This window comes from Rhinolophus ferrumequinum, chromosome 2, assembly GCF_004115265.2.
Source record: "Rhinolophus ferrumequinum isolate MPI-CBG mRhiFer1 chromosome 2, mRhiFer1_v1.p, whole genome shotgun sequence".
Classification (NCBI taxonomy): domain Eukaryota; kingdom Metazoa; phylum Chordata; class Mammalia; order Chiroptera; family Rhinolophidae; genus Rhinolophus; species Rhinolophus ferrumequinum.
In genome coordinates, this window is record NC_046285.1 from 70130228 (window position 1) to 70202316 (window position 72089).

The 72089-nt window shown below is 40.5% G+C and overlaps 1 protein-coding gene and 1 pseudogene across 1 annotated transcript; both read left to right on the top strand.

Annotated features, from left to right (window-relative positions):
- The first annotated feature begins 625 nt into the window (after positions 1-625).
- LOC117013477 (60S ribosomal protein L11-like) lies at positions 626-1165 on the top strand (annotated as a pseudogene).
- Positions 1166-1563: 398 nt separating this feature from the next.
- Positions 1564-58993, top strand: NCEH1 (neutral cholesterol ester hydrolase 1). Its single transcript, XM_033130645.1, has 5 exons — positions 1564-1874; positions 41922-42150; positions 44035-44104; positions 54541-54712; positions 57649-58993. Exons 1-5 carry the CDS (start codon positions 1737-1739, stop codon positions 58264-58266), a joined length of 1227 nt encoding a protein of 408 aa, XP_032986536.1. The 5' UTR covers positions 1564-1736; the 3' UTR covers positions 58267-58993.
- Positions 58994-72089: the final 13096 nt, after the last annotated feature.

The window sequence follows — 72089 nt, forward strand, 5'->3', positions numbered from 1 at the left end:
TTGGAATTGTTCTCTCACCACCTCCTTGAAACAGTTCTTTCAAATGTTTTCCTTTTACATTTAAAGTTGTAGTTCTGCAGGTGAAGTTCTCTTTCCCTTTCTGTATTCATACTCTTTCCTCCCATCCACCCCCGGCCCTGCACCCCAAACTTTAACAGGAAATCCAGTTTCAAGTCCTTTTTCTGCTACCACTGACATACTGAAAGAATTTTTTTCAGATGGCATGTCCCCATTTGTCCATTTGTTTGTTCATTTATATTAGTATAGACTCATGGATTTTAATTTCATTCAATGGTTTATAATCCATTATTATTATTCATTGTGATTCTAAACTTATCCCAGCTTCAGCCATTGGGAGATCCTTCAAGCTGCCACCTGTGTCCTTTGACCAGTCCCCATCATGTTTGAGCACTTCCCTATCTTCTGGCACAATCACCTCATCCTTTACTTTACCTGCCCCAGCCCTGGAATCAGTCTTTATTTTCCTAGGAGCTGTGGCAGAGTCATGCTTCCTTTTATTGGAGACTGAAATTTGGAAACCAAGACTTCGGTGTTGGATCTACTACTGGCTTGTCATTGCTTGAGCTATAAAAATTTGTAATTACTGATCTTCCTGTTTCTCATCATGGCTCAGGATCAAGACAAAAAGGAGAACCCCAAGCGGGAGCTTCATATCCACAAGCTCTGCCTCAACATCTGTGTGGGGGAGAATGGAGACAGACTGATGGGGACAGCCAAGGTCCTGGAGCAGCTCATAGGCCAGGCCCTGTGTCCTCCAAAACTAGATACACCGTCAGATCCTGTGGCATCAGGAGATAGGAAACGATTGCCGTCCATTGCCTAGTCGTGGGGCCAAGGCAGAAGAAATCTTGGAGAAAGGTCTAAAGGTGTGAGAGTAAGAGTTACGAAAAAAATAACTTCTCAGATACAGGAAAGTTTGGTTTTGGGATCCATGAACACATTGATCTTGGGATCAAATATGACCCAAGCATTGGAATCTACCGCCTGGAGTTCTGTGTGATGCTGGGTAGGCCAGGTTTCAGCATCTCAAACAAGCAAGCGATGCAGGACAGGCTGCACTGAGGCCAAATACCGAATCAGCAAAAAGGAAGCCGTGCTCTAGTTCCCGCAGAAGTATAATGGGATCATTCTTCATGGCAAATAAATCCCCCTTTCTATCCAAAAGGCCAATAACATGTTTTCAGTAGAAAAATAAATAAATAAATACATAAATAAATACATAAATAAGAATTTGCAATTATTCTCCTTCACCACATTTCAGCTAGAATTTCATTCCACTGCAAATCTGGTTCTAGAATACAGTAGATTTTTATGATCTTCTCGGTATCTCCATTTTAAGTCTGAATGGCCTAGTGCTTTGGACGGTCAGATGCATCCCACTGGAACTATTTCAGGTCTCCATTTGAGAACCTTCAGGAGGGAGCCCTGGGTCACAGGCGTGCAGTACAGACCTGTGTCCTCCAGAGTTCGCTGTGCTGCGTCTAGCGCAGCCTCAGATTTCTCCACGGTAGAGTGTCCGCAACACTTTGCAAGGACACCAAAGAGGGGGTACGTCAACGCTCCGACTTCCTCCCGACGCCGCCTCTGATTGGCTCCTGGGCATATAAGAAACCAGTGAATGAGCAGCCGGCCTTTGCAGAAACTTGCCGGAGGTCTTTGGGTGGCATCTCCCCTGCGTCCTTGTTAACCCGCGGGGCTAGCCGACCCGGGAGAGGATGAGGTCGTCCTTTGTGGTGCTCACCGCGCTGGTGGCGCTGGCCGCTTATTACATCTACATCCCCCTGCCCAGCTCCGTGTCGGAACCCTGGAAGCTGATGCTGCTGGACGCGACTTTCCGGGGCGCACAGCAAGTGGTGAGACGCAGCCCAGGGCTGATTCTCTCTCCCTCCTCTTAAGCAGTATTTGAAGGGGGAAACAAAATTTCCGGACTGTGTCCAACGAGAATGCATATTTTTTCTACTGCAATGAGGCGATTGCTTTTTAAGGTGGTTCAGCCTGGCACTTTCAGTGTGTCGCCTCCTTGCTAGCAGCAGCGGGCTAGATCTGTGTCTCCTCGTCTGCTCTGGTGATGGAGAAGGTGAAGTTCTTGAATAGAATTTGACAACTGTTTAACCCTTCATCGGCCCTAAAGATTCCCCTCTTTCTTGGTTTGCAACGTCAAAAAACAATCTCTCAGCATTTTATAAGGCTCCCCTCCCCCGTTTTCGTTCTCCGATGGGGGCCGGCAGAGGGCGAGGTAAATGTTTTTTAGGACAGGTCTGGGAAAAACAAGCTCTCCTTTCGGACAGTGCAGCCACCTTAAAAGCAGAAGCGGGCGCGAGTGATCTCCCAACATCCTCTGCCTGTGGAGCTCTCCATTCCCGGGGGCAGCAGTCAGGGCTCCGCTAAGCACTTGAGGAACCGCTCAGATCTCCCACTGCATGCGTGGCATTTCTCGGCATAGCCCAAGAAAGAAGGCCAGGAGGCCTAGCAGAATGGAGGGCAGGTGGTGGAGACGGCAGCCTCCACGGTGTTAGCGTGATGCATTTGCTTTCTGCCTGCCCTGCAGCGTTTGTTTTATGTCCTTGACTGACGAGCAGATAACCTTTGCCTGAGCCAGGATACCCAGGAGTACCCTGGCAGGGTAACAGTTCTCTCTACTGTATCATGAGAGTGTATTTCTTTTCCCCCACAGACAGGAAAATATAACTATCTGGTTTATTCTATGGTAAGAGGAATTATTAATATTTTTAGTGCCTAAGAATCTAACCTACAATCTGCAGCCGAGCCTGAGCCCTGTGACTGAACAGTATTTCTGAGCAGCTTACTGTCTCTAAACTCCTAACCCTCCTCCAAAACCAAGTCTCCTCTTTTCCCCCAAACTTAGGCTTTGATCTCAGGTTATTTTTGTAAACTCCTTTTTTGTTTTGTTTTGTTTTCAGGAGTGACTAGAGAAGGAGAGGGGAAAAAAAAATCATGATTTTCCTAGAAGATTGATGTTCCTCTCCCGCCCCCATCCTAAATGTGTCCTGTTACAGTCTCTGCTCGGGTTACATTTGCTCTATCAAAAAGCCCCTTGACTAGGGTTTTGCAGCCTTCCTAGCAGGGATTTGCTTCTCTTGAATCCAACCACCTTCTCCACCCCCAAGTTGCCTGTTGTCTCCTAGGAAAGGTCTATGAAGCTAGAGACCCTCTTCCTTCCCTCCTGCTTACTATAATGTTGACATAGTGGAAGAATGACCATCCTCTTCTTTAGCGTTGATTCCAAGAAAGGCGGTCTTCATGTAGGAAGCCCTGCAATCCCTCTTTTCCTCCAGAAATTATGTAATTTGGGAATAACATCCTTCAAGGATTATGGTGTACAATGATATTTACATGGAGTGGGTTAAATGGCCATTAGTACATAAATAGGAAGTAGATAAGAAAACTAGTGGCTAATAAGAAAAACGGGGGGCAGGGAGGGAAGAAGAAAACTACTATGTCGGCTGCGGAGATTATTTTTAGTTTAGACACGGAAGTCTTCTGAGAAAATTTGAGTAATCTGAAAAAATCCAGGTTTGAAGAAATGCCTTTCTTCCCCAAGTAGGCTGCCAACCCATGAAAGGCAAGGCCTACTAAGGATGCTATAGTCTTTTACAGAATGTGCCCCCAGCTAGTGTTTGAGAACGATGATGTGTGTAATGGCCAGGTCCTGGAGACAGATGAGGTAACAAAGTATCCTCGCTACCACTGCAGCTAGGGAGTGGGTTTGCACAGCAGTGGCTCTCACCACTTGTCTTCAGAACTGTGAAATATCAGAAAGATCATTCAGACCACATGGAAGCGTATTCTACTCGGTAAAGCAATTTACCAGTGTCACTTCAAATTGTCCTGAGGAAAAGACAATGTGGCCTGTCAGTAGGTAACAGCATGACTGTTAGAGTCACGCCTTCCTGAATTCCATCCCAGCCAGGCCACTTACTGGCTGGGAGTCCAGGCAGTTTACTAACCTACTCTCATCCTCAGTTTTCCCTGTAAAATAGAGCTAACCTTGTAAGGTTGCTGTGAAGTTTAGTAATGGATTTAAATGCCTGGAACTTATTGGAGTTATTCCCCAAAGGGTTGTCCCAAAGGTCTGTTATGAATTGTGGGGATTCTGAAATCTGTGAGAGTGCCCAACTTTGTTGAAAGAATAAAACACGTGTAAACTGGAAGCAATTTGTCTTCCTGAAACCTGGAGAGCTACCGCTACATTGCATAAAGTGTGTTACGCAAATAATTTTAGTGGGAGTTGATTGGCACAGTTACAAAAGTTGCTGAAGCTACTTCAGAGGTGGAGCGTGGCCTACTTCCTAACACAGCAGGCTCCTACCTACCATCAAGAAATAGGAGGGCTACTTTTTTAATTCTGTTGTCATGGGCAGATGCTTCACCCCTCCCACCCCTTTTATGTCCTTTTATCGTGTGCAGAGGAGTTACATTCATTGTACTTTTCTTCCTTGGGGTCCTTCAGTATGATTTAAGAAGAAGCTACTTGGGATCTTTCTCTAAGTCATCTCAACACAGAGGCTACATTGGAGTTATTGTGGGAGCCTTAAAAAATCCTGATGCCCAAGTCACACCCTATACCAAATTTATTCAGAATCCCTGGGAGGTAAGTCCCAGGCATCAGTGTTTTTAAAAGCTCCCTAGGTGATTTTCAATGTGCACTGCTCTTTCAGATGAATAAAATGCAGTGCAGAGGTAGATAATGTATTTTCCTTAAACGGTTCAAGTTATGTTGCACACGTTGCTGGGAATGAGCTCCTTCCGATTAACACGGGTTAGTGTATCAGATTAATTGGTTAATACTGTTGCTTTAAGAGTCCAAAGGGATAAAATACTAGCAAGACAAATTTCAGTGTTATAGCGGAGCCATCATAAGATTTGAGCAGTGGAAAAATCAAAAACAAAGAAGGTCTGGGAAGGTCAGTGGAACGAGATGTATAGATAAAGGGCAACAGGAAACAGGAAGGACAAAAGGATGGAGTTTGAGGAGGTTCTGATGCTGATTTCAAATTGCTATGCAAACAAAGATTTTAAAAAAAAGGTAATCCCAGGACAGAGAAGTGCCCACTGCTGAGTTTGCAATATCCATTGAAGGCTGTAGAAGCATGTTTATTCTTTGACCCAGCAATCTTTCTGGAGGAATTTATTTTAAGTAATCATGGATATAGGCAAAGATGTAGCTATAAAGATGGAAACATTTTACAAGATCAAAAATCTTGTTCAACTAGAAATATGGGGGATCGCTTAGCAACCTTTTTAAAATCTTATCTTTCATGTTTTTTGCAGCATTATATAAAAGAATGAAAACTTAAGGACAGTAAGAGATTAAGTAAATTATGGTAAACCCATATTTTGGAATACTAGGTAGTAAAAAATTTCACTTGTAAAATAATGTTTAATGGCCTACAAAAGATTGGTACTGTACATTAAGTGGGAAAATGCTACAAAACTGCATATATGCCCCATTTAAAGTACCTTTCAAAATATATAGTTATGTATATCTTTCTAGATATATATATAGGTACAGAAAAAGCAGAAGGAGATCATATAAAATATAAGGATGGGGACGAGGCATGAGGTTATATCTTCAATTTCCAGATCTGTATATTCCAGTTTTTCTACAGTGAACATGTAGTAAAAAGAAATTATTTAAAAACTTTTTTGTAGTAAGTTTTTGTAGTAGGTTTCCTACTTCTAAAGTGGAATTGATGTGTACATGCATATCAGTGTGATTACTTTTTTAGTAATTATTCTATGAAGAAAATCAGAGTTTTACAAAAAGACATCCTGTATCCCCTGATACAGCTATCACAGTAGCATGCTTCATGCTCAGTCACTTAGTTGTAACACAGGGCGAAAAGCCTAAGGTGTAAAATTTTGGAGAAATGCTAAAATGACCTAAAAGAAACTATAGCCTACTAGAATGGAGAAGCCAGTTACTATAGAGCTCCTATGTACGATTCACAGGGGTGATAAAGATGGTCACTAAAGGTAATAATGGTATCTGAAGGGAGTTGAGAGCAAGAGCATGGCTTGTCTTACCTTGGTCACCTCCTAACTTACCCCGTCTTATGCTGTATCTATTTGATGACATAATGCAACAGAGAGGTTGTTGAAATGGGTATTTCTGCTGAAAGAATCCCCTATTCCAGTGCTTCTGGACTAATTGAGAAAGCGTTTTCATTCTGTACAATGTCCCTAAGCTTATTGGAATCTAAAGTGATCTTACCTGAATTTTCTATGTATGATGTGCCTTTGGCCTATGTGGGTGTTGTTTAAATGACAGCGCAACAGAATGCCATGCAGAACTCCAACTTGCTAACTATCTTTTTCATAACCATTTATGAACTGGAGTGTTGACTAATGTCAAGTAAATTTACCTTGAAAACATAGTTCGTAATTAAGTTTTGTCTACCACCTTCCAGACTTGCCGTGATACATATTTCTTCATGCAAATTAGATATTTAACCAACCACAATAATTTTCAGCTGATTCAATGGGATTTTTCTTCAAATACTTGGCAGCAGAAGGGCTTTCAGAGTAGCTTCAGTGGCGGTATTTAATTAGTATTAGTTCTGACAGGTGAGCAATCTGATTTGGTCTTTATAGACAGCAATTCTTGGTGGATCCAATCAAATATTAAGGTCAGATTGATTCAGTTCCCAGGTGTGTTAGACAATGCCTAATTTGTAGTTTTCATTTTTCCTAGAACTCTACAAAAATAGTGCTGAGCACAGAAATGCCATCATTATTGTTATACTTTGTTTTAATAGGACCTTCTATTTCTAACATGTGGCTTATGCTTGATCTAAGACATTTCTGTGAGATGTGAAAGTGCAATAATCATTCTTAAATGTTCTATTAATGCACAATTATTTCCTTTAAAAGAGTGAGTATATAGTGTATATTTACTTTTGCTGCCAAGTGAAACTATGAGGGAATTGTCAATCATTTCTTTTCTCCTTCATTTTATGTTTATAAAGAATTAAGAAGCGTAATTGAATTTCCAAGTGGCAAATCTAGATATATATTGCCTGCCGAATCTGTGTCATATGAAATTTTAACAATCTATTTTTCAGTGTTTACCAAATAAAATTAAAATCCTACCATTTAGAAGTCATCACTCATTCAATAAATACTGGACACAAATGCTGGAACTGGCGAAACAAAAATGAAAAAACAAAAACACGCATACCTAATCTTGGCACGTTTACCGTCGAATGAAGGGGAGATAGACCTATTGACAGTTACAGAGTGTTCACTTGGAAGACAGAAGAACCTATGGGTTTATGGGTTTCTGCAAGGGCCTTAAGAAAGTACATCTAGTATCGTTCCGTGCATTGGGGACTGTCTCCTTTTCAGATTGACATATCCTCTGAATTATCAAAGCTACTGCTTACAGCAGAAGTACCTAATATCTATGAAGCATATAGTAAGCACCTACTTTGTGCCAGATGCTAGTCTGCTATGTGCTTTACAAGTGACTCATTTACTTCATGCTATAACTCTATGAGGCGGATGTTCTTATTTTTCTTACAAAGCCGGAAACTGAAATGCAAAGAAAAGTAACTGGCTCAGGATGACACTGTTTGTAAGAGGTTGAATCACAATTCACCTCCAGCCTGTCTTACTCCGAGCTCAAGAGCTTACCCATTGTACTAGAATGCCTTTCCACAGAAGCTAACTCAGTGAAGGAGGTGGGGAAAGAGAAGAGAGAGGAGAAAGGAGGGTGAAAAGGGCGTTGCAGCCAGAAGGGGCTTTTCAGTGGGAGAGGATTTTAAGGAACTAAAAGTGGCTTAGACTGGCTGGAGCATGAAGGTCAAAAGTCAGAGAGATGAGGCAAGAAGGAAGCACAGGTCAGACAATGAAGGGCTCTGCGGGCCAACAAGGAACCACCGAAAGAATTTTAGCAGGGAAATCCCATGGTCAACTCTGTGTCTTAGAACAGTCTTTCTCACTGGCAGTAGAGACTAGAGTTTAAGAAAGCAAGTAAAGCTGAGAGACCACGTAGGAAGCAAGAGAGAGAAGAGAGAGCATGAACTTATCAAGTGGGACTGGTTCGGAGAGAAGCTGACCAGAGTTGCTGAAGGAGGCAACAGTGTGAGTGAAGGAGAGAAAGGAGTCAAAGATGACTCCTTGGAAAAGCTCTGGAGTAACTGGGTGATGACTCGATTTAGATAAAGGAGCAGATCTGAGACTGAAGATAATCGAGTTTTGGACCTTGTTTTGAAGTGTCCTTGGGACTAGTCCAAAGATAGCCGTTCATAAATATCTTGCATATACAAGGCCAGAGCTCAGGAAAGAGAAGTGGACTGGAGACTTGGATTGGGAGTGGTCTAGTGAAGGGGTGGTGGTAGAAGTGGTAGGAATGAATGTGTGTGGAGTGAGAGTAGGATTGAGGGATCCTATCAAAAATACCCCAGGGGGATAGCAGTGGTGAGAGGAAGAGGAGGCTAGCCCTAAGAGAAATGAGACCTGAAAGTACCATATTTTTTATTATACCTTACATTTACATAACACTCTAGGATTTACAAAGTGTTTCACTTAAATTATCTCATTGTATTTTTCCAATAAATAACTGGCTGGCATCAGTTGTTTCCATTTGTCAAGTGAGTAAACTGAGGTTCAGAAAGGGTCCGTGACATCCTCAAGATTACATTAGTTATACCGGCAAAGGGGGAGTGGAATCTAAGTTCCTAGACTCCTAGTTTCGTGCTCTCACTGCTCGGCCAGGCTGACCTGAAAACGTAGTCCTCTGGGAGGGATTTGCCCTGTTTGTCCCTGGTGTCCTTTCTGACAGGCCCCTGACAGCCACGGCCATGCACGTGGAAATGCTCATGATAACGTTCTCACAGGACATTGCATCCTGACCTTCTGTTTGAGCTCCCACAGTGAAGTTATCAACACTAGTGTTTCCCAATCTTTTTTCACGCCATAGACTTGATGACATGTTTAAAGTATGCCAGGGGAAACTGGAGGAAACACGGAGGGAATCTGTGTGGGCTTGAGAGACAGAAGTCACAAGATGTAGAAAGAACATTCTCAAATAGAATGCCAACTTTGATACATTTTGAATAGTTCTAAAAATGGCTTTCCGTTTTTACTCCTGTGAGACACCTAAACGAATATCTTGTGGCCCACCTGCAAACCATTTGTGGCATTTCTGTTAGGTGATTATTATTGCTGTTAAACACAGATAGATAACCCCCCAAATTGCATGCATCTAGGTGAGGCACACAATTCATTGTCCAAACCAGGACATTTGTGAGAGTGATCGGGGCTGCTATTGCTCATCGTGCCAATACCACTGACTGAAGCCAGAATTATATCCAGACAGATCTGGACAGATGTTTGGCCTACATTTATTTGACTTGCAGACATTCAGCATTCTCAGGTCTCAGTTGTGGAATGACCCCTGTGCTCCCTGCTTTGCCCAAATCTGACTCCTCCTGCTCACCCTCCTGTGAATGACCGCCCCCTAGCCCCCCGACTTCCTATCCCCTAAGTTAGCGGCAGAGTAAAAGTGCTAACTAAGGTCCTTAGCTGGCACGTAGGGCCTGCTACACCCTGGTAGTGCCAGTCTGCTGCATCTAGCCTCACAGTGTTCGTATCTGACACCGTTGCTCCTGTTGTCACCTCTGCTTCACATGCTCTCCCACTGGCTTACTTTGCCCAACATCGCCCATATCTTTCAACACTCATTCTAAAATCATCTCTTGGAAACTTCCCTTTTTGCCCCCATCAGCCTTACTTTCTTTTTGCTTTACACTCTGCTACCGTAGCATTTTGTTTTTCTTTTACGGCCCTTACATGTTTCTTTCCTTATGTTGATATGTACAAGCTCCCCACCACGTCATAATCTTTCTCACCTATCACAGACCTAATTTCCCTGTTACTGGTCCTAGACGGGTTTTTGTTGTTGTTGTTTTGGTTTGGATGTTTTTTGGTTCTGTTTTGTTTTTTGTTTTTTTGGTTTGAAGATCATTCACAATAGACAAAATAGGAATTCATGGTTCCACTTTCTTTCAGTCTTCTGTGTTACACCATTTGCCCCAAGGGGCAGACCTAATGCTTCATGTACTTCTGACTCTGAACTTACCTGAAAAATGGCTTTTGCAATTATTTTTGCAAGCCTTGCTGTTTTCTGGGTTTCTAACTTCCTCATAATAGTTTTGCAGATTATGCTTTTTTTCAAATTCATAAGGAAGTATGTGCCCGTTTCTAGCTAAGCATTAAGTTATGGTTACAGGCCATATCCTTAAAAGATTACTGGTGAATTCCCACATTCATTTGATATCATTCTACCTTTCCCTTTTCCTCTTGAATAGATAATTGATGTATGTCCCATAAGAAATATATTTGACCGACCCTCTTCTGTGCTATCTATCCGATAATATTGTCCCTGCCCTGGGATTCAAATTACCTTTTCTTTGATTGTTCTGAAGTCTACTTTTCTAAAGTGCAAGATGTTTATCTCACTATTCCTAGTTTTTATTCCTAGGAATAAAAATTCCTAGTTTATAGAAAGATAGTCACTCTGTCCCAAGTTTCAGTCACTTCCATTCCATGGCGCAGTTGGTGAGAAGCAAGTCCAAAGCAGCAGTCATCCCTGCTGCCTTGACTTTTTTATTAGCAAGGCAAGTCAATTCTTTTGCTTTTAGAAGATGATTTGCTTTTAATAGAATAAGATTTCTGGCACATATCCGCATAACAATGGGTCCATTTACTGAAAAATAAACACAACCACCTTGTGCCATAGTAGTGAATGTCCTCCTTGAACAAAATGGAAAGTCAGTCAGGTTAGGTAACTGGTTCACAGACACGTGACTGCCTGGTAAGGCTGGCTGTGAACCAGGTTCGCTGGACTCCATAGCCCTTTAAACTATATCCACAGCTTCCTCTTATGATTATTTAATGTCCCCTCCTTCCCTTCCCACTCCACACTCTCCACCATGAAATCTTTTGTACTACTGTGTTTCCCCGAAAATAAGACTTAGCCAGACCATCAGCTCTAATGCGTCTTTTGGAACAAAAATTAATATAAGACCCACTCTTATATTATATTATATTACATAAGACCCAGTCTTTTATTATAGTAAAATAAGACCGGGTCTTATATTAATTTTTGCCCTAAAGGACGCATTAGAGATGAAGGTCCTGCTAAGGTCTTATTTTCGGGGAAACACGGTAGTTGTGTGATCCACATTAAAAAGTGTCATGTGGGAAACGAGTGTATTATGTATTTACAAATTTTAGTTCTGGAGGATATTAACATAACACCTTGAAAAGGGTTCCATGGTTAAATAAGACTGGGACATGCTGAGTTAAACAGGGTTAATCGGGGTTTCTCTTTTAACTGCAAAATGTTTCAGAATTCCTACCATGCGTGTGTATTTTGAATCTTAAAGGGAGAATATATAGTGAGTCCCAAATTTAATTGACTACACATCTTTATTTTACAAAAGAACGCATGATGACATTGATGGTATATTTACCAAATTTTGGGGACCGTTTTCATAGTGTTGAAGAGCATGGATTTTGGGATCAGGGAGACTTGTTTTCAAATCCAGGCTCTTAGCTATGCTAGCTGTGGGACCTTGAAGAGTATTTCACTTATGAGTTTGTTTCCTGCTCTAGTCAGTGGTCACAATACTTAGTTCGCAAAGTTATTTGAAGATTGTATAAGTGATGTGTATAAAGCTTTATGAATTATCATCACCATCACATTAGTTACTAAGTAAAGCATTTGGAACAGTATGGCACATAAGAAATACATTTAGTTTAGATCTGATTTTTGGTAATTGTCTACAGTAAACTCCAATAGTAATATGCTATTTTTTATTCTTTTATTTTCACCATTATTTTTGTCAATCTGCTACTGCTCTCAGGTTTGTAGATTTCTATACAGGTGTAGATCTTCTTAACCTGGACTGCTATTGGCTAGGTTACTGGATTTAAATTCTGGTTTTAGCACTCATTAGATTGGTGCAAAAGTAATTGCGATTTTTGCAATTATTTTTAGCCTTTTAGATCGCAATTACTTTTACACCAACCTACTACTTACTAGTTGTGAGACTAGTTAGGCAAGTTACTTAAACTCTGTAAACTTTAATTTCCTTGTCTATAAAAGTGGGATAATGATAGGACATCCCTCAAGGCTTGTTATATGATTAAATGTGATTGCGTGTATAAAACTCTCAGCACAGTGCTTGGTGTATAGCAAGAACTAAAAACTCCTTCCTGTGGTCAAAGGTTTGGAGTCCATGGGCTATTCTAACCAGGAATATGAATCATCATCACCATCGTCATCATCACTCACTCGTACTGTTCTAACCATTTTACATACATTTACCTCCATCTTTATAACAACCCTGTGAGGTAAGTACTATTATTTTTCCAATATTGTAAATGAAGACATTGAGGCGAGGCCCAAAGGGCTTAAGTAACTTGCCCAAGTCACACACCCAGAAACAGAATTCTAATTCAGAAAGTCTGGCTTTGGAATTCATGCTCTAAAAGCTGGCGAAATTGTATGTCTCTCAGACTATCACTATTTTACATCAAAGATCTCTACTGGGCTTTGCCAAGGTTTCAGTTTGTTTTAGAATATTATGTGTCACCTGAAAAGAGGTCTTTAGATGGAAGGGTACCTAAGATATACTTGGTGACATGACATTTTGTTATATAGAGTGCTTTACTTGAATTCTGTCCCAGTGGTGGGTCATCTCGCCACAATGTGCAGATAATGAAGAAGTACTTGCAAAGCAGGGTTATTTTCGTTGACAAAGGGCTTTGGAGTTGCTCAAATGATTGCCATCTGTGGGGCCCAGAGATCTGGCCTATACCTATGGAAAAGATGACTTTGACTACTGAGTTATTAAAGGCAGGTGTCTTTAATTAGGCACCATCATAGAAGAAATTCACTATGACCTCTGTCATCTTTTAGTGGAGCAATCATTATGTGCCAGGAATTAGGGTTATAACAATTCACAAAGCAAAAAAACAAAAACACAAAAAATAGCACCTGGGCTTCCTGGAGCTACAACCTGGGCCAAAACATACAAAGGAAATTTGGAGAAACTTGTTGGCAGGACAGTGGTAGTTGAAATTCCATAAAGACGTGAAATCCCCTAAGGAAACAGTGTTGCGTAAGAAGAGAATAGTTTCAGAGTTGCAGAAAAGAGGTGAAGTCAACAAGGGAGACAGCAGCCGGGAGACAAAGAGGGAAATTGGTGAAATATAGTGTCAAAGAAACCAATGAGAAACACCACCAGGAAGAGATCGACACTGTTTTGAATTCACCGGAGAGACTGAGGGACATAAGGATGCAAAGGGACCCATCAGCTCTGCATCAAGGGGGACCCCTCAATGTATCAGCCACAAAATGTACTCCCAGGCAACTGTGGCTTTTACATTTCAGCATCTCAACCTGTAGCCTGTTAAGATTTCAAGGATACCCGCCAAAACTAATGTTTTGACTTAAGCAATCATTTCTTAATCATTTTGACTTGAGCTCTCATTTCTCTCAGGAAATAGCCAAAATATATTTTATAGCTTGTGATAAAACCTGAGATACAGACTATGGATGGCTATTACTGATATACTAAGTAGTTTAATGTATACACTATATATAATAGTTATTATACATAAATAATTATTTAGTACATTAAAAATATTTTTTTAAAAAAAATGAGGGTGAAAGGATGTCGTGCAAGGCGGCCTGCGGGGTCTCTGGTCCCGCTCCTCCCGCATAAGAACGCAGGATATGGCTAGGCCAAAAAGGAACACCCACGGAGCCATAGGTAGGGGAGTCATACCGCTATAGTCTCACTGGTGGCACTATAGTCTCACTGGATGCAGGATCCACACGACCTGCAACCTGCTGTCCACTTCTCTGCTTGCCAACCAACCAACTAACTCTTGACTCGACTCTCTGGACTCACCACCGCAGCCGCGGCAGTTATATCAGTGGCTAATTGGCTAATTGGTTACAGCTCATGGCCATCTACTACCCGAGCCAGCACCTCTCCACATGAGGCCGATAGCCTGGAAACTGCTCTCTGGGACTCTGTCCCCACAAGGGAATAAGAAATACAAATTGATAGTTACAAAATAATCATGAGGATATAAAGTACAGTATAGAGAATATAGTCGATAATATGGTAATAACTATGTATAGTGCCAGGTGGGTACTAGACTAGTCAGGGGGATCACTGCATAAATTATATAAATGTCTAACCACTATGCTGTACACCTGAAATTAACAAAATCATATTGAATGCCAACTGTAAATGAAAAATTTAAATAATTTAAAATATTTATATAATTTCACCTTGTTTTAAACATTCATTTTTTTTATTATATTTTCTATTCAATCATTACCAGATTTACCACTGTATTTTACAATTGTCTTTGTTCAACTATTACTTCTTGCCTCTCATTTCTGTTTTCTGAATTCAATTTACTTCTTTCTGAAGTGCATCCTTCAGCAGTTTTTTTCAGGGTGGGCCTCTGGGCAATAAACTAAATTACGAAAATAAAAAATAAAAACAGAAAACAAAACAAGGGGAATGAAAAAGTGAAGTATCTCCCCTTCCCCATATAACCTTAAATTTATGTTAGTTGGTTCATCTATATGAAAACACATTTTAAAATCTTACAGGCTAAATAGCTTTTCCTGTCTGCTTCAAAATAAGGTTCACATCAGATGAATATTACACTCGCTCCATTATAGATCGATGCCTTTTCATTCTATAGTCAGCAGTATACATTAAAATGCACTGCTATGCTTTTGCAGAAGACAGTGGGCCAGTATTTTACAGGTCACACCATGTGCCAGATTTGGGTGTTAGCAGCCACGGGAGCTCCTACTGAGCAAAACCAATAATTTGTCAGTCTTATTTCCTCATCTAGCCAATTAAAATGGCATAATTCTGCAACTTAAGAGAAGATATATCTTTCATGAAAAGAACAAAACTTTTTTATTGGTAATGTCTGCAAAGGGACCCTGTTTAGGAGTAATTTTCAATTACTTTAAAAATATGAACATGATTTCCTGACTTCATAAAAGCATATTTTTGGGTAAATCATAGAATTTTAACTCCTTAAAAAGTTGGATTTTTCATTTGAGTGTTGTCAGTGGTTAAAGGTCTTTATACTCTTCTCTCCCCTGCCCTGCCCCAACCCCCCACCCCCTTTTTTTTTTTTTCCATTTTCAGGTTTGAGAGAGTGGCAGGCAACCATGGGTAGCATTTTTAAGTTCTAATACCATCTGTGATCTTTAAAGTTGTTGCAATAAAGATTGGACCTGTGGTTTTATGTGCCCATGGGAGAGCCAGGTTTACTTAGGGTCGTTTTGTAAACCTTGAAGTTATACTTAAATGTGTAATGTTACACTCTGTTACAGCTCTTCGTTTTGTTTGTTCATGGAGAAAAAACATGCATTATTTGTTTTCTAAAATGCTAATATATTTCCAGTAGACATTTATTGATCACCTGGCGTGTGCCAGACACTGCAGAGACCTTGAGGTGCTCATATTCTAGTTTGGAAAATCCAAAAGGAGACAATTCCAACCAAGTTTATTGGGCGCTACAGTTTGTGGGTGCTGTGGGAACCTAGCAGAGGAAACCTCTGTATGTCTGGGGAACTCAGGCAAAGGATCCCAGAGGAAGTATTGGCTGAGCTGACTCTGAAAGGAGGAGAAGAAGCACATCAGACAGACAGGGAAGGAAAGGCATTCCAGGAAAAGAAAACAGCAAGCACAAAATTTGGAGAACATGGCACATACAGGGAAGCACTTTTGTTGTTTCTGAAAGGTAGAAAATAAAAAGTTTGAAGGCGATCTTTACATAACTGATCCAGGAGTGGAACTAGTCCCAGTCTTGTGGTGTTAAGGTATATTTCACAGTTTTAATGATGGTAACTTTAAATAAGCTAATCGTAGGATTATGGAAGCATACAACCAATGTATGATTTTTCCAGAAAAAGTACTGCTTGGCAAATGAAGCTTTAAACTTCTTGTTAAAAACATTCTCTGTTACAAACCCATAGAATCGTGTTTACATTTTGGTGGCCAAATATATCATTTGATTGAAAACAATTAGTTTTTCTACTGTTGTTTGGTTTTAGTAGCTTTTGTCTCTAACGAAAACTGTTTTAAGTCAGTCTTTCTTGCTGTGTTCTGAATGCTCTGCTTCAGAAAGTCATTCCTTGTTTAAAGCTTGAAACAAACACTGCAGTTATTGCATCCGTGGTGCCTTATTTGAGACCAAAGCTGCCTCCATGTTTGTCAAAGGGGTTGGGTCTGTGGTTAAAGAACCTGACCTCTTGTTTTAACCACCCAGGTTAGATGACCTCTGCACTCCTATTTTCCTTCTATTCCACCCATTTCTTTATCTCCATAGAACACACTGCCATTCGTTATTGTCTGTTTAATTACCCCTAAGTCATTTGTCTCCCTAAGTAATTCTGTCTTCCCTGCCAGGCTGAAAGCTCTGTGAGGGGAGGGAACACATCTGTGGGCTTCAGCACTGTGGACCCAGCTCCTAAAATTACCTGGCACAAAGTAAACACTCGCGTATTTGCTGAGTAAATAAATGGTGAGTGACCCAAGTTCTCTGTAAAGAGCAATGGTGATAACAGCCTGACGGGAAGTTTTCTCTGGACATCCGTTTCTCATATGAGACATTGTCGGTAGGATCAACCAGCAAAACAGGCTTGCTTTTGCCCTGGATTCCTGTGCCCTCTCCATAAAGAGGGAAAGTAAGAACATGATAAGGGGTAAGCTGCCTGCTTTTTCAGAAAGAATGAATTTAGAAGTAATGACCAAAGGAAACATAATCAGCAATATAGTCATTCACTGAACAATTATATTGTGTAGTAATTATGCACTAGGCGGTATGCTCGACCTAGGGGAACAACAATAAAAAAGACAGATCTAGAAACTGATAAGGACAATAAGACAAGCCTCAAAAGTAGAAGCTTGAACTAAGTACCAGAGAGCATTGAGGCAGGAGTGACTGCACAAGGAATGAGTTGGACGGAATACCTCAGAGGAGGGGATGTTTGAGATGGATACTGAAGGATGAACTGGAATTTGGCCATGAGAGGAAGCAGGAGAAATTCCAGTAGCTGACGACACCCTACAGTTCAGCCTTCTGTATCTTGGAGGAAAGTATAGAATGCATGGGCAAGACAGACGAGTTGTGCAGGCAGAGATATGTGAAGGGAAGTTGTGTGTGGGAATATGAGTAGGTAAAGGGTGTAGTTTGGGCAGTAGGTAGATGTCAACAGGTGCAAGGTTCTTTAAATTCTACCATTCCTGGCTAGAATTCTACCATTCCTGGCTAGAAAAGTCACAGCTGCTTTACAATTTTTTCCCATATAAGCATAATTCCTTTAATAAATTAGAGAACTGAATTGTTTTTTTTATATATATACCAGAAGAGGTATATAGTTATACTACAGAAAATTTAGAAAATAGAAAATCTTAACTACAATCTTACCTAACACAGCCACCATTTGCTTTTTGTTTTATTTCCTTTCAGTCTCTCTTTCTGTGTATATGTTATCTTACTTTCCTCAGATGCCATCATACAGTACAGATAGTTTTATGTGCAACTTATTTTTCTTATCACTATACCAGAAGGTTGTACCATGTTATTACTGCATAGCATTCTCCCTTCTTTGTAATGGAGCATGTGCCATTTTTAATGTTACTATTCCCCTATTACCTTAGACTATTTAGTTACTTGCTATTATAAATAATGTTACAGGGAACATATTTGTATATATAATCTTTTTGTTTTTAGGGCTTTTCCACAAGAGATTCCACAAAATTAGAACTGTTAGATGAAAGAGCGTAAATATTTTTGCAGGTCGTGTTTCTTATTTGCAGATTATTTTACTATTGATATGGTTAATAGCAATGTGAGGGAATGCCAGTTGTGCCATACTCTTTCCAGCATGAACTGGTTTTTAAAAACTTGTTAATTTAATAGCCTATATGGATACTTTGTTTAATAATAATTTCATTGAAAACAGTTGACATTAGAATTTTTGTTCATTCCTTCAGTGATTATTGCACATCTACTTTGTATCAGCTCTATTCTAAGGAAAAGGTAGTAAACAAGTATAGCAATTTCTGCTCTCACATTCTATATTCTTACACATAAAGAAATTTGCATTAAGAAAGTACTTGAGAGGTTAAGTATTATTGCAAAATTTACACAGCTGGTAACAGCTAAGAAGGGATTCCAACCTGGTCTTTTATTTCAATCCCATAGTGTTTCCAATTTGCTACATACCCTCTGAAGGGAAAAATAGGGGCTTGTTAGCAGAGTGCCTGTTCCTACAAGTATCTTCCTCTAAACTTAATCTAATGAGGATGTCATTGCAGGTACTCAGAACATGTCGAAACCTTTTTTAGAAATTTCATTCCAAGCCATTTCATGAGGTGCATGTGAACATCAGCCTCATTGCTTCATAGTCTTATCTTGTTTATGAACAAAATGCAATCCTCGGCTGTATCACACACCTCTAATCGAGAAGAACTTTGGCTTTTCCAGAAATCAAATTCAACCTCAAGGAAAGAGGATGTGTCCCCATTCAGGATATAGAAAGGAATACCAAAGTCTCTGAAAGCAGTTGTAAAAAGAAAAAAGAAAAAAGAACTTTAGTCGGTGTTAGCCATGTTGGATCATACCTATGATCCCTACTTCTTGGCAAGGCGTAACGTGTTCTGGATGTTGCTTTGGTTTTCAGTGAGAGAACTGTCAGTTTCCAATCCTGCATGGGTTGTAGGGCTCTGCATGTCCTGAGCACCCATGTGTTACCACGTGTTTAACACGTATGTCAACCTCAAGGAGAAGGGCCAGTGACCTTTAGCACAGTATTGGGCACCTATTATTATAACACCCAGTTATAAATAGCCCGCTTCCTGGCATGCTTGGTAGTGGGGTAAGGGAGACAGCGTTCAGGCCGCTGGCACTTTCTATCATACTTATAGCATACATCATATCATATTACATTATATTCTCTTTAACATATTTCCCTTTAATCTTCTAACTCTAATACAGTTAATTATCTCAGAAAAATTAATCTTTATTCCCCATTTCTTTTGTGATCCCCCAAAATTGTCATAAATATCTCTGACCAGAATACTAAATTCAAATCAAGGAAAAGGAAATCAGTGTGTTTTGAAGGGAAAAGGAGTTTTAAAAAACAAAGAAGAGCCAGCCCAGTGGCTCAGGCGGTTAGAGCTCCATGCTCCTAACTCCGAAGGCTGCCGGTTCGATTCCCACATGGGCCAGTGGGCTCTCAACCACAAGGTTGCCAGTTCAATCCCTCGAGTCCCGCAAGGGATGGTGGGCTGTGTCCCCTGCAACTAAGATTGAACACGGCACCTTGAGCTGAGCTGCCGCTGAGCTCCCGGATGGCTCAGTTGGTTGGAGCGCGCGTCCTCTCAACCACAAGGTTGCCAGTTCAATTCCTCGAGTCCCTCAAGGGATGGTGGGCTCCGCCCCCTTGAACTAAGATTGAACATGGCACCTTGAGCTGAGGTGCCTCCCGGATGGCTCAGTTGGGTGGAGCTCATCCTCTCAACCACAAGGTTGCCGGTTCGACTCCCACAAGGGATGGTGGGCTGTGCCCTCTGCAACTAGCAATGGCAACTGGCCCTGGAGCTGAGCTGCATCCTCCACAACTAAGACTAAAAGGACAACAACTTGACTTGGGAAAAAAAAAAAGTCCTGGAAGTACACACTGTTCCCCAATAAGGTCCTGTTCCCCTTCCCCAATAAAAATCTTAAAAAAAAAAAAGAAGTGCACGGTCTCCGCAGTCCTCGAGAGGACCCGTGAATCCCCTTCACAGTCTCCATGTCCATTGTCATTGCTCTCTAATTAACTCCTCCCATGCATCGTCATAATTTAAAATATAAAACAAAGAAAACCAAAAAAATGTCAAATATTTCTAATTTCATGTCTTGATTGTGTTTATTATTGTCCAGGTTTGGGGATAGAATACCGTCAATCATGCATATTGTTTGTATGAAAAAATGTCATTTAACTTTCAAATAATCAGCTTGAGAGCCAGAGACTGACCTGCAAATATGGTTTTGTTTTTGTTTGTTTTTTCCCCCCACACTGTATATTAAACATCTTTAAATCCATTGTCAACACTTAAAATTCAGAATATTTTTACATAATACTCTGGGCTTCCTGTTTCTCTTTTTAAAAAATCATATCGTCAAGCAACAGGGGGCTAGAATTTGCACATCATGCGATCACCTAGGGATAGCGGCAGCTTCTTCCTTATTCAGGGCACTGTTTCTCCAGTTTGCCACAAGCCTCCCCACCCCCTAATGTATTATACCTCTTTTACTCATTTGCATTAGTTGTCTTGGCCTCCTGAAGACATGAGTTTATGACCTGTGTTCTACGGTTAACACTCATTTAATGTTTCACCTAATTAACAAATATTTATTGAACAACTTTTACTTTGCACAAGTGTTCCAAATGATTCCTATGCTTGAGGGGTTCAGATTCTCTTTGGAGGGACAAGGCATAATTGCACAGTACGTGAAATAATACAGGATCAAAAACCTAGAGATGTGAGGAGGCAGTAAGTACCTGGGTAATTTTTAAAAGGGCAGTACAGTTCACAACAGCTGTGAGCTCAGAGAAGGGTGAAACCTGAGCTCGAATGACCGTGGGAGGGTTAAGATCAGAGCTGTACCTTGAAGACTGGGTCAGAATAGCATTTCAGGGATGCTAGGGAACGACTGATAAGAGATAAGGGAGAAGGAATTAATATAAAATATGAATAAAAGCAAACTGGTAGGAATGAGCATGTTTAGGAGCTGTGAGGAGGCCTGTTTTCTTGGATCAAGGAACTGTTTAGAAGAGCATGGGCTAACACTCATCGTGAAACTCGCTGATAACCATGCTTTAATTCTCATCATCATTGTCCATTCACCTCATAATTGTTCTGGAAATGCTCAAACAGAAAGGCAGCACGAAGTTTCTGCAAACATTGGCCCTCTTTAGGCAAACCACTCTTTAGGCAAAGCATGTTTTCCACTCTCTTAAAACTCCTTTGTGTACTAGCTCTCCTTCCCCAAGGAAAAAAAATGGAAAGGAGACTTTAATACTTGGCATAGTAGGGTCTCTAGAATCATCTGGGGAAACTCAGAGAACATGAAAAGGAAGCATGGAGAGGATGTAAGGGTACTCAGGCATGCACCACCACATCTTTGGAAGGGCCCAGGTTCACACAACCCTTTCACCTAAAGGCTGTGGCCCTCATCTAAAGAATCTCAACCTGAAATCATCTCCAGAACATGCTGCGCTGGGCTTGTTCCTCTAGTTCCCTGGAACCCCTGAGAAAGAGCTTTAGGATGGCTTTGCATGCCCGTATCCCAGTGTTCAGTGTTGCGTAGAAGTTGTATAACTGAGGAAACTCAACATAGTCCTGTGTCCTGATTGGATGTAGGATCAAGTTAAAATAATAAGATCAAGCATCCACTTTTCTTACCTCCCCCCACATTTGTAGTATGTTCAGTAGCAAAGGGTTGGTTGGGTGTTGGGTGGGCTGAAGACAGGAAAGAATTGGATCCAGCAGAGCAGAAATAATACATAGCAAGTGGGCCCTGACCTGGGGCTCAGAGCTGGATGGGAGCCTTGACACTTGCCCCAAAATAGAGCAGGACCTTGTAAGTCTTTCAAAGGCAGGTTCAGTTTTGATTTGTAAAACAAGGTGGCTGGATGAGGCAAAGCCTTCCCAACCCCGTTGTAAGGAGTTTAATAAGCATGCAAAGATTAGAGATGAAGCAGAGTAAAATAAATTTCTGTTTTACTGTCGGAACTTGTCGGTGTCTTGCAAAAGCTGATGTGCCTTGTGAATCTCTGAGAGCAGAATTGGTATGCAGCATTTCCCAAACTTAATCACAGGACCACAGAACCTTTCACTCTTTGTTCTCTGTGCAAAATGATCTCAAATTTCTGTTCCATACAACTCAGTTTGAGAAAAGCCGCTTTGTAGTTTTCCTTCCAGTTCTAACATTCTAATATTCTAAGTATATAAAAAGGCAATAAAAGCCTAGAAAGCTGGATGTCAAAGACAACTCAGGGATCAGGGCAGCAGCAGGTAGTGAGGATTTATGGGTTTTTGGGGGTGGGGGGTGGGGTGGGGGGAGGTTTGTTGTTTGGGGTAGTGAGGATTTAGAACTGTTGAAACATGGATATGCTCCAGCTGTAGGTTGGGAGGCAGATGGAACAGTAAAGTGGAAGAGTAGAGTTAAAATAACACAAGTATAGAGTTAAGCAATTTTGCAACGAAGGGAAAGAAAGAAAGGTTAGGGTCGCAGAAACTTTCTGAGATAATTTAAAGTTTTTATCCATAGAGATTTAGTGCAAGAACCTGGAACCAAGAATCTGCTGACCTGCATTCTAGTCCAAAGATGTCAGTAACTGGATGATTTGGGGCTTGTCACCCTACCTCTCTGGACATCGTTTCCTTGGTTTTCAAAGAGTCTATATACCCATGAGCCATTTAGGTTTTAGAATTGTACAACTTTATTTGCATTCAGTTTAAGTCAGTAAGGATTGAACCCTTCAGAAAGGGATTTGATGAGGCAAGATGTGTAAAGAAATGAGAGCTGAGACCTAGATGAGAGAGAATTAGGTTAGAGAAGCCCTTTTACAAACTCCTTGAGGATAGACCTTTAATGGTTCTCTGTGAAACATACTTCCAACTACTGGGAGTTCTCTGCGAAATTGCATATAGACTGAAGGTATTTGTTTGATGGCTTCTTATGTTAACATGGCTTAATTTCCCAGCTAAACCCACCAGACATCTGAACTCAACTGAGTTAGCATTAGCTGTCCTAGGAACTGATTTACTTGATTAACTCACTCAGATTTATGGGGTTTTTTAGTTTATTTTTTTTATTTGTGTAGTAGAGTGCCTAGATAATTGCACTTTAGTGAGTCATTTCCAATTTTTGTTTATTTGCAGTCTTGTAACGTTTTCTAGATTTGATTTTCTTGGGTATTTGCTAAGGTAAAATTAATTTTAGTAATTCATAATTATGAGACACAGTAATACATGTCTTGGTAAACAGTTTCAGATATGTAGGAAGCACCAATGTACTTCTTTTTCAAGTAATAACTATATACTTCTAAGTGTGATTATGGACACTCATTCATTGCACAATTGTTTGTCGCATGGATCCTGTATGCCAGGCAATGTGTGAAGTGCTAGGGATGAAGCAGTGGAAAAAAATAAATAACGCTGTTATTATCCCTGTGTGATTGGGTACCTATCTTCAAAGAAAGAATTGCTGCCTTTGTAAATATTCAGTCCCTCATTCATTTGTATTTAATGATTCTATTCATGTTAAGTTATAAAACATGATGAAGTGGTAACTTTCAGTGAGGCTTTAATTGAAAGAACATGTGCTTTGTCAACCTCATTTAACCTAAAAAAATAAAAGGCCCAAATGAGAGGCAACAAGCATTTATTTGAGACCAAAAAGAATAGCAGTTCAGGAAGCACTGATTCAGGCAAAAACCCACACAGCGTTCCCATTAGGAAACACAGGCAATGAGTATTAATGCAAAACCGAAGGGGAACAATATCAGTGAAGGAAGGCACAGGAGCACTAGGTGAAGATTAGCTAACACAGTGATGTGAATTCTAAAGAATGGTTCAGATTTTCAGTCTGGCAGTCAACCGTGGTCATAATATCTACTGTCTTATCTTTGCAAGGAGTTATTTAGGATGCAATGTTGCTTTCGGCCCAGCCCAAAGGTGAGTTTGCCCTGTTTGAACATTCCAAAAGCTTGAGACATAAGGCTGTCTCAAGGCAATGCCTCTGGGATGGCAGCTCAGATTCTATTTTAAAGTGTCTCCATTTATATGATTTTTTTACGTAGCCAATACACGGTATGAGAGGAGGAAAATGTTTAATAATACTAAATTTTAGTGGCAAATAACCTTAGACTTGTGTTTCTTTATCAATCGCTGCATCTCCCACAATTCAAAACCCACAAAGAAGCTGAGTCTTCCATGAAATGTTTTCTTCCTGAACATCCTTCACGGCTGTATACGTCCATCCTCAGGCAGTAAAATTTGATGGTATACTATTTTATCTTTAGACGGCAAAATGATGAAGGCACAACTAATGCAAGCGAACTTAAACGTAAACTTTTCTACTTCTGAGCTGCGGGCGGGGTCATCCCTCTCCAACGTGTAAAGCTGATGGATGATCTCTGGGTTATAAAAGACAGCATTTTTTCTTGGGTTCTGCTTTCTCTGCACTAGGAAATTTCAATTCTAAAGGAAATGAAGAATTAAACATTGAGAATACGAGTAGTACGTTCAATTTTTGCTTGGGTGTTCCATGTATAGTGTGATAGCATGATGAATGGACTTCAAAATGGAAATCTTTGCTTCATACCTACTTGACACTCCTTATAAGCCTCAATTTCCAATCTTCACAGAAGACATTATGAAAAACGTCTCATTTAGCTCTTCTTCAACACCTTTGGATATATTTATTGTGTTCAAAATGAAAATCAAGCTCACAACGAAGGGGTGGCCAGGGTCTCTTTGGTTCCATGTAATATATTTTAGGAGTGTCAGAATAGGTTCCTAATGTATTTTAATTTTAAAAAACCTGCCCCCTTTTTAAGTCCACGAACATTTTCACGTCTTAGTGGTTTTTTTCCCCTTCGTTTTTTTTCTCCTCTACAATCTCTGCCCCTTCTTTTCTCCACGTAATCAGATACACGAGTGAGGGGCCTCATAATTAGACTCCACCTCAACTTCCTTCTCCTCCTCCTCCTCCTCCTCCTTCCATCTCGTGGTCTTCCTCTTAAGGTCCATGCATATCCCTCCATTTAGTCAGTGATCTTGGCAAGAAAGACCACATAGATGTCATTATACTTTTTTTCCCAGAGCCTGAAATTCCTCATCATTGTCTTCTATCTGATCGTGTCACTCTCGCGGCTTTTATTAAAAGATTGTTTTTAACTTAAGTATAGTTGGTATACAATATTATATTAGTTTTAGGTATTTAATATGGGGATTTGACATTTTTATACCTTACCATGTGATCACCCCACTAATTGTAGTCATCACCAGTCACTGCGCAAACTTATAACAACATCATTGACTACATTCTCCTTTACCTTTTTCACCCACGCCCCCTCACCCGTGTCCTCTGGCAACTATCCCTTTGGTCTCTGTTTCTATGAGTCTGTTTTGGTTTGGTTTGGTTTCTTTTTAGATTCCACATGTAAGTGAAACTATACAGTATTTGTCTTTCTCTGTCTGACTTTTTTCACTATGCATAACACCCTGTAGGTCTATCCGTGTTGTAGCAAATGGCAAGATCTCTTTTTTTTATTGTTGCATAATATTCCATTGTATATGTACATGAAATCTAGGTTGCTTTCATATATTGGCTATTGTAAATAATGCTGCAATGTACATAGGGGTGCATGTATCTTTTTGAATTAGTGTTTTCACTTTTTTTGGATAAATACCCAGAAGTGGAATTCCTAGGTCACATGGTAGTTCTATTTTCAGTTTTTTGAGGAACTTCCATAATGTTTTCCATAGTGCCTGATCCAATTTGCAGTCTCACCAATAGTGCACAAGGGTTCCCTTTTCTCCACATCCTTGCTAACACTTATTAATTGTTGACTTATTGATAATAACCATTCTGACTGGTGTGAGGTGGTATCTCATTGTGGTTTTGATTTGTACTTCCGTGATGATTAGTGATCCTGAGCATCTTTTCATATGTCTGTGGGCCATCTGTGTGTCTTCTTTGGAGAAATGTCTTTTCATGTCCTCTGCCCATTTTTTGATCAGATTGTTTATTTTTTGTTATTGAATTGTTTGAGTTCCTTATATATTTTAGATATCAAGCCCTTATCAGATATATCATTTGCAAATATGTTCTCCCATTCAGTAGGTCGTCTTTTTGTTTTGTGATTGGTTTTCTTGCTGTGCAGAAGCTTTTTAGTTTGATGAAGTCCCGTTTGTGTGTTTTTGCTTTTGTTTCTGTTTATCATGGGGACATATCCAAAAAGATATTACTCAGACTGATGTCAAATAGTTTACTACCTATGTTTTCTTCTAGGAGTTTTACGATTTAGGGTCTTACATTTAAGTCTTTAATGCGTTTCGAGTTTATTTTTATATGTGGTGTAAGAGAGTGGTCCAGTTTCATTTTTTTTGCATGTATCTCTCCAGTTTTCCTAACACTACTTGTTGAAAAGACTGTCATTTCTCCTCTGCTTCCTTTGCCATAAATTACTTGACTATGTAAGTGAGGGTTTATTTCTGGGCCTTCTATTCTGTTCTGTTGATTTATGTGTCTGTTTTTATGCCAGTACCATGCTATTTTGATTATTATAGTTTTGCAGTATAGTTTGAAATCAGGGAGCAGGATCCCTCCAACTTTGTTCTTCTTTCTCAAGATTGCTGTGGCTATTCAGGGTCTTTTGTGATTCCATATAAATTTTAGGATTATTTGTTCTACTTCTGTGAAAAATATAATTGGTATTTTGATAGGGATTGCATTGAATCTGTAGGCGGCTTTGGATATTATGGACATTTTAACGATAGTAATCCTTCCAATCCATTAGCCTGGTATATCCTTCCATTTATTTGAGTCCTGTTTAATTTCTGTCTTCAATGTCTTATAGTTTTCATTATATAGGTCGTTCACCTCCTTGGTTAAATTTATTCCTAGGTATTTTATTCTTTTTGATGCAATTGTAAATGGGATTGTTTCTTAATTTCTCCTTATGATTGTTTGTTATTAGTGTAGAGGAATGCGATGGATTTCTGTATATTAATTTTGTATCCTCCTACTTTACTGGATTCTTTTATCATTTCTGTTCATTTTTTTGGTGGATTCTTTAGGATTTTTCTATATGTAGTAGTGCCATGTCATCTGCAAATCGTGACAGTTTTACTTCTTCCTTTCCAATTTGGATGCCTTTTGCTTCTGCACTTTTTGAGGGCAAGAACTCAGCATTTCACAGAGCTAGACTCTTTGAGTCGTCTTGGACTGGACAACTTATTTGATTGTGTAATGGTGATAATAGAAATAAGACATAAAAGAACTACCTCTCAATAACCACCTCCTCTTAAAAACAGGTGAATTTTAAAAACTAATAATTTAGTAACCTATTTATTGTGCCAAACTCCATTTGTCTCTTCAGTTATGATCTAGATCTTTTAGTGGAATTAGACTTTTGCTTCTCTGAGTTTTGTCCTGGGGGTGGGGGTTGGGGGTAGGTGATGGAGAGGAGGAATCGATATTCTTAAAAAGTATCATAGAGACCAGATTCAAAGTCATCAAAATAAGAATATTTTAACGCATTAAAATACAGTGCTAATCCTATTTCTCTTAGGGCCACAGAACAGTGGTCCATCCCAACTTCCCAACAAGCCTTGCTCTTCTGTACCTTTGTGTGTTACCATATTTTGTTCCACTGTATGGAATGCCCTTCTCCCCAGTTTTCTTCTGGCAAATTGTTATTTGTTCTTAGAGACCCAGCTCAAATGTCCCAATGCTATGAGCATCTTTCAAACTCCTCTGACTAGAAATTGTTACTTCTTTCTCTGTATGTGTACCCACAGTACTTTTTATAATATTGCATTGCAGTTGTCAATGTAAGAAATGTCCAAACCTATAGTTAATTTTTCTGAATTTATTTGAGCCACACTAATGACATGTGCCAGGGAGAAAGATCTCAAATGCTCTAGAAAATAACAGTTTTGCAGTTTCTTTTGTGCCTCTAAACTTAAGGAGGGAATATAAGGAAGATTACATGGAAGTGGGGAAAAGCAAGGTGAAGATTGGATTACAGGATAGTTAACAAGATTATGTGCTCTCTTGAGGGTGGTTAAGGCTTATTTCAAAGGTGTGTTAACCTAGATGCCCAGAAACCATGGACAAGGCTTGCTTAAGGCAAAGATAAACCTTTAACTAAAAAGTCATATTCCTGGAACTGACAATCCACCAAGACCTGCCTATTTAGGAATGCATGATCAGATTACCCTGTGAGGTTACCTTTCATAAAACCCCTTTTTTCATCCACAGTGTATATACATACCTGCCTTATACACTGTCAGCTTCTTAAGGATGCAGCCCATCTTTGTATTTCCCCTTGTCTCTGTACCAGCTTTGGTGTCTCATACTCAGTATTAACACTGAAATGTTTGGTGACCCGTTGATAAAAAATAGATATGGACCCTTTTCCTTGTGATGGGATACCTAATCCTATGAACTCACCTCAGGAGGGCAATATAGTTTTCTCATCTGTTGTACAGATATTTTGATTTAGACTTAATACGTTAGACATTAAACATATTTGGTTGTTTGTTGCAGTTGTGGATCTTGACTAAACGTTCGTTGCTAAGGAGTAAATTGTTTCAATTTCCTGAATCTTAAATTGAGAAGCCTCGCCTGGGGTAGATTTAAAACCTCCAAAGTTAGGGACTCCATATCTATCACAACTGCCCTGCCTGCATTCCTGAGCCTCTGGGACTTGTGGCCATCCTCTCTCCTAACGCCTTAGGCCAAGGAGTGGGGAAACTTCAGGCAATAGAAATTTTAATTGCTGTAAAGCTCCTGGCTTTTGCACTGATGTTAGTTTTCTTAGGCACTAGCTTACATAGGCAAACATCCTGCTAACCAGCCTAGCAGATCTGTTGGCAAGTATTCTGCTGCTAGGATAGAGTTTGGGATACATTTCATGACCTACTTCCCTTCCCACCCTGATTTTAAACCTTTCACTCTTAAAGTGTTCAAAGCCCATGTGATGGGAGAGGCCCAGCTTTAAATAATGGTTTGCTTAGTGATTTTTCTTCTGAGCTCTGAGTAATAATATTCAGATTGATGGGGCAGTCAGTGAGGCTCTGGTGCGCTCTTTGTCACTTCGAACTCTGTGATCGTGGGCAAGGCGTTTAACTTCTCTAAGCCTCACGTTAACCTAAAATGAGTGTAATATCTGCTCTTCCTATTTCACAGGTTCTTGTGAGATTCAAACAGGTGCAAGTTCAAGCAGTCATACACTGCATTGTACCAAGGAGTAATCATTATAATTATTAAAATTATGTATTTTATATAGTATGCCTTAATTTATTAGAATCACAATCTGAATGTACACAAAGGGGTCTTCATTATTATACTCATCATGTGAATCTGGCTCTTCAGACATCTGTAGATAGCTACAGAAACGATTTGCCTGTGTCTTTTGGGTTTACATGTCATCTAAGAAACTATTTCTCACAGGTCACATCTCATTTACTGCTTCCCACACTTTAAAGGAGAAGATGAACCCAAATTCTGGAGTATCCTGTATAACACACTTGTGAAGTCAGGCAGAGGACGTGAGTGGGCACGCTCAGCATTGCCATATAACAGAAGGAAGCTTGGGAGATTTTGTCTGGCTGATGTGTAATTCTTTTGTGCTGCCTTTAGTCAGCTGCTAGTTGGAACACTCACATGAAAACAAAGGCTGCTTGTCCTGGCAATCAAGCGAGGCTTTTAGCAGCTTCAGTAGCCTCATGAAGGACATTTGTTGATGACCAGCTGTACGTGGGGCACTGGGGCGCAGGAAAAGAAATGGATCCCCAAGACTCAGACCTTGTCCCAAGGAGCTCACCACCTAGTTATTGCTATTATAGGTCACAGATGGGAGCGAAAAAGAACTCAATTTTTTTAAAGTCTCATTTCAACGGTCACGTGCGTGTGTATGGAAGGCAAACGAGAGTGAGACAGGAACAGGACCGAGAAAGAGGGGTTACTAGAGAAGGCTTGAGAGAGAAATGTGCTGATGAGAAAGAGCAGGAGGACGTGCTTCCTCCTCTCCGAGTGGCCAGGGATACAGCTGCTGCGCTCCAGCTGCTGACCCTGGGCGAGGCATGTTATTTGTTTTCCTGGGCCTCGGTTTCCCTTTGTGTAAACACGGGAGGCTAAGTGTTCCTTCTAGATGTAAAATCTTCCAGTTTTATGATGTAGGTTTGCGACTAAATTGACCACTGTGTGGCAGTCCAGGCTGATGGTTAAAAGTTCTGGATCCAGAATGCATCAGTTCACATTCAGCCTACCACTTCCTGCCTGTGTGGCCTTGGGCAATTCACTGGACTGCTGTTGGTCTGAGACACCTCCACACTGAAAACACTGACTGGCAGAGAGCAACCCTCACTACGTCTGAGCCATTATTGTCCTTGACCTATCCTGAGAGACTCGAGGCGGCTTGGGGAGTTAACCTTTTCACTGTGTTACTTGATTTCAAGTTTGTTCTCCAACATGGGTCAAAAATCCACAGAAAATAATTACAGTATTTATATTTTTAAGTAAATACAAGGAAGATGCTACATTTTATTAAAATAAATGATAACTTTAAAGTATAAAAATTTCCTCTTGGTATTCATTCTCAAAAAACACAAAAATATAGAAAACTGTACATGTGCTTTCCTAACCTTCCTTTCTGTAACACTGAGCTCATAGGGTAAAGTCGAGCACTGCGGTCAGCAGCATGGAAATATCATTCGACTATGGACGTTGCAGCAAAAATGTTAAGCAAGTACTTTGGCAATACAGAAACTATTTATCTTCTGTGTGATAGTAAAACAACAAACAAAAAGGTTTCGGAACTGGAAAGAGACAAGCTGACCCTTTCTGTGCTCCCCCAGATTGAATTGCAGCCCTGGGAGAGAGAGAACAAACAGGGCTTTAGAGTAAAGGGGTTAGGATGTCGAATCCTCGGTGAGCTCTTTCCTTTCTCCTTTCTAGGTTGTCTTGTTAACTGAATGGTAGTAAACTTCTCCTCAGGTTTGCTTTGTAGCTTGTAATGAAATCCTTGAATACAGGACTAAACGAATTTGAAATTTTGTAATAAGGAATGTCACCAGAGAATCCTACTGTTACATAATTATATTTGTGCTGCACAGGTTGGTTTGATAATTCCGTGCCTTGCCATATGTGCACCTGTGCCCCACTTAGAACTCTTTTGGTCCGTGCCTATTCCCAGAGGGTGGGACGAGGTTTATTTTACAGTACTGAGTAAAAGAAATAACAGGAGAAAGGACAGGTGTAGGAAGGGGTGGGGTCCTACCAGAGGCCAGAGCCAACTCAAATCCCCCAAACAGAGAGGATGACAACAGGTCGTCCACGTAATGTGGATTTACTCCTCGCATGTGCTCTTTTTCCCCCCTGCTTTGTCTGGGAAACTGGGGCCCAGAGAACTTAGGAAGCATGCGCAAGTCATGTGGCTAATAAATGACAGAGCCAGGACTTGGCCCTGGTCTCTGTCCAAGGTCTGTGCTCCCTCCTCTCTCTTACATTTCCTTTACCCTTTCTAACCTTGGTGAAAGAATTTCAAGGAAGGATGATGAACAGTGATTCTTTACAACCTTTTCTTCTGAGGAAGCCTGGAAGATGGGGTTTATATCACTTAAAGAGCTCTGCTACCCTAAAATATATATAAATATATACATATATATAATCTCAGGACCATGCAGCTGGTGATTCAGCGTGGTTCCAAGCTAATGTGAGATTCACTTTGTGAGTTACCACAGCTAAGCTGAGGGAGTGAGACTGCAGTATGTGACAGACTGAAATACTACGAAGGCCTGACGTAAGCACATAAAAGGAGCATTATGAGCATTTTTATATTAGGTTGGTGCAAAAGGAATTGTGGTTTTTAAGGTTAAAAATAATTGCAAAAACCGCAATTACTTTTGCACCGATCTAATACTAAGTTATATACCAGGTATCCTTAAACAAAAAAAAAAAAAAAACCAACAACAAAAAAAAGCATGATAAAGTAGGTATCATGATGACCCCAGTTTTACAGGAGAAGAAACTGAGGCAGAGAGAGGTTTGGTGACTTGCCCAGAATCACCCAACTAGTAAGTGTCAGAGCCAGGATTGAACCTTGGCTTACGTTGACTTCAGAGTCCACACCCTGAAATAATATGCTGTGCTCTGGATGAGGAGGATAAAGGAGAGGCAGTGGGACGATCTCTGCAGGGTGGAGGGTCGAGAAACCCTGAAACCTATTGCTGACTTCCATGGTGTAAGTACTCCCACTATGACCATTTCATACTACTGACCTGATGTCAACCGACTTGTAAATTTAACAGTTGGTTTTGTGACATGGCAAGAGCTGAACACTGAAAGCCATTGCCAACGAGAACAGCAGGTACAGCAAAAAATAAAGTTAAGCTTGAGTACACTTGACTCTAGTGAACTGGAAAGTACAAGGGATCGGGTGGTGAGAAATGGGGTTGGAACGTAGAGTGGGATCGGACGAGAAAGTCAAGTTCAGATATATTTTTTTCTTTTTCAGTAGGAAACTGGAAGCCAATGGAAGTTTTTAAGCAGTCAGGTAATATGATCAGCCTTTTAGGGTAAGAATTCTGATAAGCCGTATGCATCAGGTTATGGAGCAAGTGTTGTCTAGAATTCAACTAAAGCAAATACAGGAAATAATGAGCTTATAATCAAAGCAGCAGTGTTGTGGGGGGGGGGGGGGGCGTGTAGCAGCTGGGGGTAGAACCAGATTCAGAAAATCTTAGCGGGTAGAATTCGCTTGAATTGATCATTGATTGGCGATCACAGGAAGGAACAAAGGAGCTAAAGAAAATAGAAGTATCTCCTGCCTTTTGAAAGTTTGCTTTATGCCACTTTGCTTTCACAAAAGACCCACATCAACACCTGTTTTGCTAACCAAAAGAAATTCAAAGAGGATTTCGCTTTTACAGAAAAAAAAAAAAAAAGGCAACAAGCGAAAATAGCATTCAGCATTTGCCTTGCAGCAAGCCCTTACAGAGGCAGCACACACCTGGAGTGGCGAGAGTGGCATCCCCAGCTCCTTCCCTGGGAACCACACTCAGCGGCATCTCAGCATCAAGCCGCCAGAGCTTTGACCTGTGTCTGTGAGCATCAGTGCTGTATCTCAATTTTTTTTGTGCATCCATGGGCAAGATATGTCGTAAGGTATCAGAAAAGCCTAAGAGAGCTTCTAAGGGTGTTACCCTTCACCTAAAACTGCATGGAATTAAGTACATTCATTTGAGTAGGTTATTTTTGGGGTCTGGGAACGCTCACAGATATTTCCATAACAATTAATGGTAATTGCTTTTTCACTTTATGCCATTTCAGCTTATGATAGCTTTCATAGGAATGTTCTACTTTCAGATAGCGGGAGAAACCTGTGTCCAAGTTTCCGGCTTGAAAGCTCGAATTATGGTCAGGTCATTAATGAAGGATTTCCTGGGGCGAGTTCCTGAGGTGGGGGTGGAGAAAGGAGGGTAACACGTGTTAATTTTAGAGAGCTTTTAGGTTAGATCCTGGAGGTGTTTGGAAATATGCACCTGGAGCTTAAGAAAGACAGATCAGGGACTGGAGATAGAGATGTGGAAGTCATCAGCATATGGACAGAGGTCATAGCCATTTGTTTAATCGGCTGATGGTTAGTAAGCACTTCCTATTGGCTAGGCACGGTGCCATAGCAATGCGCTGGCTTGCTCAGGAAAGGGAATTGTACAGTTGAATAAAATAAAGAAAGGAACCTGGGGAACACCATCATTTAAAGGGGCCAGTGAACAGAAGAAGAAGAAGCAATCGATTAAAGACCCAAAAAGGGGTGGGGGAGGCATTAATTATTGGCATGGCGAGAGAAACAAGAGATTGGAGAAGTGAAGGGGGAAGAGAGTTTCCAGAAACAGCAAGTTGTTAAATGGCTGCAGGGAGGCCAAGTAGGTCATTGGGCTGGCAATAGCTGGGTGGGGGCCCTGGTGAGCCTCCGAAGGGCAGCTTCGTCAGAGATAACCGGCTGGAAGCCAGATTGTAATGGGTTGCCTCCAAAGAGGGCAGTCTGAAAAGTCACCGTCTGCATTAGGGTAGAGACAGAACTGATCTCAACAGAAGTGGAGTTCTATTTAGAAGGGAAATCCTCTCAGCTCTCCTCCCTGCCTCCTATAAACTCCCCTGTCACAGCCTGCCTCCCCCAAGACCAGCCCTTTCATCTGTTTTCCAGAACCTGTCTCCTTCCTGCTCCAGGGTCTCAGTTCACTTGTCACTTCTCGTCTCCTCTGTAACCTTTGTCTTGCTCCTTGTTTGCAGGCTCTTTCCCTACAAGCACGCTCAAGTCTCATCTTCAGAAAAAAAGGTTTTCTGAATTCTTTCCCTCAGCCTGGTGTGCTACTGCCTTCCTTATCTCTACAAACAGTGGAAGTGTTCCTCTATATTCATTATCTCCATTTCTTCACTCCCATTCATTTTGCAACTCATTACAGTCTGGCTTCCCACCAGATATTTGTGACTAAACTGTACTTACTAGGTTCACCAATAATGCCGCGATACCGGGAGGCACTGGGCCTCCCTGCTGGCATTGAACAACTTGTTCTTGAAACTCTCTTCCCACTTGACTTATCCAGTCTCTTGTTTCTCTTGCCATGGCAATAATTAATTCCTCCTCTTGTGTGTGTATTTGGGAGGCGGGTGGGAGGAGGGCTGTGGGGGTCTTTTAATGATTGGCTCTTCCTCTCCTACCTACTATCCCTTCAAGTTGATGGCATTCCCAAGGTTTCTTTTTTTTTTTTTTTAATTCAACTTCACAATTCCTGCTTTCCCTGAATTGTGGAATTGAGTATTGCTTTCTGGTGGAATTTAGTATTGCTGAAAGCCTGCAGAAATGGTGCTCAGATAGCGCTGTCTTTTCATCGAGTTGGGTGGGATGAGAGATCCAGCCCCCAACAAGGGAAGGAACGTTTTTACTTTTGTCATCTGGGTGGGACCAGGACAGAGGACTTTGATGCTTTCCCATTCTTACTTCAGGAGAGTCATGCTGACAGTGTGTGCTGGGCAGAAGTCTGAGTGTGGAACACCTGCCGCACACCACAAACACATCTGCGTGCCTTTCCCCACCCTTTTCTCCTTCTCCAGCCTGCTGATCAGTCATTAAAACTCAGTTCAACTCAGCTGATACCACCTCCAGAGAGCCTCTGTCTCCTCTCTCCTAGGCTGAGTCGCGTACCTTTGTACTTTAAGATACAGGTCTCTATTTTTGAGGTTTCTACATCTTTCCATCATCATCCGTTGTGTAGAGGATGTTCCCACTTTAAGGCCCATGAAACTTTCCACTTACCTCTTGTAGGGACCTGGCACACAGGGAGATAAGCGAGCAGGCGGTCAAGGTCTGCTGGCTCCGTGGGACGCTGCTTATCAAAAAGACAGTTCTGGACGCTGGCCCAGCAGTCAGGGTCTGCTGGCTTCGTGGGGCGCTGTGTGCGTGACAGCAGGCCTGCAGGGCCTGCCAATGATTTCTCCCAGGGAATGCTCTTTGTTTTCCTCTACCTGTATAACGTTGCTTCTTCCTGTCCTGACTGCAGAGCACTAACCCTCTGTAAGTCTCAATAAACCTGTGTCCTCCTGCACTCAACCAGCTGGTGTGCTCTTTGGGTTTGTAGTTTCTCAGGCGTAACACTTGGGACAACTTGGCCTCAGTCCGAACACCTCTTTAGTTCTTCTGGCTGGTTGAAGAATTTAAATGACATATAGCAGATTAACAGGAGAAAATCAAATTTTAATTTGTGTGCGTGGAGAATTCACAGAAAGCATGAAAATTCCAAAGAAGGGCCAAAATATGTCATTTTGGACCAAGAAGGTAGAGGTAGGCAATTCACAGGTAGATGAGAAAGAGCAAACATTTGATAAATTCTTACAGGGCCACCCAGAAACAATGGGACTCAAGGGGGAATCTAGCGAACAGATTTTTGCTTGGATCCTCCATCTGCCATACTTAATTCACATGTGCTCAGGTGAACATGCTACAGTGAGTATTTAAGGTTCCCTTCCTGAAGCAGGTTTTTCTATCTGAATCTCTTTAGGCAAGGAAGTCTGAGGTTAAAAAACAAAGAAAACAATTCTTCTTGAGTGTGTTGGGCTTTAATTGTTTTTAGCTTAAAATAATCTGTGTGCCCGGGTGGCATGTTCTGGGGAGACTCTCTCCGACCCCCACACTACATTGGTATATTTCTCGAAAATAGGCTCTTCTGCTTTAAAGGTTCAACCTTGTAGGCCCAATGCTTAGACCAATCATGACCAAATGCATACTTAATAAATGATGGTTGAATGAATTAGTTGACTTGATTTACTTAGTGATTCTCAACCTTGTTATGTATTGAAATCACCTAGAGAGCTGAAAAAAATACTCATGTCTTAGGTCACACTCTCAGAGATGATTATTTAATAGGTGTGGGATGGGACTCAGGAATTGGTGATTTTTAAAAACTTCCAGGCGATACTAATATGCTGCCAACTTTAAGAGCCATCAGATTACATGAATAAAGTAGATATGCCACTGCCTGCTATATGCCAGGTGTTTTAATAAAATTTTCACAATAACTCAATGGAACGAGATGAGATTTGTTTTTGTTAACACATGGAGGAAAACAGAGGCTCAGAATGATGTCGGAACTTTGCATAAACCATAAAGTTGGTAAGAGACAGGTCTAGGCGCTGACTGTTACGTTACCTTTCCAGCTTCGCAGGCAGCTTCTTTCCAGTGGTGGGGAAATGCATTTAATCTTTTATTCATTCTCAGAGGTGGTGCATTGGCCAACTGGCTGAATAGTGTAACATTTGGAGAAATGTCACATTAGCTCCGTTTAACCTCCAAGAATGAGGTTGGATGGGAATTAGTCCATGGCGGTGTCACAATCACCCTGTCGTTCACATTTGGAGGACAGTTATGCCTTTTTTCTTTTTCTTTTTCCTGGGCTGGTAACTCAGGCTTGCCTCCAGGCCTCTTCTCTGGAGAATGGCCATTCCAGTAGCTTCTTGGCCAACTCTTCATACCCCCCACCCCCAATCTCTGTATGAGCCTGTACATCCAATTTTCCTTTCCGACTCACCCGTAATTTCTTTAAGATTCTGATGCTAATTTTTGACATTTGTAGCACCATTCTCCTTCTGCAAGTTCTTAATGATGTAAAGAGTACTAAAAAAAAATCATGTAGAGTTTTTGAAGAACTTTATATCTCAGATTCACTAGAAGATATACTGGGATCTTACAATGAGTTAAGCATAAATTACAAGTTAGGTTAAAAGTTACTGATGGTCAAAACCAAGTCAAGTTGTTCTAAACGTTTAATTTGTAAATTTTAAAAAATTAAGCAAACGTTCCCGAAATACTATGGTTAGTCTTCATTAACTTACATTGTAAAATATTTTTACAATATTTAGATATAAATATTGTCAAGTTTGTTCTGTGGGATCAAAACTGAAGTAACACTTTTATAATATCAATTATTCATTGACGATCATTATAATAAACAGTTATATAGTGTTTAAAATGTGCCAGGCACTGTTCTAAGTGCCTTCCACATGTTAACTCATTTCATCTTCAAAACATCTCTGAGTTCGGTACTGTTATTTCCATTTTACAGACAAGGAAATTAAAACATAAGAACATTCACTAAGGCATACAACAGGAAATAGTAGAAATGAGATTCAAAGCCATTTGCATATTGATGCAGGAAGATTGATATGATGCTATCATCCTGAGTGTCACCTAGCCTTTACCACTTGGCCTGAGTAACCATAAACACGGGGATGAATTCTCAGCAGGTTGGAACGGGAAGCAAGAGAAAATCTTGACAAAAAGTTGACACAGCCACTAAATCTCTTAAGGGAGCAATAGTCAAAATGCAGAACAAGGCTATCTTTTTTTTTGGGGGGGGAGGGGAATATTGGGGAACAGTATATTTTTCCAGGACCCATCAACTCCAAGTCAAGTGGTTGTTTTCAATCTAGTTGTGGAGGGCACAGCCCACTGGCCCATGTGGGAATCAAATCGGTGACCTTGGTGTTAGGAGACTGCTCTAACCAACTGATCCAACGGGCTCACCCAGAATTAGACTATCTTGCACAAAGTAAAGACAATGATGAGGATATTGAAATAATTGGATTATGCCTTCATGATGCACCTAAAACTTCTTTTGGCTACTAGTGATGACATCCTAGTTCTGCTGATGGTCATTTTTCAGTCCTAAAGCTTCCTTAAATTGCCAAATTGTCAGTTTTTAAAAAATAATCTTTTAAATTTTACTTTAGTACTATGATTTACTCTTAGTTTTCCTTTTGCTACTGTATATATTTGTCCTTCTAGATTCTTCTTTCTTGCCTGTCAAAGAATGTTTCTTCCATGATCTGTTTCCTTGACAACATGTGTTTGTCTCTTTGCTACCCCTGCTGAGTTTAACTGTTGTTTGAGTTAACAGTTACTTCTGAGCTCATTTTTCGGGCCTGACCTCCTTGAATCTCAGACACTGTATTTGTGATCTGCGTTTCAGACCTATCTACCTATTAGGTTGGTGCAAAAGTAACTGCGATTTTTGCAATTATTTTTAACCTTTTAAACTGAAATTACTTTTGCACCAACCTAATAGATGTTCCATTGGTCTTACATGGAATAATTCTAAAATTTCCCTGATTGATCTTCTGCCTGTGTTCTCTCTTCCTCATACCCCAGGGGAAGACCCTCCAGTATCTTTGAATCCCTTCTCTCTGTCCCACCAGCCTGCCTCCCTCCACTCTGTGAGCAGTTGCCAACGCTCATCAACTCTGTCTCACGGATTTTCTGATATGTCCCTTCACCTGTTCTCCTGGGGCAGACCTCTGTTTTCTCCCCTGCAGACAATTGCCAAATTCTTATAGCTGTTGCCCTTGCTCCCAATCTCTTCTCTTACCAATCTATTGTATACACTTCAGCTATATAATTCTTCCCGAAGTATAGTCTCATACAAAAAAAGTGTCCCAAAATCTTTGTTGTTTCACCCTGGATGAAGATCTATACTTAAGAGCATTTAATCTGCCACCAGCTTTCCTGCTGCTGCTTCAGTCAGACTGGATCGTCCTCTGCATCAGAAGTTGCAACTGGTGGCCCTTAGTCCAGATTTGGCCTGCAGACGTGTTTTGTTTGGTCTGCAACTTAAAAAAAAAATTTTTTTTTAATCTGAATCAATGCTTTAAAATCAGATTATTTCCCTTAAAAATGAAAGTCTCAGAGAAAGTGCAGAGAACTGTGAAAGCTTAAGGAGAGATGGAAACTTGGGGAAATGGAGGGAATCAGACAAGACAAATTCCTACCTACTTAAGTTCTCGGTCCATCTTTTACCCACCATTGTATTCTTATAACATGTAGTAGGGTCTTGACATATCGTAGGTGACTAATTAATACTTGTTGAATTATATAACCTTTGGTAGTTTCTTGCCACAAACATTGAGGTTTTTCTGTAGAACAGGAGTTCTGCACTAATGAATCTCAGGTGATTTGCACAGTGGTCTTAAGTGCAAGTCATATAATTTACTTGCCAGTAAAGAAAATTAAATCTGCATTTAAAAGCACATGCAAACTTTATGATGTTTTAAAAATATGACCACAAATTTTCATGCAGGTAAATGTTCCATGAAAACATTTGTTTTTTCCTGTAATAGGAAGGAGTAGAGCAGGATTTGGAGAGGAGAATCAAAAAAACTTGTCAGGATGAAATGACCATCACTGCAAAAGGTGAAGAACCATTGATGTAAACCTTTGAATGCAAACCTTTGAATATGGGAAATGAGGCAGGTAGTGAATTACAATAGATGCTCTAAGTATTTAATGTGGTTGGTTCAAGTTGAAAGTTGACCACATGCTAAGTTATTTATGTGTATGGGGTATCAGTGTACTATGACTTTTCCCCAGCCTCCTCCACCCTCTTTGACATAAGCATACAAGTGACCTTTTTAGAGATAATTATTTATATCTGTTTAACATATCATAATTTCAGAACTTGGTAATCAATGGGGTCCTAATGACAAATATATGTAATGAGAAAAATGTAGTCTCAGCATTGGTAGAAACATTGGCTTACCTGTCCCTGGGCTCACATTTCTTCATGTACCTGAGCTGTAATAATAAAAATAACCACCTCGTATAAGGCTTAGTATGGGCCAGGTACTGTTCTAGGTATTTTTGCCTTTTGTTTGTTTGTTTTTCTTGAACGCTGGCTAATGGTTTTATAATTCAGTGCTTTCCAACTCTTTTCACGGCAGGGTATATGTACACAATGACAGTATTTATATGGGACACTGGGATAAAAGAACTAGGAGCTTGGGTGCCCAGGGGCTAAGGAGATTTGTATAACAGGACAACCATTCCCTCTTCAAGGCGTACCAGTGTGTTTCATGCACACTGCTGGAAAGCTGTATTTTGGTAGATTGCAGACTTGATACAGTCTTGATTTCTGCTAGTAACATTGTTTCCTTGATCTTATGATGGCATTAAATATTTCACTAATCATCACTGTTGTTTCATATTCTACAGAAGGGCACTTACTGTCCACTGTTCCCCTGCCTGAGGTTTGAGAGCCACTAGAAGATACAGTATCTAAATTTAGACACCTGTGCCAGTAAAGTTTCCAATCACTCTTTGACACTTCTAGGCCTCTTTAGTTTGACTAGTCACTGGCTTCCTGACTGCTTCCAAATCTCCAGCTTTGAAACACAGCCATTAAGTCTTCAGGGAGGTCAGTTTTATATGGGTACTCAACAGGAAGAGCTTGTATAAGAGGTGAAAAGAGGGGATTACACTCCACAGGGTCTTTCCTGAGTGGATGACTTAGGTCTCTTCTCTCTATGCTCTTTCTCCAACCAAATAAGTTTCTGTGAACATTTAATGCTGAGTTCAATGCCCTCAGGGCTCAAAGGGGAAGAGATGGTAGGCCGTATGTTCTTTGCACATTTCTGAAAAGCTCCTAGTTATGTTTGAGTTGGTCTGCTTCTAAATGTCAGGAGCAGTGTAGTTCACTGTGCTCCTTCCCTCTCAGTCCCCAAACAACCTTCCTGCTAGTCTCAAAACAACCAGACACACTTAAACATATAAGCTTAAATACACTTTAAAAATACTTACAGTAAATATAAAGCTTTCCTTTCTTTTATTTGCATTTAAATAAAGTATTCTTCTTCTACTCCTACTATGTTATTGGAACTGTGATGTACTGATCTAAGGGAAAAAAAGACTAAAACCTGGAATTTGCAAGGTTGAGGTTTCAGTCCCAGATCTGCCACTTATCCGGCTAAATGGGCATGTTTATTTAATTTCTAAGCCTTCTAGACAAGATGGGACTAATGATACCTGCTCGGTTTCCCTCTCAGAGCTGATGTGAAAATCAAAGGGGATCTAATGCATGAACATATTTTGTAAGCTCTAAAAGCAATAGGTAAATACAAGTTGTTATTGTATTAAAAGTGGTTAGGAATACTACTCTACCATGAGAAAAGATGAACTAGTGCCATTTGCAACAAAATAGATGGATCTTGAGATTATTATGCTAAGCAAAACAAGTCAGGCAGAAAAAGTCAAGAGCCATATGATTTCACTGATGTGTGGGATATAAAACTGAAAGCAACAACTGAACAAGACAAACAAAGAAACAAAAACTCATAGACACAAACAATAGTTTAGTGGTTACTGGAGGGTAAGGGCGGAGGGGGGTGGGAGATGAGGGTAAAGGGGATCAAACATATGGTGATGGAAGGAGACCTGACTCTGGGTGGTGACCACACAATGTGATATGCAGATGATGTATTACAGAATTGTACACTTGAAATCTATTTAACTTTATTAACCATTGTCACCCCAATACATGTTAATTTAAAAAAAAGAAAGAGAAAAAAGAAGTGGTCAGGGAGTCCTCAACTGCAGTAGCAGTTGCTCACAAGAACTCAGTGAGTAAGAGTTGGTGAGTGTGGCTCTGGTGATGACAAAGTTCACAGGCGCTCCCCTCATTCTTCCCTCCCTCACGCTGCAGAGTAACCTGATCCACTACCTGGGCCTGAGCCATCATCTGCTCGCACTGAATTTTATCATCCTGTGTTTCGGCAAGAAAAGCGCCTGGTCCTCTGCCCAGGTGAAGGTGACCGACACTGATTTTGACAGTGTGGAAGTCAGAGTGTTTGAAGGCCCTCCAAAGCCAGAAGAACCACTGAAACGCAGTGTGGTTTATATCCACGGAGGAGGCTGGGCCCTGGGAAGCGCAAGTATGTCCTGGTCACCTTCAGGTTGTTTGGGGTTGTGGTTGGCCCTGGGTGAGATGTGTGTGCAACTGAATTTGACTTTCCGATTGCATGAGGAGAGGGGGACCTTTTGACTTGCTTCTTCTGGACAGTCCTAGGTATCCCGATTGTCCCAGCAAAATTATTAGCAGTGTCCCCTTTTCATGCACAAAGGTGTCCTGGTTATATACTTACACCCTACATAAAGGTTTTTACCTATTTGTTGGGTTATTTGTTTGTTCATTAAGGCAAACTGTTTAGAAAATACTTCCTGTGACCTAAATCATAGACCAACTAACGTCCTGTGAAGGGCTAACAATAGCTTTCTGTACCAAAACAAGGTGCAGTTTCATTGGGGCATAAGACAAGGGGATTATCTGTAGCTCTTGTGCTACCTTGTGTTTTGAAGACAACTTTCTATGAAAGAGAACAAGTATTTCTGAATACTCATGTTAACTCATCAACATTTCATTTGCTTATGAAACCAAGGATGAAAATGTAAAAGTATGCTGCCATTAAAAGGAAACAACCTTTCAATGAAAAGGGAAAAAGTTCAAGGATATTCTCTTCAGCTTTGCATTATTTTCATGAGCAGAACAGGTTCAAACTGGCAAGCTGCCAAATGGAGCACCCCCAGCAAAAGTGCGCAAAGTGCCAAGGAGGAAGTAAAGGCCTTATCTCTGCCTGTCCTTACTGTGGACCTACTTCCTCTTCTTCATCCCGGAGCTTTGGCATCCCCTAAATTTAAAGACAATGGCAACTTTTTCTAGTTTGTTTGTTTTTGAATAACATTTTTTTTAATGAGGCGAAAGCCAAAAGTATTGCTTTTTCTAGTAATCCCATTTCATTTAACTCCACATTCATCATTTATTCTTGTATTCATGGATTCATTCACGTTTTCAACAGACGGTTATTGAATATGTGGGTTTGCTTAGAACCAAGAGGTTTCCTGGGGTACGGGACTTCCAGTATAAAAACAGTTGTGTGCAAGCTACAACCTCGAGTCACCGTAATGTGTGCTAGGTGATGGGGATATAAAAATGAATAAGATAGAGTCCCTGCCCCAGAAAAGAATGAGTCTGCACTATTGGACACTTGCCAGGTGAGACACACTGGAGGCCAGAAAGTGTAAATTCTGGGAATGGTATAGATTATAAGAGTCAACCTGGCTGTTTTGACATAATTTTGACTGATCACTCTTGCCAAAGAAAGAGCTCAGGCTGAGGGAGGTAAGTAGACTGTTGTGTAGTTATTAAACTTCTGGCTCTAAGACTGCCTTGGAAAGCCCAGGAATTAGGTAATATTTAACTTTCTGATGACACAATCCTCTCTTAATTTATTGAAAGAATAGCCGAGGGATTAATTTTTTACATATTAAAATTGCTTGTGTCACTGCAAACTTTTGGATCCTCTTTCTTAGCAAAACACCATATTCTTCAAATTGGTGACTTTCCTGAATTGCAGCAAATGAGGGTGTTAATTAAAACAGAAAATTTGTATGGCTCTAAGGAGGAAACTGCTTGTTTGCTGTGATTTTTGGAAAGGCATACATTTGAAGAGCTACAAAATCAGAATTAATTTGATGCATTTCATATAGTCCATTAGGAATAACTGTTTAGTTAGTTCAAAGGTAATCTAATGTGGATTTCCTGTTATTTTATAGTAACTGCATTTTAACAGAAACCTGATTTAAATGTTGCATTTATACGTGTAACTCTGTTAATGAGACATATGTTCACATTTGCTTTTTATTATTTTTATTATTAATAACTTATGTCCAAGTCTAAAAGCGATCCACCATTAACAGAATTTAAGAATGGACAGTATGAAATAACTTGTTTAACAGTGCTATCCCTTTGTTTCTTGTAGAAATCAAATATTATGATGAGCTGTGTACAGCAATGGCTGAAGAATTGAACGCTGTCATTGTCTCCATTGAGTAAGTAATGAACATTAGTCATAAAAAAAATGTTTAAAAATGAATCCTAGATAACCATCTAGGCTCTTTATTTTACAAGTCATAAAATAAAGTATAAAATAAAGATCCAGAAAGGGTAGGTGATTTTCCCCAGGTTACCCAAAATGATTTCTGACATAACTTAGAATGTCTTGAACTAGCGTTAGAATGCCTCAGATTATCTTTTGAGTTTGGTTTTGGAAACTTCTGGAAAAGGAAGTAACTGAAATTGAGAGCAATATACAATCAGTTATCTTTAGCACATACATTTGATTACGGCTTTTTTTTTTAAAACCAAGCAGCACTTTAAGAAAATCTCTCCTACAACCAAGAATTGGAAAAATTATTCTCCTGGAGTCAGGTTCTGTAACTCAGACCTTGTAAATATAGTAATGTGTTCAACAAATCTCAGTTGATGGAGTTATTACTGTCCCCATTAGTACTAGTATGAATATCAATGTTTTGAGTTGTTTCTACTAATTCTGTATTAGCCGTCTTTTCGAGAAGCCGTCTTTTCGAGAAAGTAAGAAGAATGTGATTGATACTTAAAAACAATTGTAGCGATAGAAAGAATACAAAAACCACGGTCCCTATTCTGTGGCAGACATTGTGCGCGAGTGCTTGTTGCATTGTCTCTCGTCTTTCACACCTTTGTTCAAATATCCTCCTTGCAGCAAGGCATTTCCTGACACCACTATTTAAAACTGCAACCCCCTTCTCCTCTGCTTTATTTTCCTCCAAAATTGTCGTCAACATTTGACAGACCATATGTTCCACTTATTGTGTATTTATTGTACTGGGTGGAAATAGACAATGCATATATTATGAAGACAGATATTTTAGGGACTTTTGTCTCTGTTTTTCATTGCTGATCATGGTGCCTGGAGACGTTGCTGGCAGATAGTGGGCATTCTATAAATTCTTGTGGCATGAATGAATAGAGAGTCTTGCTTAATTCTCATGAAAATCATCCAAGATAAATATTTTGTTATTTCCCCCATAGATGAGGAAATTGAAGCCCAACAAGTTAAGTAACCTGCATGAGGTCACATAGCTAGATAGTCACGCTGATGGAGTGGGGAATTCAGCCAGGTCACGTCACTCCCGAGGCCCCTAAAATTTTTTGACCCAGTATCAAGCCAGTATTGAAGGAAGCTGATTCTGCGGAGTGACAGGTTCATAGCTATAGCAGCCCCCCATGCCCCCAGCCTATCCAGCTCTCTCCCTCCCTCTACCTCCCTCTGCTAGCTGGTCTCCCACTCGTGACTCCTCTTCTCCCTGCCCCCAATCCAGATCTGAGACCTAAGAGAATCCTATCTTCTGCGGTCCCTTAGCAGGGCTGGTCTCCTGAGTCATTGAGGCAGCTCTGACCCTGGGAACAGCAGCTTTAGAGTCACACAGAGTGCGTTGTGACTGCTTCCTCAGCGGATCTGGCTGCCGACAGCTCTGGGCAGCTCCCATTCCTCTCAGGAAGGCCTCCCAGATCACTCAAGAGCCCTCTGAAATGCAGGAACCTTCAAGTAAATGATTATGTCACTGGGGCTGGGCAGTTAACCAGAGGAAAGCAGGGGCTGTTTAAGCAACTGAGCCCCATTATATGGAGCAAGGCTCCACGGCTCGGTGCTGGGGCACCAGGCTCAGGGCCCCTTCAGTGGTTTCCTGCGTAGCTCCAGCTCCTCAAAGGCCTGTGGAAAGGAGGGGAGTTGGGCCTACTTTACTTGGTGCCATGAGTCTTCTCCACACAGGCCTTACCCTCCAGGGCTTCAATATAAGCATCTGGCAACTTGCGAAGCTCTTTCTGCAAGCCCTTCTCCCTCTGTCAGCATCCATCTCAAGTGAAACAGGTATTCTTAGACTTATCATAAAATACACAAGGATGGATGAGATGTTTTTAAGACTTTTAAAAAGAACTAAAACATAGCACTGTTTTTATCTTAACTTTCCATTGTGCCTCATGGATACAATGTAGCCTCCAGAAGTTTATCAACTAGGAGACCTCACAGCAGCAGGCAAGTGCCCTAACTTATGACGGTGTGACCTCCGGCAAGTCATTTACCTGCATGTGCAAAAAGGGGCTAGGACTCCTTCCTGTGTGTCTAGAACTTGAGCTACTGGGAACAGAAACCATGTCTGCTTTCCTTTGTACAAGGCTTAGAAGATGCACGCTAGGTCAATATGTATCCCTTCCGTTGGGCTAATCATTTTACAGAGTTGTCAGGAGAATCATTGAGATAAAAGGGCTTCAGATACCCAAAGTACTAGACAATTCTGGAGTATTAGTACTCTCACCCATAGGTTGAAAGGTCCAACTTACAAAAGTATTTATCAGCATGTGCTAGGAACTCACAGCACTTCTCTTTGCAGAAATAATGAGCTCAGATGCTTAGGGTGCATCCGCCGGCTCACAAAGAGCCACATAACTTATGCTCTAGTTGAGGCGTAGCCAACATCAAATGACCATGATGTTTCTCTTGGAAAGTATGTTCAGAGATCTAACCTAGGAATATATTTCTTCTCACTGCTCATCTCTTTCCTCTTCATTTTACTCCATAAATACCTGTTGAATTCCTGTTATGTGCCAGTTAGTATGTTAAATTCTGGTGATATACCAATGTAGGACAGACATAATTCCTACCCACAAGGAGTTTACAGTCTAGGTGAGAAAACAGACCTTGAACAAGTCATGTTAAGTGATGTAAAACAGAAGGGTAAGTAGTAACGGAGGCACCGAATAGCTAAGATTTTACCTTGTTTGAAGGATCAGAAAAGGTGTCTTAAGGAGTTTGATATTTGAATTGCGCTCCTTAGGATGAGCAGACCATAGTTAGACAATGTGAGTTGGTCATGCAGGTCCCATGTGGTGTAACGAGAGGGTTCGGGAGGAAGGGAAGGAAGCAGAGAGCATTAAGGGGATAAAACAAGGGAGAAGACAGGTGGAGGGACACAGACTTCTGGCAACGACCAATGGAACTAAGAAACAAGGAGAGATGATCCTGAAAGTCTTCAGGAGGACGGTGGGCTCTTGGTTCTGCTGGAATACCACCTTCTCCTAGCAGAGAGGCTGTCTGGACACAGCTACCCCTCATCCTCGAGCCCCACAGGAGTGGGGAGTGGGGTCAGCTTGGCTTCGTGTGGCGTGTGGCCTCGGGAAAGGTTGTCTGAGGAAGCTGGGAGGCGAGGGGTGAGGGCAGCCCTGGTAATGGAATCACCTCACGTGAAGCAAGCACCAGGAGCTGGGACTCCTCAGAGCATGTGTCTGGTACTGGTTCAAGGCCCTGGGGTCAGACCCAGCAGCCTCAGGGTAAAAGAAACAGGCCATGCCTTCTACTCAGTAGCTGCTACAACACGGTGCTATTTTACATATTAACTGCCTAATAATTATTTGTTAAATAAATGAAAGAAATTTATCTCTCTATACCCGTGATACATAGCTGTATCCTCATTTAGATAATCTACGAAGGTCCTACTTTATATTCATAAACTTATTTTCATAAAGTCCAGTGCAGTTTAGCTATAGCCTGGTACCTTTTTACCTGTAATTTATGTAATAAGACACAGAGCTAGAACCATAAGACATAAGGGAAAAGGAAGATTTGACTTCTTTTTTAAAAGCTAAACTGCAAGATAATAGCAAAGTAGGCATGTTGAATATTATTTAAATTCTATTTAATTCTCTAAGTTTTCATAAGTTCTAGAAAGCATTTATGTTGCTTTCTTGGATGTGGGAAACTTTCAAGCTGTGTTTTGCTTTTGATTAAATTGTATTTACACACATAAACTGTCCGTTTTATGAAGATGGAGATTCATTCCCATTCCACCAAATGTCAGGTGGCACTATGCACAGGGAACTTCAAACTTTTTACAGGGCTGTAAAGCAGAATGTTGCTAATGTAGACAGAGAAGCTGTAGTACTTACCTGAGTTTGCTACTAAGAATTACAAGCAATGGGACACTTATGCCTCTGGTTTTGTTTTTATTTTCTTTTTTCCCTTCCACAAAATTAGATGAGTACAAGCTGAAAAATCACAGTGCTTTTAGGCGCACCATACAACACACATCTTGATAAATAGTTGTACAAATAAGAGACTCTGAAAAACACGGAGTGACAGTGACCTAGCTGTGACTTTCCCTCTGCTCCTTTACCTGCCTCAGTCCTGAGCAGAGACATCCTCACACATCCCTCCAACCTGGGCAGCCCTGGAAGGTGAGCAGACCAAATTCCTAAGGGTTCCCCTATATGAAAGGGAAGATCTGCTCAAAACTTTCCTTTTTTCAGTCCAGGCCAACCTTAGCAAAGCCAAAGAAAGGCCAGTATCACAAATAATTCAGTACTACAGGAAGAGAATATTGTGGCTTCTCTTGAGAAGTAGGTTGTTTTATTTTCTTCACTCTCATTAACTTAATGAATCTCCTTTTTCGACATGTTTAACGAATGTCTTATTGGTTCCAGTTTCTACTAACAAAAATCCACTGGTTTCTCTCTTGCGCTTTAGGTCTTTTAGAATTTCTGGGCGGAAGACTGGAGCTTTACAAAAAGCCTGTGCTGCAGTAACAGAACACCTATGACCGTAACTTAGGGGGAGGTTGTGAAGCCTAGTTCCACCCACGCCTGAACGCTACCGAGCTATGTTTAGCTTCTGAAATGACACGGAGAAAGGAGGCCAGAAGGACAGGGCACCAAGCCTCCTTGGACTTCGGTAGCCACCTGGGAGAGTGCTCTGGCTCTCTATTTACCCTTGAGGTTAGAGGCGGGGTTCCCATCTGAATGGGAGGAGGCAGTTTAGATAAACAGAGTCAGGGACCTCCCTGCTGTGTATGGAGATACAGTCTTTTTTTTTTTTTTTTTAATTTATTGGGGTGACAATTGTTAATAAAATTACATAGATTTCAGGTGTACAATTCTGTATTACATCATCTATAAATCCCACTGTGTGTTCACCACCCGGAGTTAGTTGAGATACAGAGTCTTAAATGGTGAACAGAGTCAGAGAATCCCATCCTTGGACGGCCCCACAATTCTAGGCTCAATCACATAGGATTTTGGTGAAGCATCCTGACATGTCAGTTCTTTTGAATGTTATTCTTACTCAGTTAGCCAAGCCCTTGCTAATGTCAGCTCTCCCTTGCTGAAGGTCTGGTATTCAAAGCTACCTCAAGGGGCCAATCTTGAGAGCAGAACAAGAAAGGAAGACGATTCCTCAACCTGTATGCACAAACCGCAGTTTAAGAACAAAAAGAGAAACAACCCTCCATTCACAATCCTTCCATTTTTGTGCAGTTTTTCTATACGTTCTTTTAATGGAAATGAAGCATCTAGCTGTTAGAGGAATAAGTAGATTCCTCCCCTGGAGATGTCTCCCACGGACAGAGAGCACTACGTGAATGTAACTATCGATTTGTTGAAGATAACCGCTACTGAAGATATGAGTTCTCTCTGACTGAGGAGAATATTAACCTTTTTGTATTCTCAGGGTGAATGTAGTATGCTCCTTTTGGGAGATGGTGGAAAGGAAAAAAAAGAAGGGGATGAGATTTTATCTCATTCCTGCTGCATCTAACAAGAGTATACTTTCATTCCAGAATATCACATGTACGTTTCACCTAACTGGCACTGCGTGGAGAGAACTCAGTGTCCTTCTCCACAGCAGAAGATTGTACACAGTGTTTCCAGGTTAGGTTATTTTGAGGGAGAATGTCCTTTACAATATCACTAGTGACATGCAGAGCTTTGACTTCCACAGACTTGGAACAACTCACATTTCCTCTCAACTCCGGGCTGCATACAGTACCTGCCTGTGACTTAAGGAGCAGTTTGTCAGTCTTTCCAAGCATTGCTCCATCGCTCTGGTCACTGTTAATAAAGCAGCTAATAAAGTAACAGATCAGAGACATGCTGCTGCTTATTGCAGGGAGTACAGAATTGGGACTTTCCGTCCACTTCTAGAGGAAGTTGAGGTGTGTGTGTTATGACCTATTGTCAGAAAGACTTTGAGGGTTGCAGGGAAGGAGAGTTTCTTTTGCCTGGGCTTTCAGAAGGTTTCATGGAAGAAGTGGCATTTGAAATGGGACTTAAAGGATAGGAACATTTGATGAGCAGTTGCTGGGGGAAGGATATAGAGGATGAGGAGAGGGACCAATATATTCGGTACGGGAACAGGGATATATGTTTAGAAAAGAATGACAATGTAGCTGGACTCAGTAATATTTTTGAAACTTGGCTGCAGATTAGAATTACTTGGGGGAATTTTTCTTTAAATAGAGACATGTGGGGCTCATGTCAAGATGAAATGAATTGGAATGTTTTGTAGAGGGGCTCAAATGTCAGTGTTGTTTTAAAGCACCCAGGATTATCCTACAGTGTGCGCAGAGTTGAGAAACTCTGGGCTATGCATAGATACAGGAAGTGGATTCGTTGGAGGTGTGCCTGAAGAGTAGGTGGGTTAGGAACAATTCTTTTTTTTATGTTTTTAATGCCATATGGCTTATTACTTTTCTCAATGCAGATAGTGTTATATGACATACATTTTATATGTAAAAGGTATAAAATAAATATTTACAATTTTGTTTGGTGGAAAGAAAAGTATGTTATTAAAGATCATCAACCTAAGAAATGTCTAAACCTGTAGAAGAATTTTTATAAGAATTTATTTGAGCCAAAACGGATGACAGTTGCCAAGAAGCAGCTCTCAAATGCCCAGAGTGACAGATTGCAGTTTCTTTTGTGCATTTGGAATTAAGGAGGGAACTTACAAAAGATTGCATGGAGCTCAGAGAAAGCAAGGGTGGGTCCGGTTGGGTTACAGGATAGTTAACAAGATTATGTGCTCTCTTGAGGCTTGTTACACCTTTGAAGAGTATTACTTCTGGCATTTCAAAGGTGTGTTAGCCTAAATGCACAAGAACAATGTACAGGGCTTGCTTAAAAACCTTTCACTAAAGATGTTACATGCCTGGGACATGACTACCCACCAAGACCTGCTCAGTTAGGAATGTATGATTTATTATTACAGCACCCCTTTCTCATTCACAACATGCACCATGTGCCCAGGCACTGTACTCGGTGGCTTGTTTTGAGAATATTGTAAAACCATTGAAATCATGAGAGACGTTCTCGGATGCCAGAAATCTGCAGTTTTGAGATCTTACCGCTTTGGTGAGGTAAGGAGAACACATATGCACAAATTTAAAAGGCTGTGAGTTTTGAAGAAGGAGAATATTTTAAAAGGGGAGGTACATGTGGGTTTCACAGTCATTGTGAATTCAGATCACAGCTTTGCCACTCATTAGTTGTGGTAGACCAGTTACACTCCCTCCCTGAGCCTCCTGTTTTCATCCTTAAACCCACAGATTTGCTTTGAGATGTGAGTGAAAACACAGCTGTAGAGCACTTGGTGAGGTGCCTCACCTAGCAGGAATAAGATAATTTTTATAGAGTGTATAGATTTATTAAATTGATTTAACCTCATTCCTGAATCTACACTAAATTTTGTTCTTCTAAAAATTTAGTGTAATTTTTGTACATTAAAATTTTGTACACTAAATTTTGTTGCCTGTCTATGCACAGTAATAGACAGGCAAAAGCTGGCATTGGAGAGTCATTATCCATGCAACGAGTTGGAGAATTGGAGACTGTGTTTGCCATGAATTCATCAAGTTCTTTTATTCAAGAGCTACAATTGTAAAGTTGAAAAAAGGCAGGATCTCTTTCAGTACTTTGCAGGAACATAGCTTTGAACAAAAGCAGTAGATAACTATATTTACGCATGCTTTCTTTGGGTATACCTCTCATAAATTTCCTCCTGATCCTCAGTTTTCTGTGTCTATGAAGATATTATGGAACTTTTGTTATACTCCTCAGGTCAATTTCAAGCTCCTTTGCAGGCTCACCTTACACTAGGTGACCTCAGAAATATCCAGTTTCACTTTATTCTCCAGTCTGTGAAAACAGTGTCCCTTCTTATTGAATAAAGCTCGAGAATGTTTCCAGCTTGAACAAATGCAAGGGGAGGGGTGGGGAAGTAGATCTTTAAGGGCACCAGGAAGACTCTTGCATCATAACCTGTTTGTTGTTAAGTAAGCATATTTACTCTGTTATCTTAGCCAGTTATAATTGACCGATAAGATTTGAGGGAGTAGCATGTTTTTTAGATTACCAATTTCTTTTTAGTCAAAGTCACTAAGACCTTTTGTGAAACAACATCTCAAAATTTAATTCATGTGTGATTAAGTAGAATGTATTAATATTTTGACCTCCTAGGCCACCAGGAAAACAGTTTATCATGATATATGGAATCTTGCCGAAACAAAATAGCCTTTATTTTTACAACGTGAGTCATAAAGTGCAGTTGTATTTTATTTAATTGAAAGAATTAAGAATTCAGTTTGGTAATACTGAAGTTAAAAAATTGAGACTTAGTCCCAGAATGGGGGGTAAATAGAATCATGTGAGATTTCTCCCCCTAGTGGACAAAATGGTGTAATCCTACTCCTTTCACCCATTGTTAAGAATGGAATACTATAGCAGCGGCTTTTAGACAGTGAAAATCAACTGGAGAAAAAACATTTTGGATGATTAATTGATCACTACAGATGGAAAAATAAGAAAGAAATTAGAAAACTTGTTTCATCTGTTCTAAGACAACCACTAAGGGAATTTTGTATTGCATTTAGTTTTTAGATGTATTATAGTAATTCCTGAATGACCAAATCTACATTTATTGCTTATCAAAGTATTTGACAAATATTTGTACATTTGATTATAATTGCACTGAATGCCAAGGTATTTAATTAACTAGCTGGATTTTTAGATAGGAGAAATAAATGGCCTTATATAGAGTACCTTAGAAAAAATTAGTTTCTGATGCTAAGTATGCTAATTATAAAATGGAAATCCAAAGCCCGGAGTTCTTAACTATTATTAGGCTTTAATTAAGTAATTAGTTTCTATCCTACCTTGTTTTCATCTGTTTTAGACTTATTTTACAAATCAAGTCACATTTCTGTGCCTCAGTTTCGTCATTTGCAAAATGAAGGTATATTAATAATCAAAAGGTTTACTGCCTGGATGATGGTTATGGACCTGGCCACTTTGATAGCTACTGGAAACACAATGATGAATAAAACAGTCCCTGACATCAGAGAACATGCTCTTTAGAGGAAATACATAAAGGAATCATTTTAAAATGAGACAATAAGAACAGTAATATAACCCTATTAGCCACGGCCAGACGAATGAGTTGCGGGAGAGCAAGACTGGTCTATTCGAATTGATTTGGTGTGTTTGAGCTGCGAGAGGTCAGGCTAGAGCAGAGGGAAAAGATCATAAGCTCCCTGAGCAAAGAGGGGTATGAAGTTTTGTAGGAGGGGGTAAACGTGGCTGTTCCCCCTTCAGGGGGGTTTTGCTGACAAAGCGTTTCAGGGCATGACCAAGCCCTCCAGCTCCACACCTTGGCCCCAGGTCGCCTTCCAATACCCAGGCCCCTCATCACAGGCCCCTAGGAGATGAAGCAAGACAAGATGAAGATAAGATGGTTTTGAAAATGAGGTTTCTGCTCCTGGCCTAAATATGGCGGAACTAACCCAGCACGCAGAAGTAGCAAGAAATGGCAGCTAGGCCAGCCCCAGAAGCAAGTGGAGTTATAGTCAAGGAAAGCTGCCTGGAGGAGGCCAAACCCTCGAGTAAGGCTTAAAGGATGACTGAGAAGCAATAAGCAAGACAGGAAGGTGGAGAGTGAGAGGGCTCTCCAAGCTGGCACTACCAAAATATGGATTTGTAAGGAGCTATTAGGAATGGGGCATTTGACAAAACCAGGGTTCTTTGGGATTCTTGAGGGAATATGAATTCTACTAAATATACAGAGTAGGGTCCCAAAGGGACTCTGATCTTGCAAAGTGGGGGCAGTAGGAGAAGCTCCAGAGCTGTCTCAAAGGGCCTGCCCTGTGCCATCTTGGCAGACTTGGCTTCCTTTTTACTGGTTGACAACTGGCATTGTAGTTCCAGCCTTCCAGGGAGTGAATGCATTCTTGGGTTTAATGTCAGGTTGGCATGACCTCTTCAGAGTATACAGTTACTGTATTTACCAAGTAAGTCATAAAGAATACCATATGGACTCATTAAACATGAGACCAATGAAGTGGTCGTTTCTGCCGAGTCCCCTTCTAACCCAGATATATTGTGAATGGAACGCTGACTTCCAGAAATAATATTCCAGATCTACTGTGGTCCTATCCAGATCTTAATAATTGACACCTGCCTTTTACTTTGAAGTTTTGATAAGTATTTGATTTGCAAGTAAATCAGTGGTTTATTTTAATTCCTTGCCTGTTTATTTCTGGCATCGTCAGTTTCTCCTTAAACTTTAAATGGCCTGTGAAGACTTGGTGAAGTCCTTCAATGAATACAAATGTTGTCTTCACAGATACCGGCTAGTTCCCAACGTTTATTTTCCTGCTCAAATTCACGATGTTGAACGTGCCACGAAGTACTTCCTGCAGCCAGAAGTCTTACAGAAGTATTCGGTTGACCCTGGCAGAGTTGGCATTTCTGGTGACAGTGCTGGTGGGAATTTGGCTGCTGCCCTGAGCCAACAGGTAACAGACTGCTCTGAGGGACTGATGGTAGGGAGGTGCATGATAATGTCCAAAAGACCGACACACTCTCCGCTACACCTGGCAAAGGCTTAGCCAGGTGTTCTGGTCACTAGGTGGCCAGGTTATTCAGATGCCTGAACCTGGAGAGCTCTCAGAGATTGTTTTGAAGTAGGAAGAGGGGTCACTGACAGAAGTGTCATCTCTGAGTCCTTGTAAAGGCCCTGAGTACAATCTAAGCGAGAAGAGGGCTAACATTTTAGAGGGCTCCCGTAGAATTGTGTGGAAAATAAGTATCCCTGCTCCTTTTTCATGCTGGACTTCCAAAACAGGGTAGTTTTGCTTAAATTCTAATTGCTAAGGCTGTTTCCTTAGAACTTTGAGCCAGATTAAAAAATTAAAAAGTGTTTCCCCATGTTTTTGTTTGTTTGTTTGCTTTTACTATCAAAGAAAATATTAAATGGTTCAGCCACTTTAAATGTAATAATACAAGTTAATCTGAGCTTTACCTGGTTAAATTCTTTGAAAACAAACTTTGGGGCAGCTGTATAAACTCAAAGATAAGTATACATTTTCTTCCTCTTATGGAGTTGATGAGAGAAAAACTCTGAGATGTCATAAATTAAATTACGGCAGGCCAGAGGGTGGAAAGAAGAGGTAAGAGGTTAATCAGTTCACCACAGAGCCTTCAGCCGACACGAACAAAAACCTGCTCACATTCCTGAACGTGTGTTAAAGCTTTGAATCAAATTCGAGGTGGCTAGCTAAAAAAATATAATAACCAACCACCAGACACCACTGCATCCTGCTTATTACGCATGAACTTTCCAGACTGCTGCCCACAGCCAATCCAGAAGGGTTGTGGGAGGCTCGGTTCTTTTTACCAATGCAGTGAAGAATGAAAGATCAGCAAACTGATGAGCGTGCAAGTGTTTGTTAGTGTTTGTTAGTGATACATTCTCAGGGAGAGAACGGGCCTAGCAGAGGAGGGAGAGAGAGGCATAGTTTTCTGGCCCCTTGTCCTGAAGACTTATAGTTTGCTGGGTGGGGTGAGGGAGTGACATGTTGATATGGCAGGAAAAGGTGGTGCATGCTCTTCCACGGGAGAGTGTGACCTCCTAAGATGGGTGGAGTTCTGAGATCCTTATCTTGCTCCTGACCACCTCTTATCATGTTGTAAAAACAGATGCGTGGCTGAAGGCAGTTAATCAAAGCTAGTTATAAGCTTTTTCTGTAGGCACTATGGACCCCTCACTGCCATCCCTCTTCCTCCTCCTCCATTTTCTAACTTCTACCTAACAGAAATAAGAAATACTTCTTCCTTACGGACTCTGCATCTATCCTAGAACTTCCCTGGCTTTTCCTCTTCCTGCCCCCTCCTTATCTATAGCCAATGTAAATCGTTTCAAAACAACTTACATCTTTCTTCCTCAAACCCATTGTATAAAAGAAGCCTGTCAGCTCCAGGCCAGCGGACATCCCTCTTCTCCATCTCGCCCTACTGTTGGTGGGTCAGCCTGCATGCCCAGGTTCTTTTCTGGCTAGTATATGTCTCCGTAAGCCTTTCTTTTCAGGAAAGCTTTTGGCTGCAAAGTTTTTTGTTTAACATGTCAAATAACTTAAGAATAGCATCTCTGTCTTTTCACCTCCAAATTTCTTTTGGTATTCTCAAGTAGCATCTGCTTCTTTTATTGGTGGTGTACCTTTGGTTCCTTCCCCTTTGCTATAATTAAACAACTTGGTTCTCCACTTGGCAATGGCAGGTTTGCTATTCACGTGTCCAAATACAGTGAGAAGCAAGTCCTGATGCCATGGGGAGAAAAATCACAGGCTTTAAAACCAGACAGAACTAAGATGGAATCCAGCCCGCCAACCCCCCTCCCTTTCAGACCTATAGGGCTTTGAACAAGTCCCTTAATCTCTCTGAGACTCAGGGAAGATAATGTCATCTGATTGATTGCAGGGCTGTTGCCAGGACTTAGTGAGATGATCTATATACAATTCTTGGCACATATTAATAGTACTGTGTACTGATCACCTCCTGTTGCTTTTACAGAGCAGTTATATCTTCCCTGGGGGAGAGGTTCTAAAGGCTGCTATGGAACAGAATTGTGTGGCTAACGTTGCCTTAAAGATTGTTTAGTTGCCTACAGCGAGCTGGTTAGTTGTCTTTTAGGTGTTACATGAAAAATATGTCATTTTAGACACTAGAATTACAAAATGAGGCAATGTATTCACATTTTACGGAGGCCTGGGGGGACTGAGAGCTGCTGAGTTAGGGGGTCCATTCCTCTCCTCATAGCGACTTCACTCTGTGTACATGTTCATTTAGTAGAACGGAAGGCACTTGCCGGCACTATTTACATTCTCACTCTCTCACCAAGCATGAAGACCAAGTGCTCATCAGAGGAGATACCCGGAGGTCCTTCTAAAACACTCTGGAGTCCCATCATCTATTAATTTAGCATTTCCCACCCGTATCCTTTGGAAGAGTCAGACTACTTTTTCTCTCTCCAGGAGACCATTGCCTTTTTGGAGCATTGCATGGAATACAAAACTAAATAAGATTCACACATTGTCCATCCATAATGCCCAACAAGGTGTGCTAAATGCCAAACGATAGGTACAAGTAAAGTGCTAGAGAGGGTTTAAAGACCTAAGAGATCATGCACCACTGAAGTGTTCAGCCACAAGTATGAGGGGCCCACATCATACCTTTCTTAGTAAATATGCAGCAGCTTGTTATGGTTGTGGTGGTGGTGGTAATGGGGAACTATTTATTTTTTAAACTGCTTTACTTAATACCATGCCTGGTAGAAATGTAATAACTGTATCCCTTTGATTGATTGAAAGTAATGCATTAAGCTACTTTTTAAGGTGTGGTTTCTATAAAAGGAGCCATGCAAAATGAAATAATGTGTTTGCTTCTTCTCCTCCAGTTTAGTCAAGATGCCAGCCTGAAAAACAAGCTCAAAGTGCAAGCTTTAATTTATCCTGTTCTTCAAGCCTTAGATTTTAACACACCCTCCTATCAGCAAAATGTCAACATCCCAATCGTGCCCCGTTACGTGATGGTAAAGTACTGGATAGACTACTTCAAAGGCAACCATGACTTTATCCAGGCAATGATAGTCAACAACCACACTTCCCTTGATGTGGAAGAGGCTGCTGCCCTCAGGGCCCGTCTAAACTGGACGTCCCTCTTGCCCACATCCATCACCAAGAACTACAAGCCTGTCATGCAGACCACCGGCAATGCCAGGATCATCCGGGAGATCCCTCAGCTGCTGGATGCCCGTTCTGCCCCACTCATCGCAGACCAGGAAGTCCTGCAGCACCTCCCCAAGACCTATATTCTGACGTGTGAGCACGACGTCCTAAGAGACGATGGGATCATGTATGCAAAGCGTTTGGAGAGTGCAGGTGTGAAGGTGACCCTCGACCATTTTGAGGATGGCTTCCACGGGTGCATGATTTTCACCAGCTGGCCCACCAACTTCTCAGTGGGACTCCGGACTAGGAATAGTTACATCAAGTGGCTGGATCAAAACCTGTAAAGGAGTAAAATTTCTGGAATGCTTGTGCCCCTCTTGACCTCCTGTACCTGCTTGGGAAAGACATGCACTTTTTAGTCGACTAATTTCCCCCTCATTACTCGTGAGTTATGGAACCTCTATTCCCTGCTGTGTGCTAATTTAATTTTTTAAATACATTTGACTAACGTAAGTGCAAAAACATCTAAATCTGGTTCTCAAAGTGGGGCCAGTCTCTCTATTCTTGTTTTAGCCAAACTACTACAAATACCCACCACTGCAGGAAGCAGGACTAGGAGCCAGAAATAGCTGTGGGTCCTGCTGTCAAGTGCTTCTTTGTAGAAGAAATTCTTCCAGCTGTGGGTAATATAGTGACCTTTAATGAGTTGAGAAAATGTGGGCTCTTCTTCAACTTGCCAGAGTTTACTTTGAGTTCTGAGGACTGTTCAGTTAAATGGGTGCACTTTAGGTTCAGAACTGGGTACCCAGTGCTCTCTGTCCTTTGTGGATGGATGGTTTTGTTTCCTATGGGAATTTCGGCAAAGGTGTTCTAGCAAGGACAAGTTTCTCAAATGACTTTCTTCCTTTAGAGTGTTAAGTTTATGAGATAGCTGTCTGTAAGTCCAGTTGGATTATGATGATACTTGAAAGTTACCTTCTACCACCCTTATTAGAAAACATAAGGTTGCATGCACTGGATATCTGTACATCGAGTTTTGGTTATACTGTCTCCTTGGGGGAGAACTTTTGGGACCAAATTTATTTAAATTTAGAATCAATTTTCCATTATAGAACAAGTAAAGACAGGCAAATGAACCAACCTATTGTTTTCATAACGCATAGTTCTGACATAAATTACCAAGAGCAGTGTGTAAATATTTGGCGTAGTCAGGAAAGAAGTTATTAGTTTAAAATTATGAAAAATACCTGTGGAGGGTCTAGTTTTATTCTTGAAAATTCAAATTTCTCACGTGGCTTTAAAATGGGGCTATTTTGGTATATATAATGTATTGTTTATTTTTTAAAGTTATTTAATGTTAATATATGTAACTAGACTTAAGATTTTTCAGGATAAGTTCTGTAAAGAATATTAAAAATAATAAAACTATCTAAGGGTTTCAAAAACTACCTTAGAGTTATACGCACATGTAATTTTATGGGGAAAAGGTAAAATAGCTATTAATACTACTATACATTGGGCCTAAATATTTTGATGTTCATATGCTTATACAAACTAAGATAATTAGAAACTCTGACTGCAGCAGGTAAAGTCACCTAAGTTTATCATTTATAGCTTAGGCAAGACACACACTGGTCATTTCTGCTCTGTACGGTCCCAGGAATATATTCTTCTGGGTAAAGGGCAACTCGTACATTGGCATCCGGTGCCTACACCCTCATGATCTCCTTCCACCAAGTCTAGAAGTCCCAGTAGCCCACGTTGGACTTGATGGAAAGCCTTCACTGCCAGTGGGAACATCTTTGGCCTAACAAGAAACTAATTCTGACCTGGGTTGACCTCTGCTCTCCTTCCTGCCACTCTTACTTCTCCCCCAGTCCATGCTATTTCCAGGGACTGCAGAAGGCAGCAGTCCAGCCATGTCATGATACAACACATTTATCAGTGGGGAGAAAGTACTACCTTTTGCTCATTTGAAAGATGGGCATGTCTCGCTTCCGGCAATGGAATAAGAAATGAAAATGTGCATGGTTATTTTACATTTATTATATAAGCTAGGAGCATTTTATGTGCAACACAGAAATAAATACAACAGTGTGTGAGTATAAAAATAATCATACAACTTAGCGTGCTAACGTACTCAGGCAAGTCATTTACCACCTCTGGGCCTCTTTTCCTTGTCCTCTAAAATCAGAGATTTGAATTACTTGATCTATGAGGTCTCTTCCACTATAAATTTCAACCATTTTTGTCAGACTGGCAAATTGTATTGACTCTTCTTCTACAGTGGTTTTCTTCAGGTCATTTATTCCATATACAGACACATGCACCATCAAATTTTTTTTCTCTCACAAACTGGAATGTTAGTTCTTACTCTATGGATTTTGGTTCTTACTCCTCATTTAATACTATTCTTTTTGACACCCTTGGAAGAAACCAATGTTTGGACCTTAGAGGTTATCTACCTCTAATTAAAGCAAAGGAATTACAATACACGCACAGACTCCCTTAGAATGACATCCCCTTGCCCTCAGAATTGTGAGCCAAATCCTATAGTAATGCATATATAATAAATGATTACAGATCGCTAGAATTCTCTAGATGAAAATCGAGTGAAAAGGAGAAGGGGACAAGCACTATTTCTGATGAAATACTTGAGTTTCATTAAAGCTTTTATACATGTGAATAATTTGTCTAATGACTGCACTGTATCCCACCTCAGACCCTGCTTGAAGGTCTTCTTGCTTGAAATTCTCCTTGGAAGAATAATACACAAATACACAAAATACACAAAAAGAATAATACACATGATACACAAAAACCGCTAGATAAGGAGAAGTTAAACTAACCGAAATCTGAGTGCTAAGAACTCCTGTGGGAAGCCTACAGAGTTTATGTTGAAGGTATTTTGGTTTGGGGTTAAGTTCATTTTCTTTTAGTGTTTGTTCTTATAAAAAATAAAAAATAAAAAGCCATGGCTTTGTTTTGTTTTCCTATTTTATGAAAAAGTTAATAGTCTTTTTGTAATGTCATTGCTTGTGAAATATGAACATAAATATATGAAGAAAAAATCTTGAAGTGCTGCAAAATATAGTGAAGTGTAGTCTTAATGATTTGTCATTGATTTGTGAAGAATTTAAGATTATTATATAATTATCTTGGTGGATATAATATTTTATGCATGACCTTTTAATCTTTGACTTTTTGCTTATTTCCCATTGCAAGGGGAAAGGCAGATTTTATGAAGGATTTTAGCAGCAAATCTATTATATAAGATAAAAATCCAGTGTGGAAGGAGGAAAGTATATATCTGTTTTGACTCATGTTTGGAAATAAAATGGCTCCATCTGGAAATGTGCCTCTTGTCTCATTTTCTGGTTCCCATCTGTCTCTTTCTTTCCCTGTCCCAGATCTCTAGCCACAATTCTGCCCAAATCGCCTGCCCACTGGAGTCCTCCAGTTGCCTTTTAATCACTGAGAGGTGACTCAGTGGCCTCCCTGATGACATTCGTTTCAGTATATGCTATTCATATTGGGGGTACTGGCCTTGGACTGGCTAGAATATTCATAAAAGCCAAGCAGGCCCCAGGACAATGTTGGGACTTTCAATACACATATTAGGAAGGGATATCGTAGTGCAAATGAATTTGGATTTTACCTACTTCAGCCAAAGAAGTCTCAATTTCTCTGAAGGAAAGTTCTCAAGTTGACCCTGTCATTACAAGCAAATCTAATAATTTCACACTTGAGTTTACTATGCGTAGTTTGTATCAATATCATAGGAATTTACAAAAGTTTTTTTTCCCCCCAAAGTTAGTCGTTTGTATTGGTTCTAAATGGTCTAAATTGGTTCTAAATGTGTGTAAAACCTCTGCTGTGTGGCTATGTTTTCCTGGAGGTATTCACTATTGGTTCCAGCAATTCTCCTTTGGGGCATTTAAAATGTAGTCTGTTTTAATATTGTTTTTCTTGTGCTTTTCTTTCTTTCTTTTATTCTCTCCCACCCCCTTTTTATCACATCTCATATTTTCCAGTGGATCCCCTGTTGAAACATCTGGGAGGTATTATTATCAGTACCACATTGCTCAAATCTCGGAGACTGGAAATATAAATATGATTTCTAGTAGGCATATGGGGATTGCTCAGCCCTGTGACTTAGCCCCAGCATTTTGTGCCATTACCCAGAGAGAAGCTGAGGACACTTTGTGTCTTCTGTTTGGAAGCTCCTCCCCCATATTTTTTGACCACTGGCTCATTGTTGACATGTCAGCTTGACAGCTCCACCTTCTCAGATAGATTGTCCAAACTAGCACCCAACCCTTCCAATCCCCACCCCTCTTCCAGGACCTCTCCATCTGATGGCTGTGTTTACCATTGCTGTTTCCCAAATCGCTTTCTGTCTGCAATTCTCATTCATTATTTGATTACAGGCTTGTTTTATGTTTTCCCCCTACTTAAATGCAAGCTCCACGACGGCGGGGACTTTGTCTTGTCCATTCCTGTTTCCTTAGCATTTAGAACAGAGCACATAGTGGACTTTCATATGTGTTTTTGAATTAATACACTCTCACTGAGAAAAATTGAGCTTATAATAATTTTCCATGTGTTTTTCTAGAAGTAAATTAAGTTTATGTCAAATACATAGTTATTTGACTGAAAACTAAATATTTCCCAGCAAAATTAAATAATTCAAAGTAATTTCAGCCCTGTTTTTAATAACCAAATTTTAAAGCAAGAAATGTTTTTGAGTGAATGGATAAAGTGAAGATTTTTTTCTTCCTTCCTCAACTCAAGTCCTTGCTGCATTTTTCTTAACAGATATTGAGGTTTTTGCTATGTTAAATAAACTGTTACAAACTGCCCTAAAAGAATGAAATGTGTAATATTAACATATTCCATAAGTGTTCCACAAAAGTCAACCTCAGAGTTTGAGAGATTTTCATCAGTCAAAGCAATTCTGGTACTTTTAGGATGTTGTGTTCTTTCTGTTTTCATTATTTTTAAAGAGGGAATCAAATTATATTTTCTTTACTCTGGTGAAATTCATAAAATAAAGAAATAATACCTATTTGCTTGGCTACAGATTGAAGTTATTTTAAGTATTATAAGATAAATGGTTCACTAAGCTAAGTATCATCACCCCTGCTGTCTTCATTTCCACCCCTCTCAGAGAATGAAGGTCCCTGCCTTCTACACAGCCAGTACCTTATTTTGTGTCCTTAATTCAATTCATTAACGTCTCATTCAAAGACTTGCTGAACTACCTCCCCTCTCTCCTGTACCTTTAACTCTCACTCTACTCATTCCTTCTTAGCTCTGTAAACATAGTCAAATCTGTCTTGTTCAGAAGAATCTCCCTTTTGGCCCCTTTATCTCCATTTTATTTTCCTTCTGATCCAAACACTGCAATTGTTTTGGTTATCTATTGCTGAGTAACATATTATTTTGAAAACACTGCGTGATTCTGGGATGACTAAACTTAGCTTGGCGGATCATCTGCTACATGAAGTGATGACGGGGGCTGCAACTATCAGAGAACTCCACCGAGTTGGAACATCCATGACGGCTCACTTCGTGGCTAGCGGTTATTGATGGCTGTGAGCTAAGTGACTTGGATCTCGTCCACACGGCCTTTCCTCCTGAAATGGAATTCTAAAAGCACCGCATCTATGCAGAAATGAGTGCAGGGCCATGTTAGGGTCAGGCTGCAGTGGGCAGCCACGAGAACAAAACCTCTTTTGTACTATCGTCATGCTTAAAACACAGGGCCTTAGACTTTCCCCAGACGTGGTGTGGGACAGGACAGGCCTTTCCTGCAGGGGGTGGGGAAGCCTTCCTTCGCGGGAAGAAAGGGCCTGAACTTTGCTGTGAGACAGGCCAACTGATGTGGACAGTACTGGAGCATCGCTTTGGATCTTCTGTAGTTTCTATTAAACTGGAACTGAGACAAAAAATACCCAAGATAGAACATTCTAAGTATGCAAAAGTGGGAAGCTTTGTATCTTCTAAGATGCAAGTTTGGAAATTACCCAGTGTCATTCCACGGTACTCTGTTGGTCAAAGCAAATTACAGGAGCAGCCCAGATTCAATGAAAGGGGAAACAGACACCACAGCTTATTGGAAGGGGTGACAAAGAATTTATGGTTACATTTAATGCACCACAATTCATGCCAGGAGAGGACTTCCAATTTGACTAGTGACTGATTAAAACAAAACCCTCTGCTTCCAGTTTTTAATATATCTGATGATTTGGAGAGTTCCCCACAGATTACTTCTGGCCTCATACACTAACACGTGTGAGGCCAAAACACCCAAGAACTGCTGTTATACCGCACCATCTTATGGCAAGGCCTGCATACTGTGCTAAGCCCGCCAACGCCGAACTTATGATGAGAGAGCTGCACACATTTTCCACACGCACCCAGTTTTCTCTTACCTAATACCCTTCCCTCTACCCAGAATGTCTTTCTTTGCCAGTCTCCAGCCTTTCCTAACTCCTCCCTCCCCAGGATGACTTAGATGCCCCTCTAGTCTCCCACTGCACTCAACACATGGCACAGTAACTGTCTGTTAGTGGGTCTGATACCCCTGCAAGACTCTGGGATCCTGATACGGGGGGTTCCTGTCGGTATCTCCTTTGCGACCCAAATGCCTGACACAGTTCTGCTCACCAAATAAGCACTCAATTAATCCTTGCTGAACAACTGTTCTTATGTTGTCACAATTTAAACATAGTGTGCCTGACATGTAACATGCCTGAAGCTATTATATTTGTCTATATATGAGGCTTTCCTCCCACACACCCTATTCAGATTTTTTTCTTTTTTTTTTTTTAGATAAAAAACTTATGGACCTTGGGATCAAAGAGGATTTTATGACTTTGACCTCAAAGGCAAGGAAAGTAAAAGCAAAAGTAAATGAACAGGAATATATCAAACTAAAAATCTTCTGCATAGCAAAAGAAACCAACAACAAAACAAAGAGGCAACCAACAGAACAGGAAAAGATATTTGCAAATAACGCCTCCGATAAGAGGTTAATATCCAACATATATAAGGAATTCATACAACTGAACAAAAAGACAAACAATCCTATTTAAAAATGGGCAGAGGACATGCACAGAAACTTCTTCCAACGAGACATACAGCCAACAGATATATGAAAAAATGTTCAACTTCACTAGCTATTAGGGAAATGCAAATCAAAACCACAATGAGATATCACCTCACCCCTGTTAGAATCACTATCATCAACAAGACAAATAATAACAAGTGTTGCAGAGGCTGTGGAGAAAAAGGAACCCTCATACACTGTTGGTGGGAATGTAAATTGGTACAGCCACTATAGAAAACAGTATGGAGTTTCTTCAAAAAATTAAGAATAGAATTACCCTATGACCCAGCAATCCCTCTCCTGGGTATCTACCCCAAAATTCTGAAAACATTTATCTGTAAAGATATATGTGCTTCGATGTTCATTGCAGCATTATCTACGGTGGCCAAGGCATGGAAACAACAAAACTGTCCCTCCATAGATGATTGGATAAAGAAGTTGTGGTATATGTACACGTGGGAATACTATTCTGCCATAAGAAAAGATGAAATAGTGCTATTTGCGACAACATGGATGGACCTTGAGATTATTTTGCTAAGTGAAATAAATCAGACAGAAAAAATCAGGAACCGCATGACTTCACTTATATGTGGGATATAAAACTGAAGGCAACAAAGGAACAAGACAAACAAATAAAGAAACAAAAACTCATAGACACAGACAAGAGTTTAGTGGTTACCAGAGGGTAAGGGGGGAGGAGGATGGTAGAAGAGGGTAAAGGGGGTCCAATATATGGTGATGGAAGGAGAACTGACTCTGGGTGGTGAACAAATGATGCAATATGTAGGTGATGTATTATAGAATTATACACTTGAAACCTATGTAGTTTTGTTGACTATCGTCACTCCAATAAATTTTAATAAAAAAAAAAGGAAAGTTTTACCCTAGGACTAGAAAACAGATCTCTCAAATCCCTTTCCCAAAAAGTGAAAGTAGGGAGTTTTTTTGCTGCTGGGGAGTAGGGGAGGGGAAGTTCCAGGAAGTGAGAAGTCTATGTTTTAGTCACAGATGACACTTTCGCTTTTTCTATCAGTCTCGTGGGCGTCAGCAGCTGGTCGCAGTTTCGTTGAAGACCTTCTTTCTGTAAAATAAGTTACAAGTTCCTTCTGTAACTTCTCCTTGTGGCTGTGGAGATATGTCTTCCTTCCTCACTGAGGGGACACACAGGAACTTCAGCCACCATGGAGGAGACTCCCTGGAGCCTTGAGACTTCCCCAAGACTCCACTACCCCATCTATAAAATGGGGTCCCTCCCAGAGCCTGGGGTGCATTTTCCTGGATGGGCAGCTGGGGCTGGTAGGCTTGTGCTCTTCTCTCCTGTGTAACTGGCACGAAGTCAGAAATGGGGTAAAACCGCCCTGCTCCATCTCTCATCCTTGGTGCACTCCATGGGGCCTCGGCACTGTGCTGTTTTTGTGGCAACTAGTTATGTAGGCTGGAAGTTTAAGATCAAGGTGGTTGCCAGGGTTGGTTTCCTGGTGAAGACTGTCTTCCTGGGTTGCAGACAGCCCTTTTCTTGCTGTATCCTCACAAGCAGGGAGAATCGATTTTTTTCCCCCTTAACCAATGCATTAAAAACTTCATTTGGGGCCGGCCAGGTGGCTCAGGCGGTTAGAGTTCCATGCTCCTAACTCCGAAGGCTGCCGGTTCGATTCCAACATGGGCCAGTGGGCTCTCAACCACAAGGTTGCCAGTTCAACTCTCGCAAGGGATGGTGGGCTGTGCCCCCTGCAACTAGCAACGACAACTGGACCTGGAGCTGAGGGGCGCCCCCCACAACTAAGATTGAAAGGACAACAACTTGACTTGGTAAACAGGCCTGGAAGTACACACTGTTCCCCAATAAAGTCCTGTTCCCCTTCCCCAATAAAATCTTAAAAAAAAAAAAAAAAAACTTCATTTGGTCAACAAAATGAAATCCTGAAACCCAAAATAGTGTTGTTTTTTTTTTAAATTCAAGGCAATCGCCAGTAGAGGGCACTCTTGACAGTAAATGGCACACTTGCTTATGTTTCACCTGGAATAAAGACTTCCCACTAGCTTGTTATTACTTTTTATAAAAGGTAAATGAAAAGCCATGCTGTATATCAGAGCATAAATTAAGTTGTATGTTTTTTAAATAGACTTTAAAGTCCTCATATAAGCATCTGAGAGAAAATGTCTGAATTCACAAAACAAAACAAAAAGAACTCACATTGATCCTTTGTTAATGCACGATTCACCTCTCTGCCCACCACAGTGCTTTTTCTTTTTCTTTTTTTATATGTTTTTATTAATGGTAGGTATTTACCATCCATTTGGAAAAAGGCTGACTGTCGTGTGGGGAGTCATGCGGGAGACCCTGCTCGCTGCGCCATGTGTCGTGCAGGGTGGCTTGCGGGGTCTCACCTCCTGCTCCCCACATAAGAACGCAGGACATGGTAAGGACAAAAAGGAACACCATAGATAGGACACCATAGATAGGAACACCATAGACGGAGCCATAGATAGGGGAGTCACACCACTGCAGTCTCGCTGGCGGCTGGGTTGGAGACACAGGAAGCAGGAGCCACACAGTCCGCAACCCGCCATCCACTTGTCTCTGCCAACCAATCTCACTTGCTAACTGCAATCCACCTCTCTGCAATCCGCAATCCACACTTAGCCCTTGCCAGCCACCATCTTCCTTCTAGCCCCCATCTGCTGCTAGCATAGCCACGGCAGTTATATTAGTGGCCAATGGCTCACTGGTTACAGCTGACGGCCAACTAGCCACAGCTGATGGCCATCCAATCACAGTTGAAGGCCATTTACTACCTGAGCCAGCGCCTTTCCACGTGAGGCCAAGAGCCTGGAAACTGCACTTCTGGCTCTGTCCCCACACTGACAGAAAATGAAGTTCTGCATTTTTGAAGGACCATTTAGTGCAGCAGGAAATATAGGACCCTCATCTTTTGTTGTGATTGCTGGCAAATTCCAGTCACACAGCAATGGATGGATCTTTAGATGTGAAGATACTGCCTTTGAAAACAATAAGTAAGGCAAAGCCAGATGGCCTTCCAAAGCTAAAGCACATTTTCTTTTTCACACTTTTATTTACTTATTTATTTTGACATTCAACATTATTTTATATTAATTTAAGGTGTATGGCATAGTGGTCAGACATTTATATAATTTAAGAAGTGATCCCCCTGACAAGTCTAGTACCCACTTGGCACTATACATAGCTATTACCATATTATTGACTATATTTCCTATGCTTCACTTTATATATCCATGACTGTTTTGTTACTACAAATTTGTACTTCTTAATCCCTTCACCTTTTTTCACCCTGCCCACAACTTCTTCCCATCTATCATCCCGATAAATCTAGTACTCATCTGACACCATACATAGTTATTACAATATTATTGACTATATTCATTATACTGTACTTTACGTTCCCATGACTATTTTGTAACTGTCAATTTGTACTTCTTATTCTCTTCACCTTTTTATCCAGCCCCCAATCTCCTTCCCATCTGGCAACCAGTAGTTTGTTCTCTGTATCTATGAGTCTGTTTCTGTTTTGTTTGTTCATTTATTTTGTTCTTTAGATTCCACATATATGTGAGATCATATGGTATTTGTCTTATGCAGTATGACTTATTTCACTTAGCATGATACTCTCTACATCCATCCATGTTGTCACAAATGGTAAGATTTTACTCTTTTATGGCTCAGCCATTTTAATTTTCTTTTAGTCATGTTTTATCTCTTTGCAAATCATGTATTGCAAGACAGACACACACTCAAGCTAGCTTACGTAAAGAAGGTTTGTTGTAAGGGTACAACCAGAAATCTGGACATCCAAGATCAAAAAATGAAGGAAAGCCTGCTCTCAGGGAGCTTGGTACAGAAAATTCAAGAATCCAGGCTGATTCCTCTGTCTTTGGGTATCTAGTTTCTTCTTTCTTTCTTATCTTCCCAAATACCTAACTTTTCTTAGGTATTTGACAGGCTTGCTTGGCTTGCTTTATGACTTTATCATAACTTTGTATGATCAAAAATCCACCAATTCTGGATAGGATTAAAGCCCGCTCTTCTGACTTTCTAAGAAGTTTCTGTCTCTTAAACCAGTGCTTCTCAAACGTTAATCTGCATGTGAATCACCTGAGGAATTCAGTAGGTATAGGTGGGTCCAGAGAGTCCTAAGTTCTATCCTACTGCTGATGGTTGGCAGACCACACTTTCAGTAGCGAGGCCTTAGTGCACAATTTTTTTTTTTTTTTTTTGCTTTTTGGCTTTTTTGACACCACATTTTCCATTTACTTGGCCTTAATAGTACGAATATGGCTTTTTTGTTGTTGTTCTTGGTAGTGGTGATGGTGGTTTCCTTTTTTGTTTTATAGTATGGTTGATGTACAATATTATATTTCTGGTGTACAACATAGTGATTCTACATTCATATACCTTACGATGTGATCACCATGATATACCTAGTAACCATCTGTCACTGTACAAAGTTATTGTGATATTCTTGACTATACTCCCTGTGCTACATTAATTAGTGACATTTTTGAGAGAAGGAAACTGATTGGTGGCTAGCTGGCCAATGATTTGGGTTCGATGCAATCATCTGTGGACTGGGGTAATTGTATGATATGGTCACTTAGCAAAAGCTATGGATGGGACTAGGAATGGGTGGGCAGTCACCTCAAAATGTACATCAGACATTTTACTCTTGTCTTCATCCAACATCGCCACTAACGTGACCCAACTATATACAACCCTCACCCTCTGCTCCCAGTATGAAAAGACCTAAAGTCAGGTCCAAAGGTAGTCTCTTCAGATCTCACGGCCTCCAGAGATGTACTTTCTTCCTTCAGGTTCCTGTTCCAGGTGTGGTTTCTCACCATTTGGAGTTAATGGAATAATCAGTGGTTCTCAAACTTGAGATTCTGATTCAGTGAACCCATGTGGGACCTGGGCATTGGGATTTTTTAAAAATTTCATGGGTTATTCTGATGCGTCAATACTCACCAGTCTGAGAACCTCTAGACTGAAAAAAAATTCCTTTGCAGTGGACTAAGTGTTGGGGGGAGAGCAGAATGGGGTTCCTTACATTAAAATGCGTATATAACCATAGTGTGTTTTATCAGTGGTTTTCAAACTTTAGCATATATTAGAATTCTCTGGAGAGCTTGATAAAACACAGACTGCTGCCAGATTGCTGGCCACACTCCCCAAGTATCAGATTCAGTTGGTCTGAGACTGGACCCAATAATTTATATTTTTACAAGGTCACAGGTAACACTGTTGCTGCTGATACTGAACATATTGTGAGACTCCCTGTGTTATGTGACACCACCACTGATGATCACCTACCTCCCAAACATGATTGGTGGAAATACATGTGAATATTTATGAAATAACTTAGAGCTATAAAAATGCCCCATAGTAGTCAGTGAGTTACTCAGAGAAATGGATAGAAGATGGCTTCCATTCAGGCCTTACACACAAGGTGTATCAGTCAGGGTCCTGGCAGGAAAGAGATGGCACACTTAAGCTGCTTCATTTGAGAAACATTTAAGAAAGGGATTCTTTGGAAAGATGTGGGCAGGGTTTAAGGAAGTTCTCAGATACTCAGAATAGTAGCAACAGGCAGCTGTTACCTCATCTAGACCTGGTAACACAAAGGAAGAAAGTGATCCCCCATTCTAAGGGAGGGTAGCTGCATGAAGAAAGCCTGGCATCTACTGTCATTTTGTGGGCCATCAAAAAAGGAACCAGGATTTAATAAAGTAGCGGGATACAAAATTAATATTCAGAAATCAGTTGCATTTGTATACACCAATAACAAACTATCGGAAGGAGATATTAAGAAAACAATCCTATTTACAATTGCTTCAAAAACAATAAAATACTTATGAATAAATTTAACCAAAGAAGTAAAAAACCTATACTCATAAAATTATGAGACACTGAAGAGAGAAATTAAAGAAGATACAAATAAATGGAAACACATACAATGCTCATGGATAGGAAGATTTAATATAGTTAAAATGTCCATATTACCTAAGGCAATATACAGAGTCAATGCAATCTTTATCAAATTACCAATGACATTTTTCACAAAACTAGAACATATAATCCTAAAATTTATATGGAACCAGAAAATACCCCAAATAGCCACGGCAACCTTGAGAAATAAGAACAAAGTGGGAGGTATCATGCTACCTGATGTCAAATTATACTACAAGGCTATAATAATCAAGACAGCATGGTATTGGCATAAAAACAGACACATAGACCAAAGGAACAAAATAGAGGGCCCAGAAATAAATCCATATCTATATGGTCACTTAATCTATGACAATGGAAGCAAGAATTTACATTGGGGCAAAGACAGTCTATTCAATAAATGGTGCTAGGGAACTGGACAGACACATGCAAAAAAATGAAGCTAGACCACCTCCTTATGTCACATATGAGAATAAATTAAAAATGGATTGAAGACTTAAATGTAAGATCCAAAACCATAAAACTCCTAGAAGAAAATATAGGAAGTGAATTTGCAGGCATTACCTATAGTAATATTTTTACTGATATATCCCCTCAGACAAAAGAAGCAAAAGGAAAAATAAACATACAGGATTACATCAAACTAAAAATCCTTTTCACAGCAAAAGAAACATCAATGAAACAAAAAGACATCCTACTGAATGGGAGAAGACATTTTCCAGTGTTATATCTGACAAAGGGTTAATATCCAAAACTTATTTAAAAAAATACAACTCAACACCAAAAAAACAAACAATCCAGTTGAAAAATGGGCAGAAGACATGAAGAGACATTTCTCCAACGAAGACATATTGATGGCCAACAGACATATAAAAAAATGCTCAATGTCACTTATCATTAGAGGAATGCAAATAAAAACCACAATGAGATACCACCTCACCCCAGTCAAAATGGCTATCATCAATAAATCAACAAACAACAAGTGCTGGCGAGGATGTGGAGAAAGGGAACCCTTGTGCATTGTTGATGGGATTGCAGATTGGTGCAGCTACTCTGGAAAAATGTATGGA

Excerpts from the sequence above, each read along its gene's own strand:
- NCEH1 (XM_033130645.1), top strand. The coding sequence starts at position 1,737 with ATGAGGTCGTCCTTTGTGGTGCTCACCGCGCTGGTGGCGCTGGCCGCT. Across the intron at positions 44,105-54,540 it reads GCTGTCATTGTCTCCATTGA|ATACCGGCTAGTTCCCAACG; the intron begins GTAAGTAATGAA and ends TTGTCTTCACAG. Across the intron at positions 54,713-57,648 it reads CTGCTGCCCTGAGCCAACAG|TTTAGTCAAGATGCCAGCCT; the intron begins GTAACAGACTGC and ends CTTCTCCTCCAG.